The 72,089-nt window shown below is 45.7% G+C and overlaps 1 protein-coding gene across 2 annotated transcripts; it reads right to left on the bottom strand.

Annotated features, from left to right (window-relative positions):
- Positions 1–27,775: 27,775 nt before the first annotated feature.
- Positions 27,776–56,986, bottom strand: LOC136587955 (proton channel OTOP3-like). 2 transcript variants are annotated; one of them, XM_066586810.1, is made up of 8 exons: positions 56,927–56,946; positions 55,104–55,162; positions 37,645–37,995; positions 35,323–35,459; positions 34,492–34,550; positions 33,586–33,695; positions 32,254–33,464; positions 27,776–28,325 (listed from the first exon to the last, which is right to left on the bottom strand). In XM_066586810.1, exons 3-8 carry the CDS (start codon positions 37,991–37,993, stop codon positions 28,155–28,157), a joined length of 2,037 nt encoding a protein of 678 aa, XP_066442907.1. In that variant the 5' UTR covers positions 37,994–37,995; positions 55,104–55,162; positions 56,927–56,946; the 3' UTR covers positions 27,776–28,154. The 2 variants fall into 2 exon arrangements, with proteins under 2 accessions (XP_066442907.1, XP_066442908.1); XM_066586811.1 differs by lacking the exon at positions 55,104–55,162 and having other exon boundaries at positions 56,927–56,986.
- Between the last annotated feature and the right edge of the window lie 15,103 nt (positions 56,987–72,089).

Here is a 72,089-nt window from a genome sequence, read left to right as displayed (position 1 = left end):
GAAAGGTCTTGAGACAGTTGCCGGAAGTCCCCAGGCTTATCCCCCGGACCCCGGGAACTTTCCAAAGGTTGGGCATCGGTCACGACAAACTCCTCCAGTGGGAGAGGATTCGGAACCCTTGCTGCCCATTCTGGGCAGGGGCCCGAGAACAGTTCCTGGGAGTCTGCCTGCTCCTCAGAATGTGTCATTGTAATGGAGTGAGGAGGCTGGGAGGAAGGAGGAGCAGCAGCCAGAGGATTCAGAGTTGCAGCAGTGGACGGCGCAGAACTCTGGGTGTTCGATAGATTGCTGGATGCACTTTCTGCCATCCACGACAGGACCTGCTCACACTGCTCATTTTCTAATAAAGGTCTACCGCGTGGACCCATTAATTGTGAGATGAATGTGGGGACGCCAGAAACGTGCCTCTCTCCTAATCCCGCAGCAGTCGGCTGCGATACACCTGGATCAGGAGCTCGGCCTGTGCCCACACCCTGACTTGGGCCTCCGCGTCCTCGCCCGCGTCCATGTCCTCTAGGCCTACCCCTACCCCTCAGCATGGTGTATTACAAGTAGTGCAGAAACAGAACGCTGTAATTAAATGTGCCGCTTATTGGCCTGTCGTTGGAGGCTGACTTCGCTTACGGAACGCCAGGAAATAATTTTGCGCAAGCCTGCTGTAACACTTAGCTGGCTGCGTATGAATTAGGAGGACAACTACACCCAGCACAGACCCAGTACACTGAGGACAGTCACAGGCAGCCCAAATAGATTTTTTTTCCCAAATGTTTTTGAAAAGGCCCACTGCCTATATTCAATAAATATATGTCTTCTGTCCCTGCCTCACTACTACTGGCCCTGGAGTATGTAAAATAACTACAGACTGTTGCACTGTGGACAGGAATACAGCGGTGATGTAACAGCCAACACAGAGCCAGAAAATAATTTTGCGCAAGCCTGCTGTAACACTTAGCTGGCTGCGTATGAATTAGGAGGACAACTACACCCAGCACAGACCCAGTACACTGAGGACAGTCACAGGCAGCCCAAATAGATTTTTTTTCCCAAATGTTTTTGGAAAGGCCCACTGTCTATATTCAATAAATATGTCTTCTGTCCCTGCCTCACTGCTACTGGCCCTGGAGTATGTAAAATAACTGCAGACTGTTGCACTGTGGACTGGAATACAGCGGTGATGTAACAGCCAACACAGAGCCAGGAAATAATTTTGCGCAAGCCTGCTGTAACACTTAGCTGGCTGCGTATGAATTAGGAGGACAACTACACCCAGCACAGACCCAGTACACTGAGGACAGTCACAGGCAGCCCAAATACATTTTTTTCCCAAATGCTTTTGGAAAGGCCCACTGCCTATATTCAATAAATATATGTCTTCTGTCCCTACCTCACCGCTACTGGCCCTGGAGTATGTAAAATAACTGCACACTGTTGCACTGTGGACAGGAATACAGCGGTGATGTAACAGCCAACACAGAGCCAGGAAATAATTTTGCGCAAGCCTGCTGTAACACTTAGCTGGCTGCGTATGAATTAGGAGGACAACTACACCATGCACAGACCCAGTACACTGAGGACAGTCACAGGAAGCCCAAATAGATTTTTTTCCCAAATGTTTTTGGAAAGGCCCACTGCCTATATTCAATAAATATGTCTTCTGTCCCTGCCTCACAATATATGTCTTCTGTCCCTGCCTCACCACTACTGGCCCTGGAGTATGTATAATTACTGCAGGGCGCAATGCTCTGCACGGCCGATATACAAAAAAAAAAAAGTGCAACACTGCAAAAGCAGCCTCCACACTACTGCACACGGTTAGATGTGGCCCTAAGAAGGACCGTTGGGGTTCTTGATACTCGTTCGAGTATTAGCGTGTTCGAGATGCTCGTTACTCGTGACGAGTACCACGCGATGTTCGAGTTACTTTCACTTTCATCTCTGAGATGTTAGCGCGCTTTTCTGGCCTATAGAAAGACAGGGAAGGCATTACAACTTCCCTATACCACCCCCCTGCAGTGAGTGGCTGGCGAGATCAGGTGTCACCCGAGTATATAAATCGGCCCCTCCCGCGGCTCGCCACAGATGCGTTCTGACATAGAGGAGGGAAAGTGCTGTTGGTGCCGGAGCTGCTATAGGGAGAGTGTTAGGAGTATTTTAGGCTTCAAGAACCCCAACGGTCCTTCTTAGGGCCACATCTAACCGTGTGCAGTAGTGTGGAGGCTGCTTTTTGCAGTGTTGCACTTTTTTTTTTTTGTATATCGGCCGTGCAGAGCATTGCGCCCTGCAGTAATTATTCATAGTCCAGGGCCAGAAGTGGTGGTGAGGCAGGGACAGAAGACATATTTATTGAATATAGGCAGTGGGCCTAAGCAAAAACATTTGTGGAAAAAAATCTATTTGGGCTGCCTGTGACTGTCCTCAGTGTACTGGGTCTCTGCTGGGGGTAGTTGTCCTCCTAATTCATACGCAGCCAGCTAAGTGTTACAGCAGGCTTGCGCAAAATTATTTCCTGGCTCTGTGTTGGCTGTTAAATCACCGCTGTATTCCAGTCCACAGTGCAACAGTGTGCAGTTATTTTACATACTCCAGGGCCAGTAGTGGTGACGCAGGGACAGAAGACATATACACTGTATATAGGCAGTGGGCCTTAGCAAAAACGTTTGTGGAAAAAAATCTATTTGGGCTGCCTGTGACTGTCCTCAGTGTACTGGGTCTCTGCTGGGGGTAGTTGTCCTCCTAATTCATATGCAGCCAGCTAAGTGTTACAGCAGGCTTGCGCAAAATTATTTCCTGGCGTTCCGTAAGCGAAGTCAGCCTCCAACCACAGGCCAATAAGCGGCACATTTAATTACAGCGTTCTGTTTCTGCACTACTGGTAATACACCATGCTGAGGGGTAGGGGTAGGCCTATAGGACGCGGGCGTGGACGCGGAGGCCCAAGTCAGGGTGTGGGCACAGGCCGAGCCAGTGCGGTGGCCAGGGGTAGAGGCAGGGCCAGACCGAATAATTCACCAACTGTTTCCCAAAGCGCCCCCTCGCGCCATGCCACCCTGCAGAGGTCAAGGTGCTCTACGGTGTGGAAGTTTTTCACAGAGACGCCTGACGACCGACGAACAGTGGTGTGCAACCTTTGTCGCGCCAAGATCAGCTGGGGAGCCACCACCACCAGCATGCGCAGGCATATGATGGCCAAGCACCCCACAAGGTGGGACGAAGGCCGTTCACCGCCTCCGGTTTGCACCACTGCCTCTCCTCTGTGCCCCAACCTGCCACTGAGATCCAACCCCCCTCTGAGGACACAGGCACTACCGTCTCCTGGCCTGCACCCACACCCTCACCTCCGCTGTCCTCGGCCCCATCCAGCAATGTCTCTCAGCGCAGCGTCCAGACGTCGCTAGTGCCACTGTTTGAGCGCGAGAGCAAGTACGCCGCCACGCACCCGCACACTCAAGCGTTAAACGTGCACATTGCCAAATTGATCAGCCTGGAGATGCTGCCGTATAGGCTTGTGGAAACGGAGGCTTTCAAAAGCATGATGGCGGCGGCGGCCCCGCGCTACTCGGTTCCCAGTTGCCACTACTTTTCCCGATGTGCCGTTCCAGCCCTGCACGACCACGTCTCCCGCAACATTGTACGCGCCCTCACCAACGCGGTTACTGCCAAGGTCCAATTAACAACAGACACGTGGACAAGAACAGGCGGGCAGGGCCACTATATCTCCCTGACGGCACATTGGGTGAATTTAGTGGAGGCTGGGACAGAGTCAGAGCCTGGGACCGCTCATGTCCTACCCACCACCCGAATTGCGTGCCCCAGCTCGGTGGTGGTATCTGCGGCGGTGTATGCTTCCTCCACTAAACCACCCTCCTCCTCCTCCTACGCAACCTCTGTCTCGCAATCAAGATGTGTCAGCAGCAGCAGGACGTCGCCAGCAGTTGGTGTCGCGCGGCACGGCAGCACAGCGGTGGGCAAGTGTCAGCAGGCCGTGCTGAAACTACTCAGCTTAGGAGAGAAGAGGCACACGGCCCACGAACTGCTGCAGGGTCTGACAGAGCAGACCGACTGCTGGCTTGCGCCGCTGAGCTTCCAACCGGGCATGGTCGTGTGTGACAACGGCCGTAATCTGGTGGAGGCTCTGCAGCTCGGCAGCCTCACGCACGTGCCATGCCTGGCCCATGTCTTTAATTTGGTGGTTCAGCGCTTTCTGAAAAGCTACCCACACTTGTCATACCTGCTTGGAAAGGTGCGCCGGGTCAGCGCACATTTCCGCAACTCCAAGACGGACGCTGCTACCCTGCGGACCCTGCAACATCGGTTTAATCTGCCAGTGCACCGATTGCTGTGCGACGTGCCCACACGGTGGAACTCTACGCTCCACATGTTGGCCAGGCTCTATGAGCAGCGTAGAGCTATTGTGGAATACCAACTCCAACATGGGCGGCGTAGTGGGAGTCAGCCTCCTCAATTCTTTACAGAAGAGTGGGCCTGGTTGGCAGACATCTGCCAGGTCCTTGGAAACTTTGAGGAGTCTACCCAGATGGTGAGCGGGGATGCTGCAATCATTAGCGTCACCATTCCTCTGCTATGCCTCTTGAGAAGTTCCCTGCAAAGCATAAAGGCAGACGCTTTGCGCTCGGAAACGGAGGCGGGGGAAGACAGTATGTCGCTGGATAGTCAGAGCACCCTCATGTCTATATCTCAGCGCGTTGAGGAGGAGGAGGAGGAGGAGGGGGAGGAGCATGAGGAGGAGGGGGAAGATACAACTTGGCCCACTGCTGAGGGTACCCATGCTGCTTGCCTGTCATCCTTTCAGCGTGTATGGCCAGAGGAGGAGGAGGAGGAGGAGGAGGAGGAGGAGGATCCTGAAAGTGATCTTCCTAGTGAGGACAGCCATGTGTTGCGTACAGGTACCCTGGCAAACATGGCTGACTTCATGTTAGGATGCCTTTCTCGTGACCCTTGCGTTACACGCATTCTGGCCACTACGGATTACTGGATGTACACACTGCTCGACCCACGGTATAAGGAGAACCTTTCCACTCTCATTCCCGAAGAGGAAAGGGGTTCCAGAATGATGCTATACCACAGGGCGCTGGTGGACAAACTGATGGTAAACTTTCTATCCGACAGCGCTAGTGGCCGAAGGCGCAGTTCCGAGGGCCAGGTAGCAGGGGAGGCGCAGAGATCAGGCAGCATGTACAGCGCAGGCAGGGGACCATTATCCAAGGCCTTTGCCAGCCTTCTGGCTCCCCAGCAAGACTGTGTCACGGCTCCCCAGTCAAGGCTGAGTCGGCGGGAGCACTGTAAAAGGATGGTGAGGGAGTACGTAGCCGATCGCACGACTGTCCTCGGTGACTCCTCTGCCCCCTACAACTACTGGGTGTCGAAGCTGGACACGTGGCCTGAACTCGCGCTGTATGCCCTGGAGGTGCTTGCTTGTCCTGCGGCTAGCGTCTTGTCAGAGAGGGTGTTTAGTGCGGCTGGGGGAATCATCACGGATAAGCGTACCCGCCTGTCAACCGACAGTGCCAACAGGCTTACACTCATCAAGATGAACAAAGCCTGGATTTCCCCAGACTTCTCTTCTTTACCAGCGGACAGCAGCGATACCTAAGCAATACGTAGGCTGCACCCGCGGATGGAAGCATTGTTCTCTATCACCATCCAAAACGGGGACCTTTTTGCTTCATCAATCTGTGTATAATATTCCTCCTCCTCCTCCTGCTCCTCCTCCTGAAACCTCAAATAATCACGCCGAACGGGCAATTTTTCTTAGGCCCACAAGGCTCAGTCATATAATTTTTGTAAACAATTTTTATACGTTTCAATGCTCATTAAAGCGTTGAAACTTTCACCTCAACCAATTTTTATTTTAACTGGGCTGCCTCCAGGCCTAGTTACCAATTAAGCCACATTAACCAAAGCGATTAATGGGTTTCACCTGCCCTCTTGGTTGGGCATGGCCAATTTTTCTCAGGTACATTAGTACTGTTGGTACCAATTTTTGGGGGCCCTCGCCTACAGTGTAATCCAATTAATTTTTAGCCCACCTGCATTACAGCTGACGTTACATCAGCTGTGTTGGGCACTGCAATGGGATATATTTATGTACCGCCGGTGGGTTCCAGGGAGCCACCCATGCTGTCGGTCCACACGGAGTTGTAACTGCATGTGTCCACTTCTAAAGAACCCCAGTCTGACTAGGGCATGCAGTGTGGGCCGAAGCCCACCTGCATTAAGCACGACGTTACCTCAACTGTGATGGGCAATGCAATGGGATATATTTATGTACCGCCGGTGGCTTCCTGGCACCCACCCATACTGTCGGTCCACACGGAGTTGTAACTGCATGTGTCCACTTCTAAAGAACCCCAGTCTGACTGGGGCATGCAGTGTGGGCCGAAGCCCACCTGCATTAAGCACGACGTTACCTCAGCTGTGATGGGCAATGCAATGGGATACATTAATGTACAACCGGTGGGTTCCAGGGAGCCACCCATGCTGTGGGTGCACACGGAATTCCCATTGCGGAGTTGTACCTGCCTGTGACTATTTATAAAAAAACGCGGTCTGACTGGGGCATGCAGACACCTTGACAGAATGAATAGTGTGTGGCACATAGGTTCCCCATTGCTATGCGCACGTGTGCAGCTCCTGATGGAGGTGGCACAGGATTGGATTTCTCATTGCTTCTGTACAGCATTGTGGGCTATCACCCCGCCCCTTTTAAAGAGGGTCGCTGCCTACTCGTGCCAACCCTCTGCAGTGTGTGCCTGCGGTTCCTCCTCATGGCAGATGCACTTATAAATAGACATGAATTTACAAGGGCAGCTAATCCCAGTAAGAACTTTGGGAAATTTACTGCTAGGACCTTCCAAACTAATAAAATTAAAAAATACCTTTTATTAAATTTCTTTAAAAGAAGAATAAAACAAGTACAAACAAATAGGGGGAGGTTTAAGATAAAGAGGGCCACTAGTGATTAGTGACCAAACAGGTTGGAGTCATATAATAGGACTCAACCTTAAAAAACGACAGCAACCGCCACTTCTGAAGTATGAACAATGAGAATTCGAGTCATGTGATGAAGCTCAATTGATGTTCAACATTGATCATAGATCCAGAAAAGTGATCTAATAAATTAGAATCACTCTTAATCTGGTATCCCCATGTGCGTCATATAATGGAAAAGACTTGCACATAAGGAGTTTGCTCATAAAGCAGAAATGCGCGTTACCCAACGCGTTTCTCCCAACTAGTGGGTTCCTCAGGGGTTTCAATGCGCTAGTTCCAACCAAAGGGTTGGGTTGTGGCTAAATTTTTTTGTATAAAATGTGGAAGCCACGGACTGTCCAGAACTGATTATCATGGACCAGTGGTCTGTCTACAAATGTAAATGCAGTGCAGCGAAAAATTACAGTGCACCGCAATTTACAAAAATCAGAAAAGAATGACCAATGACGTGGCAATGATGGTCACGGTAATGGTCATTAAGAGGACAAAATTGTCCTCAAAGTACAAGATGAGGTCAGAGAGAGATATATAAGCCGTCAGATGCTAAGAAACTTAAGCCCCTAAAGTCCTAAAGATAAATTTGCAGCTACCTAGCTGATAAGAAGCTAACTGAAGTTGCTAAATAGACTGATAGTGCAACTCAAGTGAGTAGCTGAAGGGGACTAGCCCCTAAGTCAGGACAAAGAACTTAAAATCAAAGAAAATAAAGACAAAACGGCGGCATGTCAGTCCTTGTGGTGGAGTGACAGCATGCCGCCGTTTTGTCTTTATCTGGCGGAGATCACAGCTTGGTGGAGATATATTGATGATGTCTTTGTGGTTTGGGAGGGCTCTCGGAGTGATCATCTGTCCTTTTAGTCAATGTTGAATGCAGTACATTCAGAATTGCAATTCGCATTGACAGATCTATGGAAAAGATCCAATTCCTCGACGTCAGCCTAGAAATGGATATTTTTGTAAAGCCCACTGACAAAAATAACCTTCTTTTATACCAAAGTTGTCACCCTAGGGGATGGTTGATTCATTGCCCTGGAACCAGCTCCTTATGGTTAGACAAATCGGGAATGAAGAGGTAAGACACGAGGTTGAGAACAAATGTGTTCTAGATTTTTGTCAAGGGGCTACCCAGATCCTTTGGTCCTTGAGGTCTCTAAAATAGGCAGATTGATGACACTTGAGGAACTATTGACACCGAGGTTGAAGACACAAGAGATGGACTTTAGTCTTGACTTTTGTGCAGATGAGTAATAAGATTGCAGGCATTATTAAAAAACATTGGCCGTTACTAGAAAGGGGATGAAGTAACTGCTGAATTTACATCTACCCATATCATTTGTTATAGAAGGAGACTTAATTTGAGAGACAACTAGTTCATTCTATATATGAATCTGACAAAGCCTCCAGTAAGAGGACGTTAGCCCCAGTTAAGATGGTAAATTTTCCATGTCTGAATTGCTCCTGCTGTGGAAATCTTCAGGAGGTGGGATAAGTTTAGACATCCCTTAACAGGTGAATCCTATGATATAAAAAATAGATATACATGCACATTATCATTTGTCTTTTACATCATAACATGCCCATGTGGCCTATGCTATGTAGGTGAGACTACGATAGAAATCAGTTCGAGAATAGTCAAACGTAAGAGCACAATCCGTACTCATAACAGGGTAAACTACCTGTATCAAAACACTTTCTTGAAAAGCAGCACTATCAATCAATTACGCTTTAGGGTCATTGATCATGTTCCTATATTACCGAGACAAGGGGATTGTATTCAATTGTTGAAAAAGAAGGAATTAAGGTGGATTTAACCATTTGACACCCTAGCCCCGAAGGGATTGAACTTAGAGTACAATGTTATACTGTATATGCAATTTAAATATCCAATGTACTGCTATGATTAAGTGTATGTATTAATTTTAAGGTAGGCTCATGTGCATTATGCCACATGTTTTAATTTTTGTTATATATGGTATTTTAGGTCCATGGAAGATCTAGGATCTATCTGTGTCCTGACCTGGCTTCCTCCACATGACGGCCACTGGATTACTGATACAGTGTGCTTTCCTCCATACGACATATTGATGGATTATTGATGCAGTGTATTTTCCTTTTGAAGCAAACAGTATTACTATATGAAATTAATAGACCCGGCTTCCGGTCACGTGATTGTGGCGTGTGGAACGCATCGCTGCGCTCTACACGTAGACTGCAAGGGGCCGGCCTGGTGACATATGTTCCGATAGTGACGCAACCTCCGGTCACGTGGTTGTGGTGTGGGGAACGCATCGCTGCGCTCCACAGTGATGCCACCCTACTGTAATCACCTGATCGCGGCATGTGATTCAATGGGTCCCACAATGTTACTATATCATCTGAATAGAAAAAGTTTTTACAGTCCCATTCTAATTAAAATAACACCTAAAGTAATTGGTGTGAATCAAAAAAATAGGAATGTATATGTAAAACCTAAAATGCAATCCAAAATCTAATAAAAATTCTCACAAACTGCATAGTATACATGTTGCGGAACTAATGTTGCACCTTAAAATGTTATAAAAAATACTAATATAATAATATTTCTAAAATTATGTATATGTATGTATACTAGAGATGAGCGAACGTGTTCGTCCGAGCTTGATATTCGTGCGAATATTAGGGTGTTCGGGATGTTCGTTATTCGTAACGAACACCATGCGGTGTTCGGGTTACTTTCACTTCCTTCCCTGAGACGTTAGCGCGCTTTTCTGGCCAATTGAAAGACAGGGAAGGCATTACAACTTCCCCCTGTGTTGTTCCAGCCCTATACCACCCCCCTGCTGTGAGTGGCTGGGAAGATCAGGTGTCACCCGAACATAAAAGTCGGCCCCTCCCGCGGCTCGCCTCAGATGCCTGGTGAGTTAGATGAGGGACAGTGCTGTTTGTACCGGAGCTGCTGTAGGGAAAGAATTGGTAGTTAGTGTAGGCTTCAAGACCCCCAAAGGTCCTTATTAGGGCCACTGATAGCTGTGTGTTGGCTGCTGTTAGCAGTGGCAATTATTAATTTTCTCAAAATCGCCTCTGCAGAGCGTTGCACCCGGCATTAGGGACAGAAGTGCTGCATAGGCAGGGAGAGTGTTAGGAGTGAGTGTAGCCTTCAAGAACCTCAACGGTCCTTTCTAGGGCCATATTTAACCGTGTGCAGTACTGTGCTGGCTGCTGTTAGCTGTGCTGCATTTTTTTTTTTCTTCTCAAAATCGCCTCTGCAGAGCATTCCACCCTCCATTGATACTGCAGGGAAAGAATTGTATAGGCAGGGCCACAACACAGTTATTATTCATTGAATATACGCAGTGCTGCCTTTTGATGGAAAAAAACTGAAAATAATTGTATTTGTCCTGCCTCTGTCCGTCCTAAGGGCGGTGGACACGTGTCGGCTGCATGTGCAACGTTTAAAAATCAGACGCACCCAGCTACGTTTTACTCCTGGCTTCGCCATTTGCTTTCCTTAATTGGGAAAAAAAATACCTGCTCTGCCAGAGTTAATAACTCTGCTACCCTCACGTTCTGTGCCACATTAGCAGGGCCACAGCACAGTTATTAAACTTCTCATGTTCATTGAATATACGCAGTGCTGCCTTTTGGTGGAAAAAAACTGAAAATAATTGTATTTGTCCTGCCTCTGTCCGTCCTAAGGGCGGTGGACACGTGTCGGCTGCGTGTGCAACGTTTAAAAATCAGACGCACCCAGCTACGTTTTACTCCTGGCTTCGCCATTTGCTTTCCTTAATTGGGAAAAAAAATACCTGCTCTGCCAGAGTTAAACACTCTGCTACCCTCACGTTCTGTGACACATTAGCAGGGACACAGCACAGTTATTAAACTTAGATTATTCATTCACTAGAGGCAGTGGGGCCTTTCGTTTTCAAAAAACGGAAAAAATTATATTTGGCTGCAGTCTTGCGCCAATTTATTTCCTGCCTGTGAAATCAAATCACTGGTAATACAGCATGCTGAGGGGTAGGGGTAGGCCTAGAGGACGTGGACGCGGCCGAGGACGCGGAGGGCCAAGTCAGGGTGTGGGCACAGGCCGAGCTCCTGATCCAGGTGTGTCGCAGCCGACTGCTGCGCGATTAGGAGAGAGGCACGTTTCTGGCGTCCCCACATTCATCGCCCAATTAATGGGTCCACGCGGGAGACGGTTATTAGAAAATGAGCAGTGTGAGCAGGTCCTGTCCTGGATGGCAGAAAGTGTTTCGAGCAACCTATCGTCAACACGCAGTTCTGCGCCGTCCACTGCTGCAAATCCGAATCCTCTGTCTGCTGCTCCTCCTTCCTCCCAGCCTCCTCACTCCACTACAATGACACCTGCTCAGGAGCGGGAACACTCCCAGGAACTGTTCTCGGGCCCCTGCTTAGATTGGGCAGCAGCGGTTCCTCTCCCACCAGAGGAGTTTATCGTCACTGATGCCCAACCATTCGAAAGTTCCCGGGGTCCGAGGGAAGAGGCTGGGGACTTCCGCCAACTGTCTCAACAACTTTCTGTGGGTGAGGAGGACGATGACGATCAGACACAGTTGTCTTGCAGTGAGGTAGTAGTAAGGGCAGTAAGTCCGAGGGAGGAGCGCACAGAGGATTCGGAGGAAGAGCAGCAGGACGATGAGGTGACTGACCCCACCTGGTGTGCAACGCTTACTCAGGAGGACAGGTCTTCAGAGGGGGAGTCAAGGGCATCAGCAGGGCAGGTTGCAAGAGGCAGTGCGGTGGCCAGGGGTAGAGGCAGGGCCAGACCGAATAATCCACCAACTGTTTCCCAAAGCGCCCCCTCGCGCCATGCCACCCTGCAGAGGCCGAGGTGCTCTAAGGTCTGGCAGTTTTTCACAGAGACGCCTGACGACCGACGAACAGTGGTGTGCAACCTTTGTCGCGCAAAGCTCAGCCGGGGAGCCAACACCAACAGCCTCACCACCACCACCATGCGCAGACATATGATTGCCAAGCACCCCACAAGGTGGGACGAAGGCCGTTCAGCGCCTCCGGTTTACACCCCTGCCTCTCCCCCTGTGCCCCAACCTGCCACTGAGATCCAACCCCCCTCTCAGGACACGGGCACTACCGCCTCATGGCCTGCACCCACACCCTCATCTCCGCTGTCCTCGGCCCCATCCAGCAGTGTAGTTCAGCGCACCGTCCAGCCGTCGCTTGCGCAACTGTTGGAGCGCAAGCGCAAGTACGCCGCCACGCACCCGCACGCTCAAACGTTAACCGTCCGCATAGCAAAATTCATCAGCCTTGAGATGCTGCCGTATAGGGTTGTGGAAACTGAGTCCTTCAAAAGTATCATGGAGGCGGCGGCCCCGCGCTACTCAGTTCCCAGTCGCCACTACTTTTCCCGATGTGCCGTCCCAGCCCTGCACGACCACGTCTCCCGCAACATTGTACGCGCCCTCACCAACGCGGTTACTGCCACGGTCCACTTAACAACGGACACGTGGACAAGCACAGGCGGGCAGGGCCACTACATCTCCCTGACGGCACATTGGGTGAATTTAGTGGAGGCTGGGACAGAGTCAGAGCCTGGGACCGCTCACGTCCTACCCACCCCCAGAATTGCGGGCCCCAGCTCGGTGGTGGTATCTGCGGAGGTGTATGCTTCCTCCACTAAAGCACCCTCCTCCTCCTCCTCCTCTGTCTCGCAATCAAGATGTGTTAGCAGCAGCATGTCGCCAGCAGTCGGTGTCGCGCGGTGTGGCAGCACAGCGGTGGGCAAGCGTCAGCAGGCCGTGCTGAAACTACTCAGCTTAGGCGATAAGAGACACACGGCCCACGAACTGCTGCAGGGTCTGACACAGCAGACCGACCGCTGGCTTGCGCCGCTGAGCCTCCAACCGGGCATGGTCGTGTGTGACAACGGCCGTAACCTGGTGGCGGCTCTGCAGCTCGGCAGCCTCACGCACGTGCCATGCCTGGCCCACGTCTTTAATTTGGTGGTTCAGCGCTTTCTGAAAAGCTACCCACGCTTGTCAGACCTGCTCGTAAAGGCGCGCCGGCTCTGCGCACATTTCCGCAAGTCCCACACGGACGCTGCCACCCTGCGCACCCTGCAACATCACTTTAAGCTGCCAGTGCACCGACTGCTGTGCGACGTGCCCACACGGTGGAACTCTACGCTCCACATGTTGGCCAGGCTCTATGAACAGCGTAGAGCTATAGTCGAATACCAACTCCAACATGGGCGGCGCAGTGGGAGTCAGCCTCCTCAATTCCTTTCAGAAGAGTGGGCCTAGTTGGCAGACATCTGCCATGTCCTTGGTAATTTTGAGGAGTCTACCCAGGTGGTGAGCGGCGATGCTACAATCATTAGCGTCACCATTCCTCTGCTATGCATCTTGAGAAATTCCCTGCAAACCATAAAGGCAGCTGCTTTGCGCTCGGAAACGGGGGCGGGGGAAGACAGTATGCCGCTGGATAGTCAGGGCACCCTCCTGTCTATTTCTCAGCGCGTACAGGAGGAGGAGGAGGAGCATGAGGAGGATGAGGAGGAGGGGGAAGAGACAGCTTGGCCCGCTGCTGACGGTACACCGGCTGATTGCCTGTCATCCTTTCAGCGTGTATGGCCTGAGGAGGAGGAGGAGGAGGAGGATCCTGAAAGTGATCTTCCTAGTGAAGACAGCCATGTGTTGCGTACTGGTACCCTGGCACACATGGCTGACTTCATGTTAGGATGCCTTTCTCGTGACCCTCGCGTTGCACGCATTCTGGCCACAACGGATTACTGGGTGTACACACTGCTCGACCCACGGTATAAGGAGAACCTGCCCACTCTGATTCCCGAAGAGGAAAGGGGTTCGAGAGTGTTGCTATACCACAGGAGCCTTGCGGACAAGCTGATGGTAAAATTCCCAGCCGACAGCGCTAGTGGCAGAAGGCGCAGTACCGAGGGCAAGGTAGCAGGGGAGGTGTGGAGATCGAGCAGCATGTACATCCCAGGCAGTGCAAGTCTTTAAGGGCCTGGCCAGCTTTATGGCTCCCCAGCAAGACTGTGTCACCGCTCCCCAGTCAAGGCTGAGTCGGCAGGACCACTGTAAAAGGATGGTGAGGGAGTACGTAGCCGATCGCACGACCATCCTCGGTGACGCCTCTGCCCCCTACAACTACTGGGTGTCGAAGCTGGACACGTGGCCTGAACTAGCGCTGTATGCCCTGGAGGTGCTTGCTTGTCCTGCGGCTAGCGTCTTGTCGGAGAGGGTGTTTAGTGCGGCTGGGGGAATCATCACAGATAAGCGTAGCCGCTTGTCAACCGACAGTGCCGACAGGCTAACACTCATCAAGATGAACAAAGGCTGGATTTCCCCAGACTTCTGTTCTCCACCAGCGGACAGCAGCGATACGTAAGCAATACGTAGGCTGCACCCACGGATGGAAGCTACGTTCTCTCTCACCATCCAAAACGGGGACATTTCTGCTTCATCAATCTGTGTCTAATATTCCTCCTCCTCCTCCTGCTCCTCCTCCTGAAACCTCACGTAATCACGCTGAACGGGCAATTTTTCTTAGGGCCACAAGGCTCACTCAAATAATTTTTCTGAACAATTTTTATAAGTTTCAATGCGCTTAAAAGCGTTGGAACTGTAACTTGAACCAATTTTTCGTTACACTGGGCTGCCTCCAGGCCTAGTTACCACTTAAGCCACATTAACCAAAGCGATTAATGGGTTTCACCTGCCCTCTTGGCTGGCCTTGGCCAATTTTTGGGATGTACATTAGTACTGTTGATACAGCAATTTTTGTGGGCCCTCGCCTACAGTGTAATCAAATTAATTTTTAGCCCACCTGCATTCCAGCTGACGTTACCTCAGCTGTGTTGGGCAATGCAATGGGATATTTCTATGTACCGCCGGTGGCTTCCTGGCACCCACCCAGGCAGTGGGTCCACAGGGAATTATAAATGCATCTGTTTCCACTTGTAAAGAACCCCAGTCTGACTGGGGCATGCAGTGTGGGCCGAAGCCCACCTGTATTACGCACGACATTACTACCTCAGCTGTGTTGGGCAATGCAATGGGATATTTCTATGTACCGCCGGTGGCTTCCTGGCACCCACCCAGGCAGTGGGTCCACAGGGAGTTTAACCTACATGTGTCCACTTCTAAAGAACCCCAGTCAGACTGGGGCATGCAGTGTGGGCCGAAGCCCACCTGTATTACGCACGACATTACTACCTCAGCTGTGTTGGGCAATGCAATGGGATATTTCTATGTACCGCCGGTGGCTTCCTGGCACCCACCCAGGCAGTGGGTCCACAGGGAGTTTAACCTACATGTGTCCACTTCTAAAGAACCCCAGTCAGACTGGGGCATGCAGTGTGGGCCGAAGCCCACCTGTATTACGCACGACATTACTACCTCAGCTGTGTTGGGCAATGCAATGGGATATTTTTGTGTACCGCCGGTGGGTTCCAGGGAGCCACCCATGCTGTCGGTCGACAGGGACTTCACAATAGGGAGTTGTACCTGCCTGTGTCTATGAATTAAAAAGCCCGGTCTAACTGGGGCATGCAGACACCTTGACAGAATGAATAGTGTGTGGCACATAGGTTCCCCATTGCTATGCCCACGTGTGCAGCTCCTGATGGCGGTGGCACAGGATTCTATTTCTCATTGCTTCTGTACAGCATTGTGGGCTATCGCCCCGCCCCTTTTAAAGAGGGTCGCTGCCTAGCCGTGCCAACCCTGTGCAGTGTGTGCCTGCGGTCCCTCGTCATGGCAGACGCACTTCTAAATAGACATGAGGGTGGTGTGGCATGAGGGCAGCTGAAGGCTGCGCAGGGACACTTTGGTGTGCGCTGTGGGGGGGAGGGGGGGCGGTTGGGCAGCATGTAACCCAGTAGAAGTGGCAGTGGAGTGTCATGCAGGCGGTGATTGTGCTTTGTTGGAGGTAGTGTGGTGCTTAGCAAAGGTATGCCATGCTAATGATGGCTTTTCAGAAGTAAAAGTTGTTGGGAGGGGGGGGGGCCCACTCTTGCCGGTATTCTGGCTTAATAGTGGGACCTGTGAACTTGAGATGCAGCCCAACATGTAGCCCCTCGCCTGCCCTATCCGTTGCTGTGTCGTTCCCATCACTTTCTTGAATTGCCCAGATTTTCACACATGAAAACCTTAGCGAGCATCGGCGAAATACAAAAATGTTCTGGTCGCCCATTGACTTCAATGGGGTTCGTTATTCGAAACGAACCCTCGAACATCGCGGGAAGTTCGTTTCGAATAACGAACACCCGAACATTTTGGTGTTCGCTCATCTCTAATGTATACCATTGGTGGAATATATATAAAATAGATTAATAAACTATTAAATAGGATAATAAAAGGCATATAAAATTAAATTTTCTCAAGAACCTCATTAAGACCATAGGGATTCAATGTATTAAAGTGGAAAATATTAAACATTTCTTTTGTTTTCAGTTTGGCGAATTTGCCTCTGGGAGTTTGTTCTATTGGGGGGATTTTGATGCCGGTGGGGTCTGATTTGTGGTTTAGAAGGAAATGCCTAGATACACTGTGCTTCAGGAAGCCTCGCTTGATGTTATGCCTATGATGGTTTAGACGACTTCGAAGGGAATTGGTAGTTCGTCCTATATAACGTAATTGGCACAGACACTCGATCATATAGACTAAATGTTCTGATCCACAATTGAGATATTGTTTAATGTGGTATGGTGTATGACTTGGGTCCATCTCTATCAATTTGCTCTTGTGACAGATGTTTTGGCAGCATTTGCATCCTGATTTGCCACATCTGTAGGCCCCTATGGTGGAGAGTAACGATTGGTGCTTATTTTTATCCCTGATGGTTTTGTGTGGGCATGAGGGGGCCAAAATGTTTTTTTACTTCTAAATCTCTGTTGTAGGATCTTTGCTTGTTCTTCATAGCTTGTCATTATGGAACACTTTCATCTGATGCGCTTGAATTGCCCATAAGGGACTTTTAGTTTCCACTTTTTCGCGTGGTAAGTCCAAAAAGCTATTGGCATCAACTTTTTTAAAATGAGTTTTTGTATGTATGGTATCTTCTTTTATATAAATATCTAAGTCCAAAAAGGTGATTTGTATTGGGTCTATGGACTCTGTAAATTTTAAACCCCATGTGTTTTGATTCAAAGTCTGTAAATAGGCTTTGGCCCCTTCTGCTGGCCCATCCCATATGAGGATGATGTCATCGATAAACTGTTTGTAGAAACGAATACGGGGATCTTGGAGTTGCTCTTCATATGCTCCCATGTATAGATTGGAATAACATGGTGCACATTTTGTCTCCATAGCGGTTCCCCTCATTTGCATGTAAAATTCGTTATTGTATTTAAAGTAGTTATTATGAAGGATGAAATGTAAACCATCTAGAATAAATTGTTTCTGATTTGGAGGCATATGTGTATCCTGTTGTAAAAAATATTCCACAGCTTTGATGCCCTGACTATGTGGAATACTTGAGTGAAAGGCGCACACGTCTAGACTTACCCAAACATATGTATCTTTCCATGTGAATGATTGAAGTAAAGCTAAAAGATGGGAAGTATCTTCCAGATACGCGGGGAGGTTAATTACCAATCTTTGTAGTTGTCTATCTATGTATTCAGATATATAACTCGTCAAGGAGCCTATACCAGCGATAATTGGTCTCTCAGGTGGTTTCATGAGCGATTTGTGTATCTTAGGGAGCAAGTAGAAATAGGCTATTTCCGGATATTGTGAGTATAAGAAGTTTTTTTCAGCTTTTGTAATACATTTATTAAAAAAAGCTTTGTGAACTAGAAGACGCAAATTTTCTTTTAGTTTAGGGGTTTGGTCTCCCAAAAGGGCTTTATATTGTTCTTTGCCACCTAAGATCCGGGAGGCCTCCTCCAAGTAATATGCTTCATCCATGATTACTAGGCCACCTCCCTTATCTGCATTTTTATTACTATGTTTTTATTTTCAGCTAGTTGTTTTACGAGTCTTCTCTGGGAGGGTTTTAAGTTACCTTTGTAGCTCAAACATTTTTCAGTTTGGGCGTTTTCCGTTAATTTTCTAAGATCTTCCATAACTTCATTATAAAAGGTGACTATATAGGGGCCTTTAGATTCTGTTGGATAGAAATTACTAGGTGATTTAAGGTTCGTAGTGAATGGTTCTCCTTCTTTATCTGTGTTCACCATTTCCATTTCATTCTTTATGTTATTGGATGAGATTTCTCGATCATTCCGATTTTTGTTTATTGTGAAGAACCTCTTTAGGGTGAGCTTACGTGTGAAGCGGTTAAGGTCCACAAAACGTTCAAACAAATCGGGCTCGCTGGAGGGACTAAAGGACAAGCCCCTAGATAATATTTCAACTTCTCCCTGTTTTAATTTATAGTTAGAGATGTTAAAAATCCCAACTTTTATCGCCTCATCGTTGGGGATTGGTGTTTCCGAGTTGTTTTAGGTGTTTCAGATTTTTTATGTGTTTTCCTGCCCGCTCGTTTCCCCCTTCTCCTGGGTCTTCTTCCGGTCCGAGATTGGATGGAGTTCTCGCTGGTGATTTATAAAAGTGTGCTATTTTCGTGTTTCCTCCTGGGTTGGTCGCTTGGTTTTTGATTTGGCCTTTTGCTTTGTTGAAGTGAGGGAGTGTGGAACTTCGACTTACTCTCATAGTACTGTTTTTTTCCTCGGTTACAACTGGCCGAGTATTCGTGCTCCCTAAAAAAAGGCTAGTATTTGTAGTGGGAGGATTTAAGACATCAAGGGTATCAGGATTATTCTCTGGTATGTTGGTGCAATCAGTGGAAAAAAGTTCTAAAGATGTATTATTGATATTGGAATTGGGATTTGGGGGGGTGTACACTCTCCCATTTGTAAATGAGTGATTAAATCAGTGGGACTTCCAGGGACATCCCCCCTATAAGCGGGTGTATTAAGGTGAATGTTGTCCTTACTAGTGGGAATTCTATTACTTGGTAAAGAATTAGGTAATATTTTAAGGGAAGTCTCCATTGTATTTGGTGCTATAGTGAAAGGAGACATTGTATTACTCTGAGGATGTAGTATTACATTTTCTCCAGGAGTATAATTATTTTGAGGCTTGATATAGTTGGGCGAATTGGGCCGATGTGCTATAAGGCGATTCGTCCCTGTTTCATTCCTTAAGATTTTATTAGAGGACTTGGGGGGATTTTTTTGCCGCTGGTTTCTCTCATATGTTCTCCTTGGAGGGTAGTGGAAATATTGGGCTGGAGGAGGTCTATATTGATTCTCCCTGGGACTAAGTGGTCCCCCACTTCGGTGGATGCCCCCTAGAAAAACCTTGTGGTGGATATCTATCAATAGAGGGTCTAAAAGAATTATTTCCATATCCAATATAGGGATTGATTGGATACTCATATTTAGATCTATGGGGGCCTGGATGAAATAATGGGGGGTGATTTGGGGGATGCCATTCACTCGAAAAATTATGTGGTTTATTCTACCTCCATCTATTTCGGGGTATAAAGGTTTTCCTTATATTGTCTTTTTTGTGGGGTTTGTGGTTTTCATGGTTTTCCTCTATAGAGTTCGTATGTATTTGTGCAGGTATTTCATTGGTATTCTTATTTTTATTTCTATTATCATTTTTCTTCTTTTTTTTATCATTCAGATCTCTACATAATTTTCGTATTTTGCGATGCATGATGTCGATTTCTATTCTCTGCATGTGTTTCATAATAAACGTTAGTATGTCTATCACATTTGGACCCCCACGAAAAACGTTTTCTTCGGAACAAATCACATAAACATTTACATTTTTCTATTAGTTTCCCCAACATTAGGTCAGAAAATGTACCCAACATTATATTCCACTCTCCTGTAAAGGGAGAATCATCAGGAAATGCGGATCCTATTGGTGTCCTTAAACCTCTTGGTTCCATATTGTTATCTTTATAGATTGATAGCATAAGCCAATCTAAGGCATGTCGCCATAGTTTCTCCATATAATCCTTAGTGTTGTATTTCAAAGATCAAGTGTTGGAAGGTACTATTTCATCTCCATCGACTAGATTCTGAATAGTAGATAAATCCCAATCCTTAGCAAATTCCTCAAATGGATATAGTTTTAGTGAGTCCATTTCACTCCTCATTTCTTTATGTATCAGTTTCAAAAATCTTCCTGGAAGTGTGATCCATTCTTTCTCAATATAATCCACCTCGGTTCGCTCAACCTGACCAAAAAGTGCACTGGTAGGCTCGATCAGCAAACTTGAATAGGAAGGCATGGATGTGCTACATCGGGGGCCCCATCACATGGATTTCAATTTTGTGTTGTGGCCCCTATAATCGAGGAAGAGTAAACCCCAATTGTAAAATTGAAGAGTAGCATGTGAGAAGCAGAAATATGCATTTCGTGTCTTTCTAAGTCCTGTGGGACCACTACTATGGCTGAAGTAAGGAAAGGATGCTCGAAGAAGCCTTCTTCTGCTACGATACATGCATGGAGCCATAGTTGGATCTCTGTTCATTTCAATGACTCTCAACATGGATCAGAAGCTATATCTCCTGCACATGATGGTGGATGACTTCCAGGATGATCTGCCCCTACCAGAGCAGAAGAAGGCCATTTTGAGTACACTTTCCTTTCATATCAGTCATCGCACTGGTCCCATGGGACTTAGAGAGATGCAGAAAGAGAATTTCTGCTTCTCACATGCTAGTCTTCAACCTTGCAATTGGGGTTTACTCTATCTCTTACAGGAGCCACAACACAAAATTGAAATCCATGTTCGAAGGCCCCCAGGAACTTATGCGCCATACCATCATGTAGCGCCTCCATGCCTTCCTATCCAAGTACACTATTGTTATTTCAACATAGGACACCAATATTAAGACATAGGCTAGATCAGTATTTGTGACTACTCCCTGTATACTCTAGGCAATGGGTCATCTAAAAAAGGACTCAACTTTCTATGTTATATAGAAAAACAGAATTTGCCTGCATGCAATAAAGCTTACAGAGGCTGTTCACTAACTATACTAAGTGAATGGTAAACTGCAATACCACATTGGAATGTCGTATCATTATTGTGATTTTAAATATCTCTAATCCATCAACTTTGATGGTTTTAATGGTCAAAATCTGGCATGACATTTGTTATATATGGACAACTTCTGGCATAATCGTCATCCAATGGCATATTTGGTCAGCATTTTGTTTTGTTTCTCTAATAAGCCAAAATGAGGTTCGAATTACGGCTGTATTGCAACACACAACCTGGGTTACCTGGAATCTGAAGACAGTACAGTACATATTTTTGTTTTGCCTACTAGGACAGTAGAAAACATAATGGTTAAGCAATTAATAACTCGAGTAGATTTGCTGAACAAGCATACATAGCATGTCCTGGGACGGCAACCACTCCTGTAATATGCAGCAATGAAGGGAGGGGAGTTTTACTGCCTTCGGATTCTAGGAATGGAGAATTTACAGGTAATCCAATTTTAATATTCCTTATCTTTGGCAACACAATACACAAGATATTTAAGAGGAAATATTAATGGGGTAATTTTAGGAGACAGCTTCCCCTAACACCTCTTTGCTTCTTGAGCTGCGGCCTTCAGCAGACATTTCCAGCTTCAAAAGGTGGAAGATCAAGCCTAGGTTGCAGCTTTGCATTTCTGATTGAGGGCTTACTCACATGCGGGTATATGTCCCACATACTTCCATGGGCGTATGTATCCTGCGTATTGTGCGTTTTTTCACGCACATAAAATATGCAGTACACAGCAAATATGTATGTACATGCAGCTTTGCTGCATATATTAAATCACCATAGCCTATATTGGTACGTATTGTGAACCAAAATAGAACATGCTGCATTTCTTTTCATGCGCGTGAAAAAAACGCAGGTATGAGTGACCCAATAGAAATCAATAGGCATTTAGCACTCCATATTATGTGCGTAATATGCGGGTTACATACACCCATGTGAGTGCACCCTGAAGCACACCTGGTTTCTTTTAATCTGAAGGCCCATTTACACACACAGATAATCTTTCAAAAGATTGAAAGATCAGCGATCGTTTTGCATAAAGTACTAATAGGCACTAATTGCTATTAGTACTTTATCAGCTTCATTTGCGTGCAAATGAGCTTCTGGAAGCTGTTGCAGAACTCAGCAGGAGGTCTGCGCTATGTAATTAGCTCCATTGTTGAACCATGGGCTGCTAAGAGAAAACAATGCAATCTCTAGCTCCCCGTGGAGAATTCAGCACCATGGATAGCAGACATAGCTTCCTGCTTATCAGCTGTTCTGCTGGCGGGGCTAACAGCTGAGACAAAGCAGAAAGAGTGTCCCAGCAGCACTTGTAGTACACCACCCTTGTGGTTGGGTCAGTTTAAGTGGATGCAACAGCCTCACCAGAGCCAGACTACCTCTGTCAGGAATCTTAAATCGATAAAGAATGTGGCATCATCCATAGGTGTAGAAATAGTAACAAATTTATTCCCCCATAGCTGAGACCAAGCAATCAGCTGTTATCAGCTCTCCCACAGCAGAACACAGCGTGCGGTCCTGCTTATCAGCTGTTCTGCCGAACTATGGTTTTCAAGCAGAACTAAATGGGCCTGAGAGCTGCCTCTGATTGGTCCCTGCGCTTAGCCAATCAGAGGCAGCACTCACTCACCCATTCATGAATGCGTGAGTGAGAGCTGCCTCTGATTGGTCACAGCCCTCACCAATCAGAGGCAGCCCATTCAGCAGGCAGGGATTTTAAATCCCCGCCTGCTGAATACTACAGAGAGCAGTTCAGGAGAACTGCCGGCCGGACGCGGCTGAACTCCGGCTGCAGGAAAAAGGTGAGTATACTGTTTTTTTTTTATTTTTACACATTTGCAGGATGGTTTTCAGGGAAGGGCTTATATTTTAAGCCCTTCCCCGAAAATTCATCCAGCACTTGCCGGCAGCCCATTGCTTTCAATGGAGCCGGCTGTATTGCCGGCTCCATTGAATTCAATGGGCGAACATAGTCGTCCTCTGCCACAGCTGTGGCAGAGGATAGCGGGCAGCGCTGGGCCATTTCGCTGAAACCGCTGCTAGGTGCAGATTTTTCAGCGATTCGTCGGCCCCGGGCACGCGATTTGCGGATGTGCATCCGTTATGCGATCCGCAAATCACGCGAAAAAACACCCGTATGACCGAGGCCTCAATGGCCTATTTTGGTGTGTAATACGCACCAAAATCGATCATGCCATGTATTTTTTCACACGTGAGAAAAAAATACGCTCATATGAACAAGCCCATTGGAATCAATGGCTCTATTCACTGCATATTATGCGCACAAAAATTACAGGCATAATACGCTGCGCAAATGTGCATGTGTGAACGAGCTCTTAGTAGCAACCTGTCAGTTTGCCCACAGTAAGCTACAGGACAATCAGGTCTGGATAAAAGAATCTGTTCTTGTGAAATTAATCACATCATGTCACAGTAACATAGTATGTAAGGCCAAAAAAGTACATATGTCCATCCAGTTCAGCCTATTACCCCCAATGTTGATCCAGAGGAAGGCAAAAGGGAATTTAAGGGGAAAAGAAATCCTTCCTGACTCTAATCTGGCAATCGGAATAATCCCTGGATCACTGACCCTTCTTAGGTTATTAATGATTATAACTAGAGATGAGCAAGTATACTCGGTAAAGGCAGTTGCTCGAGCGAGCATTGCCTTTATCGAGTACCTGCCTGCTCGGGATGAAACGTTCGGGTGCCGGCGCGGGGCAGCGGTGAGTAGCCGCTGTCACCAGGAGGGAGCGGGGGGGGGGGGGGGGGGGGAGGAGAGGGAGGGAGAGATCTCCCCTCCGTTCCGCTCCGCTCTCCCCCGCAGCTCCTTGCCTGCCACTGGCACCCGAACGTTTCATCTCGAGCGGGCAGGTACTTGATATAAGCAATGCTCGCTCGAGCAATTGCCTTTACCGAGTATAGTCGCTCATCTCTAATTATAACATAAAATATTTTATCGCTCAAGAAAAGCGTCCAGGCCCCTCTTGAACTTTTTTAATGCATTCCCCATCACTATGTCCTCAGGCAGAGAGTTCCACAGTCTCACTGCTCTTACAGTAAAGAACCCCTTCTATGTTGGTGTAGAAACCTTCTTTTCTCTAGACGCAGAAGATGCCCCCTTGTTATGGTCACAGTCCTGGGTGTAAATCATATATATCTCTGTTCTTTTGTATGTAAAATACATATTTATATTTCTACAGATATATTTTTGGTTCTATCATGCCTTTAAAAAAAACAAAAACTGAAACGGAATTTTCTAAACCCAGTAAATATTGGGTCAAACTTTGCTACATCCATATTGTGCTGCTGAGGTTAATAAGACACATCTAAATGAGACCTTAAGCCCTCATGACCACGGGCGGATTGGAGCCCGCAGCGGAATCCGACCCTACCTATGGCAAAGGACACTGTGGGTCTTCCATCTTCTCCACTGAGGATTTGTGCTGAAGCGCCGGCGGTGCACTGCCACCAGGGGCGTAACTATAGAGGATGCAGGGGATGGGGATGCGGTTGCACCCGGGCCCAGGGGCCTTAGGTGGCCCATAAGGCCTCTCTTCTCCATATAAGGAACCCAGTACTATGAATAAAGCATTATAATTGGGGGCCCTATTACAAGTTTTGCATCGGGGCCCAGGAGCTTCAAGTTACGCCTCTGACTGCCACACATGTGCATTTGGAGTTTTTTTTTTTTTTTAAACTGTTGCTTTTCCGCGGAATCCGCGATCTGACCGCAATTTAATTGTGGACAAGCTGCGGATCAGATGGCTTCCATTGACTTCAATGGAAACCGTCTGTGCGGGATCTGCATTGAAATGGAGCCTGCTGTGATTTTCTTTCCGGACCAAAAGGTTGGCAAATCAAATCCACATGCTGTAATTCAGATGCGAACGCCCATGTATCCCTGTGGGCGGCTTGATTTGCTGATCTTCCGTGTGAGTGACCTGTGTGGAATCTGCAAATCAAATCCGCCCGTGGACTTTGGGCCTTACTGTTTTTTTGAGTGGATACCTGTAGAGATTACAGAGCAGTAGAATATGAAAAAAGCAGGTTTTCAATTGTAACTATAAAATCATGAATACATCTTTATTTTTCAGTACTAGTAAATTACAGTCATAGCAGATGATCTGCATCCAGAGGGTCGAAATAGAACATTTTCCCCAATAAAGATACACAGTGATAGTTTTTGGTCTGTACATTCATCAGTTTCACCCATTGATTAACCAGTTAGCTCACATAAATATATATAGGGGCATAAATATAAAGGCCGACTTCACACCCATTGGAGATACTGCGGAAATACAGCAGCATTTACAGTACAAACCACGTGGAGGAGATTTCACATATCTCCTTGACATGGTACAGAAAGCCTCAGAGGGCCCAGAGGGCCCATATGGGAGACCACTAGAGAGGAGTGAGCGTACTCGCTAAGGCAAACTACTCGAGTGAGTAGTGCCTTATGCGAGTAACTGCCCGCTCGTCTCAAAAGATTTGGTTGCCGGCGGGGGGGGGGGGGGGGGGGGGGGGGAGTGTCGAGCTGCGGGAGTGAGCAAGGGGAAGCGGAGGGGAAAGAGAGTGAGAGAGAGATTTCCCCCCTGTTCCTCCCCGCTCTCCCCGCCAGCACCCAAATCTTTAGAGACGAGCGGGCAGGTACTCGCATAAGGCACTACTCACTCGAGTAGTTTGCCTTAGCGAGTACGCTCGCTCATCTCTAGAGAGCACTCATTTTAACGGAACAAAAGAGAGGAAGGGCCTAATTATAAATTGTATCAAGGTCCAGGACCTTCAAAAGATGTCACTGAACACCGACTAAAGGCCTCCTTCAACGGGGACCTACCCAAAAAATTACCATACGCTTAAAAAAATCTCGACTATTAGAACCAAGGGCTTCCTATGGAAACGATCAGATGAAAGAATTTTAAGCGTGTGGGGGGGAAAAAAAAACAAGCAAAAAAAAAGAAAACGCACCTAAAATGATGCGCTACTGAAATTCCGTGCTGTGTGAAAAGATAGGACCTGACCTATCTTTGGTGCGTGATGCTCAGAAGTTTCCGTCGACTCCTATGGGAGCTGGATAACAAGAGATGGGGGAGGGAGTTTGGCTGCGCCCAACACTCGGAAAAGAAGATAGTCACTAGGAGGATTTCTACTGACCGAGGGAATTCCGAACAGCAGCGCATTTTTTCCTGCAACACACAGCTCCTAATCGTGTGAATGGGCAATTTCACCACTAATTAAGCTGGGGACTTAATTACAGAAAATCGTCCATTCACACTATTTTTTAGCACTGGCAACTTCGGCGTGATTTTCACGCTCGTGTGTATGAGGTCTAAGAGTAAAAAGTTTGGTACCGTGTTAGCCAGTAGAGCAATGTGTGACTGTTCCCAGCAAGAGAAACCAAGTAATCTTGTAGATATGATACCTTGTAGATATAAAAGCCTGAGGAAGAACCCTAAGTAGGTTGGAAAGCTTGCTATAACATCATGTATTTTTGTTAAGGCTGGTTTAGACAACGATTATCGCTCAAAAAATCTTTTAAGCGATTTTTGAGCAATAATCGTTGTGTGCTTTTTGCAAGGTGAGTGATCACCTTGCACTTCAAGCGGGTGATGCAGAAGACAAGCAGGGCCTGGCTGTTATACAGCTGTTATACAGCCGAGCGCTCCGAGCGGGGGATGCAGAAGACAAATGGGGTGGCCCTGCTTGTCTTCTGCATCTATCTGTTCTCTGCTCGAAGAATGAAGAACGCAGCTGGACCGCTCTATTCTTCATACCCAGGCTGTGTTCACGGAGCGGGATACCAGCTGAAACAATAGTATCAACGGTATCCCGCTGTGAATTCCTGATAACTGATCGCTGATCTTTCAGCATGCTGAAAGATCAGCAACGACTTAACAAAAACTGCATGATGTAAGTGCAATTAGACCAACGATTATCGCTCAAAAGATGGCTTTGAGCCATTTTTTGAGCAAAAATCGTTGTGTCTAAAAGGGCCTTTAGCATTAAAAGCTATCATATCTACGAGATTACTTGGTTTCTCTTACGGAGAACAATCACATTTTGAACACAGCCTTGCACTCAGATCTGAACAAAGATACTCTAATTTTTCTCCAGTCTTCAAAAGGAAAGTCATGTTGTGCATTTCATATCCAGGCACAAACATGCAATAATACAGCCATCTATAGTGTAACTTTGATAACCACAAGTCTGTAGGCAGCACAACCATAAATGGGTAAAGTCCCCTATTTACAACCAAACAGGGACAGGTTAATAGGCAGTAATTAACTAATTAATCAATTAGCCTACCCTATTGAGCAAGGCAGAGGACATAGAGTCAGTGTATCATAATAAAGCATTACTAAATTATAACTTGGGTCGGGCGGTCCCACAGCCGTAATTCGCTGCGTGGAGCCTGCGAGAGACACATGTGGCACGCAGCAAGTACGCAATAACAATGCGTACTTGCTACTTGCCATCAATCTTTATACACTATCTTGACATGTACGTGTGTGTAATATGCGCCAAATAGAACATGCTGTGACTTTTTTTTTGCATGCGTATTTCACTGAGTATTCTGCCTTGCTTCATAGGGTAGGCCAATTGATGAATTAGTTAACCTGTCTGCTTGGTTGTACCTATGGGACTGAGCCCATTTGTGCTTGTGCTGCGGTAGGACGATCAGGAAATTGATCTATATAATTAATGGAGAATATAACTGCCCCCTTAGGGCTCTTTACATGGGCATATTTTTTAGGGAGGTAGTATTGACAGCATAGAACGGGTCTTACAGCCATGAAAGAAAATAGCACCTATTTACGGACCAAAAAAATCGCCGATTCAAGTCTATGGGAGTATTTTCACTGCTTTTTTATGTATAAATCAAAAGATAGTTTAAAAAAAGTAACATTAATTAGTCCTTTTGCAGGTTTTTTTTGCACATGTGAAAAAATGCAGTGAATATGCGCACAGAAAAACCACATATGCACCAAATGTACACTAAATAAATGCATATACACAACGTGAAAACGGTGCGATTTTAATGCACCAAAACTGCATAGGACGGATGAGGATAGAGTTTATACATCCCAGTGCAGGAAAACTTGGTAGACCTGGAGATGAGGGCCGTGTTAAGCAGTGACATAGACTTCCAGCAGCCCACCAACACTGTGCATCCTATAAAAGACTGATAGAGGGAGCCCAAAGTTGAGAATTGAAAACCAAACTGAAAAGCCGTAGTAATTACGCTCCAATCCATTTACATACTGGGGGTGATCTCCAAAAGCTGACATCATCCAGAGCTGCAAGACAAAAAAATATATGAGGTGGTAACATAGAAAGGGAAACCATCATAATGTAGTGCGTTAGTTGTATGTTGCACATTTTACATATTCTGTCTACATGGAGTGTGTATATTCTTATATTGGTCCATCAATGGATTAACAAAATAATCTTAAAGGGAAGCTGGTCACACTGATTATAGTGATATGTCTGCTGTATCTGAGCAGGAGTTTGGGAGAAACTTGCATTTTATCAGTAGCAGCCAGACACAGAACTAGTCCTGTGTATTCATGAGCTGTAAATTAGCCACACCCACCCCGCCCTCCAGCCAATGATTGGCAGCTCTCTCTCTATGTAGAAGTAGGCAGACAGCAGTCAATCATTGGCTAGAGGGCCAGTGGGTGTAGCGAGCCTGCAGCTCATGAATGTTCAAGACTACTTTACATAGCCTTTTATGTATATGCTACTACTGATAAAAGGCAAATTTCCTGTAATCCACACAGCAGACATACCTACCTTCTCTACCTTGTGCTGCTCTCAGAGAGGGGTGCAAAAAGATGATAACAGTCTCTTTAAGTCCTTATTCACACGGCTGTATGCATATTTACATTTGCTCAGGGGTGTAACTAAAGGCTCAGGGGCCCTGATGCAAAAGGTGAGCTGGGGCCCCCCCCTCTATCTGTATCTGTACCCGTACCCATACCTAAACCATGCTGCACAGAGACATAACTTGAAGCTTCTGGGCCCCAATGCAAAACCTGTAACAGGGCCCCCAACTATAATGCTTGATTCATAGTACTGGGCACCCTATATGGAGAAGAAAGGCCTTATGGCTCCTGGGCCCGGGTGCAACCGCATCCCCTGCACCCTCTATAGTTACGCCCCTGCATTCGCTCATACGCATCCTAAAAAATGGTTCATCTAAATGAATCCATTGGAATCCAATGTTCAGACGGTCGCGATTTTTCGGGTGATATTGTAATACTGCTAAAAACCTGCATAAATACGGTCATGTGAATAAGGCCTAAGGGTGCCTTCCCACGCAACAGATACCACCTCGCAGCTGTCTATAGCCGCATGAACTTGCTGAACACGCTTCCGTTGGCAACTATGGCTGGGTAGAAATCGCAGCCACAAGCCGAAATCTATTACATGGGAATGCACCATAAATAAAAATTTAGGCTGCGTTCACATGTAGCAGTTATTGTTGCGGTTTTCAACCGTAATTAAAAAGTGGATTGAAAAAACACATGCATCCTTTCTAAAGCTCGCATGCATTGTTAAAAATCACGTGCGTTTAAAAAAAACAAAAACAAAACTGCAACAAAAAGAAAAACCTCATGTGAGTACAGCCTGAAGAAAGGTGGTATCTACTGGGTTCTCACCAAGGCAGAGAAGCCTACTGCAACACGGGAGAAGAGTATGGACTGCTTTTTTTCCATTAGATTTTAACTCTTCAGATTTAAATTTGAATGGCTGTGATTGGTTCATCGAGTGCTGCCTCTGATTGGCTGAGCACCAAGACGCTCAGCCAGTCAAAGGCAGCACTACCTGGAGGTGGGGATTTTCCAATCCCTGACCAGAAGAGATGCCTGCGGACAACTGTCGGAGACCGTGGAGAAGACATGGCAGAGCTGCTAGTGCTTCTTAGGTAATGTATGTGTTTTTTTTATGCAGCTAAGGCTTATTTTAGGGCTTTTACAGTAGGATTTCCTACTGTAAACGTTGCATCGCATTACACGAAAACCGCGTTTTAGTGCAATGAGATATAACACATAGGAAGGATCCATAGGGAAACATGGGCTACAAATCACGGCTGTATAGAGCATGCCACGATTTTTTAGTCGTGCAATGTCGCTGGCTACAAAACATTGCTCGTGTGGAAGAATCCATAGGAAAGCATGGGCTCTACATAAATGCGATTTGTCGCTCTGTCGCATTGCGACAAAGTTGCGTGGGGAAAAAAAACCCAAAAAAACCGCCCGCGTGGAAGCGGTCTTATTCCGAAACTGCAGTAGTCCTTTAAAATAGCATTTTATGGTGAATTTGCTATATTGGTTGTGTTGAACCATTTACATGGTTCCAGTTTGATTAGGTCTATTTGCAAGCTTTCAGCTGTTTACAAAAAGCAATTTGCAATGACGGTTCACTAATTTTGATCACAACTGTAGATGGAGGGTAGGCCGCCTGAATGATTTCCTTTGATGGGCTTAAGGTACCGTAGTCTGTCACTGGAAAGGAGTTCGAATCTCCCATTTACCCTCATTCTGGAACAGGGCTGAAAAGGTCTAATGAAGTATGAAATCAAGCTAACTGAACTATTACATATGCTTGAGGAATTTTTTAAAATTAGCTTTTGCTATTCAGTAGCTGATTTTTAATTTATGAGGGTATTTTATCCTTTAAGGGGGTCATCTCATGACTACATTTTAAATCAACCCTATAGGGATCAGCCCTATTCTCATTTGCACAAGGAAAGACTAGAAGCAAGGGGATGAAACTAGAAGGGAGCAGATACAAATTAGACACAAAACTTTCTAATATTAAGGGTGATCAATGAGTGGAACAGGTTACCACGGGAGGTGTTGAGTTCTTCAATGAAAGTGTTCAAACAAAGGCTGGACAGACATCTGTCTGGGATGATTTAGTGAATCCTGCATTGAGCAGGGGGTTGGACCCGATGACCCTGGAGGGCCCTTCAAACTCTACCATTCTAGGATTCTAAGACTTCTTTTCCACAAGCGTATATCAGCCGTCCATTTTCACGACTGGCTGATATATGCTGTAATCTGATGCATTGGGTGGCCATATTCCTGAGACGTAAAAGCACCCGGCTAGCCCAATAGAGGATTGAGCATTTTTACGTCGGGCCCAAAGGATAGTCCTGGAACTATCTTTTGGGCCGGAATACGTCGGCCACTGCATAGACTCCTACGGGAGCCCATGACAGCGGCCGGAGGCGGAAGGGAATTTAGCAGCTTGGCTACTAAACTCCCTCCCTTTGCTCTCCTCCCCCCGTGCAGGCTCACGTCTGCTCTTCTCCCTGCTCGTTCTTTGCAATCGGAGGGGGCGGAACAGGGGCAGAACTAAGCGCCGGCCCGTCCTGCCTCCTCCCATTGCTGGCTGTGGACAAGGGGTGGCATGTGGGTGGAGCTAAGCTCCCACTCCTTGTCCATAGCTATCAATGGGAGGAGGCGGGACGGCACTTAGCTCTGCCCCTGTCCCACGCCCTCCCATTGCAAAGAATGAGGGAGGGAAAAGGGGCGACAGCATGGTAGTCTTGGCGCATATGCACTGGGACCCATGCCATCTGAACGGGCGCACAAACGTCTGATTTGTGCACCCGTTCACCAATTTTATCTCTCCCGACATAGCGTATATCAGCTAGCCGTGAAAACGGCCGGGTGATATACACTGGTGGGAATGAAGCCTTAGGCAGTGAAGTGATCAGCTGATCCCAGTGGGTCAGGCTTGTCTAATCCTATCGATCAAATGTTGGGCATGTAGATTGTCTTGTACTGGAATTCACATACAGGTTTATAAAAACAAACAGACAAAATATTCTGCTGACAACATGTCAAAGTTCAAGTGTTCACTAAAACATAATTCCTTATTTTTTATAAGCCTGCATGTACAATTCTAGAATTATTAATCTACATATTCCTTTATGATTTAACCCTTTCCAATCCACTGTCTGACGTCTTCAGACATTCTGAACGAAGGCTGTACAGCTCCGATGTCAGAAGACGTCCGGCAGGATATTCTTACTGTACATTACTGGCTGCTCTGTTGTCGGGGGTCTCTCCAGCATGTCCCATACCGCAGTACTGGCTCTAGCCAGCAGATGGCACCATCATGTAACGGCAGAAAGAGAAAGCCCCTTGGGAAACCCTGAATCCAAAATTGGATTGCAAAGGGTTAAACGTTGTTGTAAAGAATGTAACTCACCATAATATTGCACAGCACCAGAAACAGTGCCATCTCCTTCACCAGTCTGCGGCTGAGACTGAGACGTCCAACACTTTGCAAATAAGCAAAAGATGCCCTACGGATTTCAAATATGGAGAGCCTACGAGGGGCTTCATCGTGCTCCTCTTTGTTCTCCTTTTGTATCTGTAGATAGTAATGCTCTCTGTGCTCCTTCCTCATGCCCTCTATTATAAAAATATTCTGAAACATATGCTGTAAGATCATCAGGATGGAGTATGACAGGTTTAAAGAGTTGAGCAGATTCCATGAACCAGTGGCTACAATAGCAACCATGGAATAATAGGAAATTGCGAACTGACCAAGGGCAGCCCCAAGCAGGAGAATTATTTCCAGGCTCCGTGTGTAGTTTTTAGGTGGACCTCTTTGAATGGTGTTCTTTTCATGGTGGTGTGTGTTTTTCTCTACGATGAACTTTTGCTTTGACTGGTGATTGCTAATTTCTAGATGCTCCTTCTTATGGTCCTTCTCCGGGTCTTGCATTCCTATAGGTCCATTGTGCCTTTCCCCGTCTGCTTCCTTTTCATTGTCCTCACACTTTTGCTCTTCTCCAATTGTGCAAAACCCAATATGTTCCTGGTCCTCAAAGTTCCTATTTTGTACTCCATTTGACTCTTTGTGTTCTTCTGCTTCTCCTTCCAACTGTCCACGGTCTTTATTCTTCTCCACGTTCCTATGCCTACATTCTTTGCTCTCTTTTTGTCTCATGTCTCTGCTCTGTTGATCTGGGTCTTCATTATTTTCACTGTCCTGTTTTGTGTGCTCCATATGCTGTTTATCTCTAAACGTTTGGGCAATTATCCCTATAAAGCATGCTATAAGCATGATGGAGAGCAGAATGATACTGTACATAAAATATACAATAAAGGAGGTCGTGACCACAGTTCCTGCAGAAGCTTGTATTTGATACTGGATGAAGACGCAAATTCCTACTAGTAATGAAGCAACACCTAGAACTGGACCATAAAGAACCCCTTGCAGATGAAAGCGGGGGTGGGACGATCCAGAGTGGTGAACTTCTCTTCTGCCGACATTCCTCCACATTATGAAAAGCATTGAAGCACAAATCAGACTGTATTCAAGGTTGAAAGGGTATAAAGTCACATATCCCCTTTGAAAGGTCCAACAAGTTGAGAATTTAGGGCAAATGCATCCAGATTCTTCATTTCCGTCTAGAAATAGAGGTAATATTAAGTTAATTCTAGAACTCAATGATCATCAAGTATTCAAGAAGCATGGGAACGTAATTTTATATTACACAGGTACTGTAGGTGTTTGGTGAGGATTACTTACCTGATGTGTTGTTTGGTTGTAAGTCCTCTATCTCCCGGTGTACAGAGTCATTTATCACGGCCAGGAGCCAAAGCAATAAATTGGTAGCCAGAGTTAACATAATGCCCCATCTGGAAATTAAACGGAGATAAGCTGCTGTGCAATACAAAAGTCAAATTGCAACTTTTGCCTTATAAAGTTATAGGCAACTTGAGATGGATTGATATTTACTCAAAAAGTTTATTTATAGAGGGGAATATCTAGTTTTGCTCGTTGTGATCAGTGATCCGATTTTTAGCAAAAAAAAAAAATTGCCAAAATTTGAGCAGAGAGGACAGGTGTGTTGGCTTAGTGCTAGGTTTGCCTCTGACCTTGATGGGAGTTTGAAAACGGTATCCCACCACTGCAGTGCTAACCGCTGTCCCACTGCCACCACCTTCATTGTAGCTCAAGGAGGCCAAATTAGAGAACCCGATTTCTACTCCCATTGATTTTAATGGAAGTCGGAATCGGGAGTCCCAATTCCGAATTATTTCTTAAAATTGGGTCGGTCACTCCCTAACCAAATATTTCAATAAATTGCTCAATAGTAGTAATATCTACATGATACATGTTATTTTTTAATTCTTAATATCTATATGTTATTTTTTAATGCTTTGAGCAGCACAGAGAGTACCTCTCTTTATTAGGATTGAATGATATACTACAAGCAACCAAACCAGCAGTGATAAAACAAAGCTTATCTGGTGAGGGTTGTGGAGATCGGGATCTTCTAATGAACAGCTTATACATTCATTACAACCACATGTTGTTACTAAAACATTCACCGCTTGAAAGCTAAAGACAACTTCCCGTTCTACAGTATCTCAGTGGTTATTTTAAATACCACAGCTGTATATTGCACGTTTTTTACTTCTCTGTACCCACCTGCTTATATTGTGTTGCACCTGGATGCGATCCCTGCAGGAAAGCCACAGAAAAGACGTCTGTAAAGGAAAGACATTATGATCTACAGTCACACTTTAGAAGGATTCAATAGTAAAACAAATCTGAATCCAACTGGGTCTCTGGACGGAACCGAACAGCACCAGACGGACCCCCATTGACTATAATGGAGTCCATCCGCTTTCCGTTCAGCTTTAGGATAGAAGAAAAAGTTCTGTGTGCAGCGCTTTTTCTTCTGGTATTTTGAGCCTGATCTGTGACAGAACCTCTGATTGGCTGAGCAACGATCGAGGAACCAATCATGGCAATAGTGTCGTGGAGGCAGGATTTATGAATTAGCCAATCCTTGCCGTGGCTCAGCCAATTCCTAAATCCTGCCTCTACAACGCGACAGCTGTGATTTGTTCATCGAGCGCTGCATTTTTTGGTTTATGTTATGTAACTAGGGCTTATTTTTGGAATACAGACTATATTATAAGCCTCCCAAAAAAATCAGGGTAGGGCTTATTTTTGGGGTATGTCTGATTTTCAGGGAAACAGGGTAATATTGTATGTTGGGGCACTGCTGTATTTGAATAAATTTGGTCCAGCATGATCTCTGTTTCTCTGATGCCAAGGTACATGATTCATTTGTGAACCTCATGCGAAGCTATGAACAAAGTGACAATGGGAAACAAAAACATAAAAAAAAAAAGTCTTTCCTACTAAGTGTTAACTACTAAAAATTGAAAAAAAACAAACAAACAATCTTATTCTTTCCAAAGTAAATCCAATGCATGGCTAAGACATAAGCAGAATCCCATAGTGTGTTACCTGTATGACTACAAAGACGATGTTCATGGCGGAGAAGAAAATATTAATCGGCAGCTTACATGTCAGCAGACTGGAATCATAGCCAATTTTAAAGACAGTCTCTAGGAGGTTGCAGCTTGCAAACAGTAAAAGCGATGCTAAAGAGAAGGAAGAATAGTTAGAATTCCAAAAAGAGACTTTAAGACGAGATTAGTAAAATGAGTATTTCAAGAAACCTCATTCTTGTCATGTGATGTGTCCGGTATTGCGGCTCGGCCAAAATCATTTCAAGGTCATACAACCCCTTTAAACATTATTCATAAATGGTTGGAAAACTGGTAAGGATAACATAAAGATCACACCCATCCAATGAATAATACATAAATATCATATTAACACGATTGGATACGGATTCACATATGTCCAATGACCTACTATATAGTTTCCGTCTGGCATTGTTGTGCCAGGACAAAAAAGTTGACTGCCGTTTTTAATTGATCCAGCTAATTAACAAGTTCGGCGATATGCCCCATTTGTCTCTGGTCATATGTGTGTAAATGCAAGTTGGGATGGCTCAGTCACATATTGGATACGAAAGCTGCCCGACAGACCCCATTAACAAGAATGTGTTTTTCATGTTTTTGTGATGTTCCCAGAAATTTTTTTGCAGAATTGTGCATTATTTTTCTACACTTTTTGACAGAATCTGCAACGGAGGACCCAACACAGAATATGTCCATACAAGGTGGATTTACTGCAGAGTGACCTCAGGGCTGAATCACATGGGTGTATGCGTATTTGTGTCGCATCAATACACAGCATATTTACGCGAATGGAATACGCATACGCCCTGCATATTGTTTTTTTTACATGCGTATTTATATATGTAAAACCCCCCGCAAGAATACTCTCGTTGATTTTAATATGCTATCGACTTTAATATGTGCTATTTTGTTTCATCATACGCATCAAAATAGGACATGCTGTTTTTTGTTTTTTTGTACGTGACCGAAATACGCTGCGTAAATATGCGTTTGTGAATAAACCCATAGAAATCAATGGGTTTTATTCACTGCGTATTACAAATGTATTTACACCTGTGCAAATGACTCCATAGAATGAGTGATCAGTACTGGAGTTGGGGGAGGAAGAGTGGATTATAAGTGAGAGAAAGAGGAATTTTTCTCTGAAAAGGGATTACAGAGTGGTACTGGTGCATAATGGATGAAGACATGGGTTAGCTGGGTTGACGGCCACTGCCGCTGTTTTGAAGAGGGAGTCTGCCGGGTGTCAGCCGCCGCCACTGTCTTGAAGAGGGAGTCTGCTGAGTGCCCCATGGAGAAGTCTGCCGGTCAGACAAGTAACTGTGGGGACGGAACAGCATACACCACAAGCCAGTCGCAAGCTAGGGACATTACCAGGGCGTAACCCCCAGTTACGGACAGCCAACCCCTAGCTTCCGGTGGAGACATAATGCACCTCTACCTTACAGAGTTTCTTATTTTCACTTGTACTACTGATTTATGCCCTTTGTTGAAACCACAGTGCTCATTTCATTTAAAAAATAGTTAATTTTCTTATGACTCCTTACAATGTTTTCTGGGAAAAAGTTATTTTTGACACTGTTCCCCGGGGAGCATTGCCCTAAAGATCTGGGGTACATATTCCATAGGTTGAGAACACTAGTGTCTAGACAGTGGAGAATTTCCAACAATAGTGGTGAAAAGGCCCATTTACACGAGCAGATATCGCTCAAAAATCGCTCACAGCTTTGAGCAATTATTTTGCTTAAAAAATAATTGGTATTCAAGTAACTTCTCAGCTACTTAAATACCAATAATGTATGGTAATGATGAAGCCTTAGTTGAGCGAATGCTAATAGCCCAAGACTATTAGCTGCCCTTAGATCCTTTGTTCTCCATGGGGGAAACAATGCTATCAGCGCTCCCCCATGGAGAACGACTGATAACACTGATCACTAAAATCAAGCTCACTTGATTTTAAGGATCAGCGAAAAGAGCCCGAAATGCGGGTGCCCCACGCCCATTTACACGCACCGATTATCGCTAAAATGATTGCAGATGAGCGAAGTTTTAGCAATAATCGTCCAGTGTAAATGGGCCTAAAGGCAAGCAGACCCTTATCACTCTGGCCAAAAGCTAATTAATGGGGCATGGTATTGATTATTTAATGCAAATAGTTATAAATGTTTCAAAATGCATTTACCATTAATGTTGAGATGTATTTCAATTCAACACATGATCAAAAACTTTAACTGGGTGAGTAGTATTAATATTGCAGTCTAGATTGCAGACCCATTTCAATGAATCCACTTCTACTGACCTTTCAGCCATAGTGCACCAGCATGATGGTCTTCTAGAACAGCCCCGTGTGTTTTTCTGCGAGTCCATAGTAAATAGTAAATGGCCCATACGGAGCTGCAGAGCATAAGGACTGAAAGGTAGATGTAGGAGTTCTTGGCAGGCATGGAACTAAGAAGCACACTACTGATTAGTGCAGCGCCCATGAATACCACATTCACGGCCAGGAGTCCTGAGAATAGTCGTCCGGATCCCCGCGCTCGCTTATGATGAATCAGAGGAGATGGGCAGTGTCGGTGGAGCCATGAATGCTCGTAGTTTATACTGAAACCTTCATGGGGCATAGGCTGGTTGGGCTCTCTATGTCCCATATCTTAAAAGGAAGAAGAACAATGCAATAGTTAAAACCAATTATCCAGAACACTTTGTAACAATATACCATTCAGATGTGGTCGTAACTCAAGGTGCTTTTACACGGAATGCCGATCGTTAAAAATGAAAAATATTGGATCGTTTCAATTTGAACAATAATCGTTCAGTGTAAACACAGCGATGAGCAATAATTCATTCACTTATTGTTCGTTTCCTGCAGGCATGAAAATCATTGTTGGCTAATTCACTAATGTGTGAGAAATACTTTATTCTTAAGGCCTTATTCACACGAGCGACAAAACCGCACGACTTTGTAGCACTACAAGAAACGCAATTGTCAATGGGATTTCTAATGTTAAAAACGCATCGCAAGTTGGTGCTTTGCAGTTTTTGTTTAATGAGTTTTTAACATTAGAAAGTCCCATTGACAATTGTGTGAAAAAAACGCGCAAGAAAAACGCAAATGTGCAGGAGCTATTACAGATGACGAGTTTCCATCGACAGCGGTCTTGATCACATCTGACATATCTTTGCTTGAACACACATTTAAGCCTTTCAAATCCACTGTCTGACGTCTGAAGACATTATGATTTAAGGCTGTACAGCTCCAATGTTAGAAGACGTCTGTCGGGGTTCTCTTACTGTATATTGCCAGCCTCTCTGCTGTGAGAGCCTATCCAACGTGTCATCTCATGCAGTACTGGCTTTAGCCAGCATATAGCGCCATTGTATAACAGCAGAAAAAGAGTAAGCCCTTTAGGAAAACCAGGATGCAAATTGGATTGAAAAGGGTTAAAATGTTCTTCTAAAAACAGCTGATGGCCCTTACACAATACCCTTGTTAGAATTCCTCCCTCCTATTAGCAGACGCTATACGTGCCGGAGGATATTTTAAAGTTCTTACACAATATGCTTATATATCATTTTAGAAATACTTCCCATGTATAGCTAAACTAGTAATAGTTTCCTTTATACGGGCACGGATATAGGATACATATGCAGAGTTAGGCAGCATTCAGATGAACGTATATCGGCTCGGTTTTCATGCCGAGCCTATATACGTCGTCCTCATGTGCAGGGGGGGGGGCGGGAGCTCAGTTCCTGCTCCTGGCTCTTCCATCCCCCCCCTGCACATGAGGATGACGTATATCGGCTCGGCGTGAAAACCGAGCCGATATACATTCGTGTGAATGCAGCCTAAACAAGTAATAATAGAGGATATATATTAGAAGAACAGACAGACATACACAGTTTCAAATGAATTGCACTTGCTTGTTGATAGGTGAAGGATAGGAGTAGTAGTGACAGCAGAGGATGGGATACTCATGACAGGCTGTGGATGGGAGTAGTAGTGGTAACGAAGGGGGGTGTAGTGCTTATGATAGGTAGAGGATAGAAGTAGTAGTTGATGACAGCAGAGACAAGCTCCAGATGAAATGCACCTGCCTGCTAATTTCCTCCATGCACATCATTAGCATGTCCTATTGGAATAGAACATCTCTTTACAGTTCACCCAACACAGCTATTATTTACTAAAATTGGAGAAACAGATTAATCCAACTGTAAACAAAACCGCATTAAATCCACATCTTCCAGCTTCACATGAATGTTGTCTGGTATGAAATCCACACGTTTTATATCATCACAATCTCTTGATTTATGTTTGTATTCACTGTTAGTATGTGCTTATTATTACACTGAGAAACCATAGGCTGGGTTCAACGGGGCGAAAATCCCGCGTAAGTCTCCTCCCCATAGAGAGGAAAGATGGCCGCAACGGAAACCGCAATAAAATTTAAATTCCGCCCTGTGTGAACCCAGCCATACAGGTTTGAAGAGAATTAAATTTTATACATTGCTTCTTAGCACCCATTGGGTTAACTTTTCAAATACTCCAGCCTACACATACATGAATAGGCAATAAACGTCTATATTTACCACATGTATCAACCTTGTCATCAGTTATACCTCATAAAGTTGCTCACATTTGATTGTTAAAGAAGATGTTTTAAAACAGCATCAGCATATAAAAAAACTGCTTTTTCATCACAAACAAACCCCACCTTATTGCTTGTGACCAGCCCGGATCTGACTCTTCAGCCCACAGAGCTGTGCCCCATTATCACATGCAGCTCAACCCTTGTCTCCACCGGGTGGAGACAAGCTGCACCAGTACCATCACTGACAGCTTGCTAATTCTATGCTGTTAGGTATATGAGGAACTGACTGCGATCCACAGAGCCACATTAAGCCTTCACAGAAAGAATGCAATCCTTTTACCTCTGTGTTCAATTCCACATAAGATCATGTTCAGGGCTTATTCACACGTCCGTATATTGGCTGGGTTTTCGCGCCTGGCCGATGTATGGTGTCCCTTTCTGCAGAGGGAGGAGGTGGGCTGGGCCAGGAGCAGTGCATTGAGCTCCCACCCCCCTCTCCACCCTTCGCCACTATTTGCAAAGGGAGGGGGCAGGGCAGTACTTAGCTCCGCCCCCTCCCATTGTAAACAGTGGCAAGGGGCGGAGAGGGGGCAGGAGCTCAATGCACTGCTCCTAGCCCGGCCTGCCTCCTTACCCTGCAGAAAGGGACACCGTATATCGGCCGGGCGTGAAAACCGGGCCGATATACGGAAGTGTGAATAAGCCCTCACAGAGCTATTGTACGCTGTATTCAATCAATGACTACATACTAATTCTGGGTCCCGGATCTATGAAAAATATCCACCAATGACCATTAGGGAGCAAAAATAATATTTTCAAGTCAGCACCGATTCCACTCCACATATTGTAAAAAAAAAGGGGTGTTTACTACTCTTTCTATATATAACGGGTAGAGAAAAGAGAGACCTTAATATATAAACATTACATCCGTTTTTAAATGTAACCCTTTTGGGATTTTGGTATCTAATTTCAAGATCCAAAACACTTCTCTTTTGAGTACCATTTTATTGCTAACAAGCTGTCTTTTGTTGTGTCTTACTTCTTCTAAACCAGACATTTTCAAGGTTTCCATCATGTTTTTCCAAAAAGTGCTTTACCACCCTAGAGCTATTCTAATTGTCATTTGATATTTCTAATATGTTCCATGATATGAACCTTTAATTTTTTTGTTGTACGCCCAACATACATTACATTACATGGTGTGCATAACATTATGTAAATTACGTTCCTAGTGTTACAATTGATGAAGGTATTTATATTTGGTTTCACCGCTTGCTCATAAATACCGGTTGGACTGCCGGCGTGTCTTGAGCCTCTGTGTGTTTCTACGTTGGTGAACCTGGTTTCTCCGTTGAAGAGGAGGTGAGCGTTTGTTTTTATGACTACAAAATTCACTAATGATTCGGTTTAAACATCGATCGTTCAGTCGTTCTCATCCACTAGTGCAGCGAACTGAACGATCCTGTAAAGAAATCGTTTGCTCGGGTGAACAATTATGGCTATATGTAAAAAGTCCACTAATGTGTGGGCATCTAATCAGGGACAATTGTATCTATAGCATAAAAGACCTGTGCCCCTAGGCAGCCTTAGGGCTCCTTCACACGGGCGCTGCAATTTTTGGCCGCCTGCGTCGGGGTCGCATTGCGGCAGAGAGTTGCATGAACGAGAGGTAGCCGGAACCGAGTAGCGGCTGCATCTCCCGTTTTTTTGCCCATGCAAATGGCCTAATGCGGTATGTAAACACCGCAGCCCGGAATACCGTCAGGCGGGGGAGAGAGTTTAGTTCTGCTAAACCCCCTCCCACTCTTCGCCCATTGCCAGCTGCCAGCAAAGGGAGGGGATGAAACAGAGCGGGAGCTAGTGTGTCAAACTCCAGCCCTCACTCTCCCCCTTGTCAGCAGCCGGCAAGAGGCAGAGAGGGGGCTGGAGCGGGAGCTTAGCAGAGCTAGTGAGCTAATCTCCCGCCCCGTCCTGCCCTTCCCTTTGCCACCCACCGACAAGGGGTGAAGAGGGGGAGGGAGTTTAGCACAGCCGCTGTTAAGCTCCCCCCCCTTTTTCCGGCAGCTTTCATAGGCTCCCATAGGAGTCTATGGAACCAGCCAGCGTATTCAGGCAAAAGATAGGTGTAGTGTCCCAGAACACCATCCTGATCCCCTCCATAATTTGTAATACATGTATTGGATGCACTGTGCAAAGCTGTCATGTCATTTACTGTATGTGTGTTGCACAGTTGCGGCATCTGAAGATTTAACTGTGATAAAATCATTGCCTGTCAGCTCTGTCTGCTGAATGTATCTTTTCTACTGTGTCATGTGGTACAAGGGAGGTTATAAATGTGAGTGTCAGAGAGCGGAAAAAGAGCTGTCTTCTTCAATTTGTGTTAGAGTGGGTTTCCATCTTGCCTGCTACAGAGTGCTAACACAGAGCTGCATGGAATCACCTTTAGCTTCCATGCTGGTGAAGATGGAGGAAGAAGAGCGACTACCCGTAGTGTCTGGAGAGTGGATGTGAGAGGAGTTAGTTCCTTCCAGAGAGAGAGAGAGCGAGCGCACAACCCCCAATTTACTAAAACAGGTACCTATTCACAACACAGGCGTTTTTCCTGTGCGGCCATCCGTCATTAGGATCACCGTACAGAGGTACTTAATTGTGACACCCATGCGGATGTTGTGGGGGGTGCATTAGGGCTAAGCGGTCTTTCTGAGCAATTTTGTCTGCCAGAGTGTTTGTGGAGTGACCCCTACCCTTCTTCTCCTCCGGAGTGCTCCCAATTCCAGGACCAGTGACATATAGATAACGTGGACTATAGGGCCGTATTGTTCCTGTGTTTCCTCACTACCTCTGAGCTCTAGCCTGTAACTTCTACAAGTGAACTGTACCTGTAACTACCTGTTTATTTAAGAAAAAGTTTTACTGGGCTTTAACCGTTCTATACACAAGTCTCCGTGTTATTACTCCATCGCATAGATTAACGTGTGTGTGGGAACGGTGACGTCACGAGTGATATCAACAACTACCTCCCTCATCCCCTTTATTGGCACTCCCAGCCAAAGGAGTGTAGAAACTTGGCTGCAATCTACACTGGCCTTGGTTGCATGTCATCCCTCCGGGACCAGAGCATGGTAAGTGCCACCGTGACACGTCAGGACTTTACCCTCCCAGCTCTTCACGTTAACCAGGTGTCCAGGGTCTCCCCTCTGGGGTGTTGCAATAGGTCCACATCTATCTTTTCCGGTCAATGTTAAAACGTCCTGCCGGAATGCACACCGTGTGCACTATCTTTTCTGGCTAGAATCCAATGCATGAGATGAAACACTTGTGTGGTTAAAGCCTAAGGGGAATACAGTGCAGGAATGACAGGAGGACACCCAGGAAGCTATAAGGCTAGAGATATACATTTCAAACCCATACAGATCTACTTGATGGGTGTAGTCGACCGTGTCAAATAGTCTCTACATACAACCTCAATAGATGAAAATCCGTCACTGCATATAGTAATTAACCCCTTTACCTTCATTTCCTATACAGCTGCTTGCTTACTTTTTATTATTTCTTATATATGCTCACTTCAGTTTTTCACATACCCTAAGAGTAACATACAACCCCTACAGATACTATATATTTACTATATACACACAATACATAGATTTCTACATGTATATAGGGTTAATGAAATTAAACTCCCCCAACTCAGAAGCCTCTGGAGAGCATTCTTCTGCTCCAAATGGGATAAAATTCGGCCACTTCAGACAATGCACTTGCCATTTATTAAAAAAATTTTTAGTAAAAAAGTCGCTGACAGGTGGCACTGTAGTGGAACAGGTCTACTGTGACAGACCTGCATCAGTGTTGGGCCTGAAGGACAGTATGTGTGTTGCAGTGATTAAAGCTGACTCACTGTGTTCAGCGGCGAAAGCATGGTTTTGGCAAGAGTTTTTTGAAAACCAAGGAGGACTTATTGAACATTTGTAGCATGATTTTCATAGCTACGACGCCACCTATCAGCAACTTCTTTACTACAATTTTTTTCCATAAATTGCAGGCACATAGTCTGAAGTGGTTGTTTTTTTAAATGTCATCTCATTTGGAGCAGCAGGACGCACGCCAGAGGCCTTTGAGGTGGGCTGCATTCCCACGAACGTATATTGGCTCGGTTTTCACGCCGAGCCGATATACGTCGTCCTCATGCGCGGGGGGGGGGGGGGGGGAGGATGGAAGAGCCAGGAGCAGGAACTGAGCTCCCGCCCCCTCTCTGCCTCCTCTCCGCCCCTCTGCACTATTTGCAATGAAAGGAGGTTGGGCAGGGCTAAGTTTCGTGATTTATCCCCGCCCCTGTCTTGCCTCTCCCCATTGCAAATAGTGCAGAGGGGCAGAGAGGAGGCAGAGAGGGGGCGGGAGCTCAGTTCCTGCTCCTGGCTCTTCCATCCTCCCCCCCCCCCCCTGCAGATGAGGACGACGTATATCGGCTCGGCGTGAAAACCGAGCCGATATACGTTCATGGGAATGCAGCCTTAGAGAAGTTTACTTTAGCTTTACCTGTACTTATAAAAAATAAGCTCTACTTATAAAAAGTTAAAGGAGTGACAAAAGAATATACTTCAAGATATGAGCAACACATAGAACACAACCACATCTGCTGTCCCCTTTTCCTGCTCTCCCTGGGTACCAGGCTAATGTGTCCACCCATGTGAATGCATATAGATTATGATATAGACAGAATGGCCATTATATTCGAGACATTGTTTCTCACAATTGGAGATTCCCTGTATTGAAATTACATATGTGTTCCTGAAGTGCATCCTAAAATCAAGTGAGCAAGTTTTCTGTGGATTAGTTTTGGTGTGAATCCACATTGGAATGGGAAAATTGAGTGATCTGAGCTACTGTGAATAAAGCCTAGTTATCAGTGCTAGACTAGCTGGGGTTGGTATTTCTAAAACTGCCAACCTTGACGGTTTTTTTCATGCAAAGGTCCCAAGCTTATGCAAAGAACAGTGTGAGCGAGGAAAAGCATCCAGCAAAATCGGATCCTGTACACATAAATAGAGGTGAGAGAGCGTACTCGCTAAGGCAAACTACACGAGCGAGTAGTGCCTTATGCGAGTACCTGCCCGCTCGTCTTTAAAGATTCGGGTGCCGGCAGGGGGCGGGGATCGGCGGGGGAGAGCGGGGAGGAACAGGGGAGGAGATCTCTCTCTCTCACTCTTTTTCCCCCGATCCTCCGTGCTCACTCCCGCAATTCCCCCGCCGGCACCCGAATCTTTTGAGACGAGCGGGCAGGTACTCACATAAGGCACTACTCGCTCGAGTAGTTTGGCTTAGCGAGTACGCTCACTCATCTCTAGACATAAACAATTCCCTGATAAAAGGAGGGAGGATGCCAAGAATCATTCTGATGAACAGGCAGCACACAGTCAAAGTGCAGCCAAATACAACATTGGTGTTGCAACTAACATGTCCAGAAGCAGAACTCATGGTTCCATAGCATGGATGGGCTATAACAGCAGACAACCGGTTTTAGCACTATTGCTTCTTTCCCACGAGCATATATCAGCCCACCGTATTCACATTCGGCCGATATACGCTGTGATCTGATGCATTGGATTCCAATGAGGGGAGGGGAAAGGGACAACGGCATGGCAGCCTTTGGTGTATATGCGCCGGGTAGCCCATGCCGTGTGAATGGGCGCAAAAACATTAGATTTGTGCGCCCGTTCACGAGCTTTAACGCAACAGATGGTAGCGTATATTGGCCGACCGTGAAACTGGCGGCTGATATACGCACGTGGGAAAGAAGCCTAAGAGAAATAGAAAGTCAAGATTCTAATGGGCAAAGGGGCGCAAAAATTGTATCACTGAGCAGTGGAAAACCACCACCTGTTCATCACATTGAAAATCAGAAAAGAATAAGACAAGCTGTGATTTCTTTTACTTTGACTATCAATCCACGTACAAAAAAAGCCCACGTGAATACATCCATACAAATGAATGGGTGGCATTTCTGTCTGATTTTACACGTCCGTGTGCAAGAAGCCTTAGACTTCTCCTAGGTATAATTAGAAGAGATGTTAATTTATCTATTGCTAATTAGCCTATTGGTTGAGCATTGCCAATAAAAGACTAAATGAAAACACCGCACTTGTATTCATTTTTGCTCCCTAGGTGTGCGGTGGCCGGCACTATGAACTATATTTGCCGAGCTGTATACTGGGAGAGCTTCCAGTCTCTCATCCTGTAGGAGAAAACAAGCGACTACCTTGAGCAGATTTCTGTTTCCATGTTCTGTCACCCCTTTGCTGGAGTTTCCATGCTGTTTTGTAAATGCATACAGCTTCCAGATCAGGGGAACTTCTTGGCATTTTCTCCTTCAGTATCTGTGTTGGCCCAGACTACAGATGTTGCCTCTGGTGGCGCATTTGAGAGATCCTGCGATTATCGGCGGTGCAGATAAAACTATTAGATCCCCGAACATTTGGTGCACTTTACCGGGCAGTCACTCCTTCTCTGAATTAATGGAAGCTGCTTTAAGGAATCCTTCATACCTTTGGGGGTTGTTCACAGCACAGTGTGTTGCTAGCTCAAGTCTCAGAGGGACAGTATTCTTATGCATAGCCCTGCTGAGGTGTATTTAACTCTGTGTTTGCCAAGCTTTCTAATACATTCCTGTTATGATCGTGTGGGCAAACAAGCACGGGGCCCACACGATCACTGCTCAAAGAGGACTGGGTGCGCACACGGGTTTTTGGCAACTGACCCTGTTCTACACGGGAGGATGGCATGGCCCTACCTAAGCGGGGACATTGCCCCAATAAGGGCAGCCCAGCAGTCTTCAGATCTGGGCCCTAGCTGATCCTAGGAGCCACGCACCAGAACAGGATGCATTCACATGCCACATGACAGGGACAGAACAACAGGATACACAGAACCAAAATACACAGCATACAGCAGCCAAAATGCAAACACTAGTAACAGATAGGAAGCTGAAAATAAATACCAGGTATTAGTTGACATTTTGTACAAAACATGAAAGCTAGCGGGCCACTTCACGGCTCCTGGCTATACCGCTAGTCCCTACACTAACCAGGAGTTCCAGCAACAGCAGCAGGCACAGTTTACACAGCAAGCTGCAACAGGACAGGACACAGATCACAGGTCACACAGCAAGTTGACACAAAACTGACAGAATATAAATGAACAAACGGACATAAACCAGCACAGGGCACAAATCACACAACAAACTTTAACAGACAAGGATTCATGACTGCTCACCCTGAACACCAGACAGAGACTGACCAGGAGCTGAGTTTATATGTGAGCACAGACCCAGGAGATTGGCCAGCAGGAAATACCACACGCAGCTAGCTCAATTAATTAACCCTGTGAGGGCTGTGCTGCTAGGAAGCTTAGAACTACAGATCCCAGCAGCACACGTAACAATTCCTTTTTTTATTCTCCTAGATGTCTGTCTCCAGTTTGCGCTATAAAAATACTAAGCAGAAAAATTGCAAAGAATATGCTCTTACATATATAGCACTTTAAAAGTTCATTTCATGGCCTTAAATGTACAAACAGGACCAAACTTCTCAAATTGCGCCTTAATAAGGAGATTTGTTTAAGGCCATTAGGCATCTAAAGTCATAACACACAATCGTCTTCCTCCACGTCACTTTTCTCTCATTTTTAAGGCTTTGACTGCTCTTCCATTTGAACTCATGACAAAAACCAACCTCGAGCAACCTTATCCAGAAGGTTAGGAAAACTGCCAGTGCTGTATTGTAGAGAACCATATTTAACCCTTTCCAATCCAATTTGTATCCTGGTTTTCCTAGGGGCCTTACTCTTTTTCTGCTGTTATACAATGGCGCTATATGCTGGCTAAAGCCAGTACTGCATGAGGTGACATATTGGATAGGCTCCGACAGCAGAGAGGCTGGCAGTATACAGTAAGAGAACCCCGACGGACGTCTTCCAGCATCGGAGCTGTACAGCCTTAAATCACAATGTCTTCAGAGGTCAGACAGTGGATTTGAAAGGGTTAAGAGATCTCACAGAATGCCTAGTCCTCCGCATCATGTTGGGGCTTTTGCCAAAAGTGCTATCTACAGCCAATGTTAATCAGGAAATCTCACTTCCAGTGTTTTTTGCAAGCCCAATGAACAGCCAAAGAAAATCTCTTCCTACTTTCGAAGAGCAGTCCTTAACTACCTCAAGGTATCTCAGCACTTCAGATCTTCGGAATCTTTGTTCAGTTTCAAGGTTCCAATAAAGGGCTTGTGGATTGTGATAAAAGAATGCTAGTTGATTATGGGGCAAGATCCTCTTTACATTCATATGGCTAATTGTATTCTTGCCATGGCAGCATCATGGGAAGAGCTCAGTCAAATTCCATTAGACCAGGTATGCCAACGCAACATGTTTTTACCATCCACTTTCATAAAGTAACACAGGTTAGACATCTTGTCTTCAAAAGGCTATGGTAGGTCGGTGCTAGATAAGGTATCTAACATGCCTCCCTCTTAATATTATTGTGGTTTTCCCAATGGTGTGCTGCCATAAGATGATTAGAATAGCTCAAAATGTGCTTACCGAAATTTCCATTTCCTGGAGTCAATAGGCAACACAATTTCCCTCCTTGGTGGGTGTATTCATTCAGCCTTTTAGTGGTCAGTGCTTAGCTGATGGGTTAATTAGCAAAAAAATGAAGTAAACAGTCTCTCCTAATTATACTTAGGAGAAGTATAACTCCAACAGTGTGCTGCTGATGGACTCTAAGAAATGAAAATTTTGGTAAGCAAATTTTAAACTTAAAGGGGTTGTCTCGCGAAAGCAAGTGGGGTTAAGCACTTCTGTATGGCCATATTAATGCACTTTGTAATATACATCGTGCATTAAATATGAGCCATACAGAAGTTATTCACTTACCTTCCCTGCGCTGGCATCCCCGTCTCCATGGCTCTGTCTAACTTCAGCGTCTAATCGCCCGATTAGACGCGCTTGCGCAGAAGGGTCTTCTGCCTTCGGGTCTGTCTGGCAGCAGCGGTGTTCTGGCTCCGCCCCCTTCTAAGCGGCATCGCGTAGCTCCGCCCCGTCACGTGTGCCGATTCCAGCCAATCAGGTATATTACAAAGTGCATTAATATGTCCATACAGAAGTGCTTAACCCCACTTGCTTTCGCGAGACAACCCCTTTAAATTTTAACCTATTACCGATGTAAGTGCCGTTGTCTATGTCCAATCCAAAATTATTGCTTCATCATATGTTTTTTCTTCAATCAGAGGAATTTCCTAAGTTGTTTTTGCTGCTCATTACTCATGAGGTCAATCGGGTCAGGGATTGTGACCATCATATATGATTATTAGAAAATAAGATTTTATAAAGGTCTCATCAGGTTGCACAATATTTCTGAAAGTAAACCAAGGAAAGATAAATCAATCTATATGGACGTACATATTTTGGCAGGTGTTAGCTATAAGAGAAATAGGGTATTGAGCAAGCGTCAATTTGTTTTGGTTCTTAACATAAAGTTTCAGAAACATGATCTGTTCTGTAAGGAAGGACGGCTTCTCCTGCTAATTCACCCTGACAGACAAAAAACTGGATGAGGGCTTGTACTGACTCACCTTGGCCTTATAGTATCAATGGGTTGAAAGCTAGTTCTCTTAGGCCGAATGCACATGGCTGGGTCACATTCTGCATGCGGGATTCCACAGTGAATCCGACCCTGTACCCAGCCGGTGACCCCTGTCCACAGTCGTCTTTTCCGTATTGCAAATATGCCGGCCAGCAGTACAGAAAATACCATGCCGTCGCTAGGCGGAATCCGCAATCCACAATGTCATTGCAGAAGGGTTGCAGATCGAACGGCTTCCATTAACTTCAATGGAAGCCTTTCGCACAGAATTCACACTGGAATAGGACATGCAGTGATTTTCCCTCCATAAGCAGAAAATTGCAATTGATTTCCGCTTGTGGACAGGAAAAAGCGATTTTCCATTGCATGTCTATGTGCAGTATTTTCGGCGGAATCCGGAGGCGGACACCCAGATACTGTACATGTGATTGATATGTAAATCAGTGTATTCCTTAAGGGCACTTTCACATGGGTGGAATTTTCCGCATTCCACACCTCAAGTCACGGTAAATTCCGCACGGCTCCATGTGGATTTTGAAGGAGAATGAAAATTTCTTAAATTAGCCTGCAATTCTGCATCAAAATCTGCAGTTAGTCCTGTGGATTTAAGGCTGCATTCACAGGAATGTATATTGGCTCGGTTTTCACGCTGAGCCGATATACGTCGTCCTCATGTGCAGGGGGGGGGGGGAGGATGGAAGAGCCAGGAGCAGGAACTGAGCTCCCGCCCCCTCTCTGCCTCCTCTCCGCCCCTCTGCACTATTTGCAATGGGGAGAGGCAGGATGGGGCGGAGCTAATTCGCGGAATTTAGCCGCACCCCGCCTCCTTTCACTGCAAATAGTGCAGAGGGGCGGAGAGGGGGTGGAGAGGAGGCAGAGAGGGGGGGGGGAGCTCAGTTCCTGCTCCTGGCTCTTCCATCCCCCCCATCCTGCACATGAGGACGACGTATATCGGCTCGGCGTGAAAACCGAGCCAATACACGTTTATGTGAATGCACCCTTAATGCGCAGTTCTGCAGCTGCAAATTCCGTTGTGTCCCAGCAGAAATATTCTGCCCATGTGAAAGGCCCGATAGACTGCAGCTGTAACTCAATCGTTAAAATCAATTAGTAGCGCTATAAAAATGGTAAGGTGTTCTGCACATCTTTTAAATCGATTATTAATGGCCAAATTATTTTGCAGGTCAAAAACACAATGGTTGAATTTTCTTTTTTTTAATTGGCCTCCCTAAATAAATTATTAATAGTTATACAATATATTATGGGAGACATTTAAGAAGGCTTCTATACCAGTTATCAGGTGTAGAAAAGTTGCAAGGACAGTTTGCACAAAAATTTTGCGCCTTTTCAGCCTTCTTTTCTGAAAAGTGGGTGGGGCTTGTCAGGAGGGGGTGTGGTGTTTTGGTATTGTAATGCAGATTGTAACTAAAAAAAACAATGGCAAGCAAATTTAATGTCGATTTTCATGCGAAATATAATACAAGATTCGTTTGACAGTAAGGGCTCAGTCACACGGGCGTTTATTGCCGCGATTTGCGCATGCGCATGCGTCCGGCGATTTTTTAAAACCATTGCTTTGCAATGGTATCGGACACATGAGCGCTTTTTATGCGCTCGTCCGATAAATTAGAGAACAGAAATCGCAGATCGCACCTATCTGCGATCTGCGATTCCTGTTCTCTTCTCTATATGCGCTCAATGGGGCCGGCGGCAGCAGCGCCGACCCCAATGAGAACATATAGAAGACAAATCCTTCTTCTCTGCCACAGCTGGAACAGCTGTGACAGAGAAGAACGATGTTTGCCCATTGAATTCAATGGAGCGGCAATACAGCCGCTCCATTGAAAGCAATGGGCTGCCGGCGTGCGCGGGGTTAATTGTCGGGAAGGGGTTAAATATATAACCCCTTTCCTGCAATGCATCCTGAAAAGTGAAAAAATAAAAAAAAAGGATGTACTCACCTGCTCCCGGCAGCCTGAGATCCCCGCGGCGGTCCTGCAGTGGGTGTGAAGGGGGTGTGACTCAGGCTTGCCCCTGATTGGCTCAGCCTGAGCCAATCAGAGGCTGATCTCAGTCACACCCATTCATGAATTCATGAATGGGTGTGACTGAGACTTGCTTCTGATTGGCTCAGCGCTGAGCCAATCAGGGGCAAGCCTGAGTCACACCCCCTTCACACCCACTGCAGGCCGGCCGCTGGGATCTCCAGCTGCCGGGAGCAGGTAAGTACATACATTTTTTTTATTTTTTCACTTTTCAGGATGCATTGCAGGAAAGGGGTTATATATTTAACCCCTTCCCGACAATTCATCCCACACTCGCCCGCAGCGCTTGCATTCAATGGAGGCGGCTGTATTGCCGGCTCCATTGAATGCAATGCGCTGGACAGCTCCGGCCCGTTTCTAATGAAACGCGGCTAGGAGCAGATTTTCGGGCGATTTTTGGGCTGATTTTTGGGCGCCGGTCACGCGATTTGCGCATGCGCATCCGTCATGCGATGCGCAAATCGCGTGAAAAAAAGCCCGTGTGACTAAGGCCTAAGGCCGTGTGAACATACCTTAATGGTTTGTATCACCTACAGTATTGTTATAGTGGGATACACTGAATATAATACAAATAACTCTGTTACAGAATTCGGATAAAAAAAGATGTGAGTCTATAAACATCAAATAGGAATCGGGAGTTTATATACATTGCTTGTCCACTGAATGGGAAACAAACGCCTCAATAACGAGTGGCCCCCAAAATCTTCTTTCAGAGATCCCCATGTGCCATCTGAGCAGCAGGGGGCATCGGGCATTTTTTTTGTTTTAACCCTTTCGGATCCACTGTCTGACCTCCGAAGACATTATGATTTAAGGATGTACAGCTCCGATGTCGGAAGACGTCCGTCGGGGTTCTCTTACCGTATATTGCCAGCCTCTCTGCTGTCGAAGCCTATCCAACATGTCACCTCATGCAGTATTGGCTTTCACCAGCAGATAGCGCCGTTGCATAACTGCAGAAAAAGAGTAAGCCCCCTAGGAAAACCAGGATACAAATTGGATTGGAAAGGGTTAAATGGAAAACTCATGATGCCGGTGAGTGTTGCACAATTGGATCCGATGCAGTAATATTTACATTTTCCCTTTAGTTTATATTTAATCCTTTCGATGAAGAAAAAGGAAAGTAATAAGATAAATGGTGATGTACTGCAGGTTACATCATTCTAAAGTAAACTGTTCAATAGACCCAAGTCAAATAAACTTGAGACTACAAAAGAAAAATGACACCGGGCGCTCCCCAAGTGTGAAACTGCGAAAGAATATGTGGAAAGGTGAGATCGGAATTTGCCTTGCAGTGTTGTGCAAAGTCCGGCACAGCAGTGTTGAGGGCATGCAACGGAGGGCTGCCATTGCTCCAGCCCTAACGGTAAGCTATGACTGCTGTCCACTAATAGGAGGAGCAAAAGACATAGAAAAACCAGATAACCAGTGGGCACTAGTGAAACATAGGGCACGCAGGAGACTCCAGCACACAACATAGGAAGGGTAAGTATGATCTTTGTTGGTGACTGAACTGAGGAAGGGACTGATGTGGCCCTAAAATGCATAGTTTCTGTTTCCAACTTTATTTGAATATAAAGAAGATAATACTGTACTCGTACTTCCAGTGATGCGCTCCAGAGTGCCCTGTGTGTCTTCTGCTTCACTGGTATCCGGGACGAGCGAGCGTTGTGGAGGGCAGCAGACAGCCACCACTTTATCTGAAGAGCGACCGAATTGCTGACACAGCAAGTCCAATTGACAGCTCCACTGTTTTGCATTTGGCTATTGCTTCAGCGGCATCACATATTGTGCCTTTTCTTTAGTTTTCCATGATCAACAGATACTGGCAGCCAACACAGAGTTCCTGGACATCAGTGTATAATTAATGACAGTTTATCGCGTTTCGACATTGGACTTTATTGGGTACATAACAGTCTATGTTCTCTTATGTATACAACTGAACTCATAGCTACAGTATTCTTAGGCTGGTTTCACACTTGGGGATTCCGCTTTTCTACTCTGTTCGGGGAGCAGGTAAGGGGGAATCCCTTGGCGAAATGGCTTTGTCTTAGGGTGCGGGCAGACGAGCGCATAAACGGCGCGTTTGTGCGCCCAATCGTATATACGTGACCATCTGAGGCAATGGTTTCGAATGTATTCGTTCACATGGGCGATTTTACGGCGCGTAAAAACGGCAACCCGAAAAAAAAACGGAACATATGCGACCGAAATACGCGCCAACGCATATTCGATGGCCGAAAAGATAGTTTGCAAAGTAGGAACAAACGAAAATACGCTTTCTAGCTCTGGTCGTGATCGGTGAAAAACGTTCTCTCGGGCGATTATACGTTGCGCTCGTGCGAACGTAAATACGCCTACGCTCGTCTGCCCGCACCCTTAGGAAGGAACTGAACAGCACCAAACAGACCCCATTGACTAAATTGGAGTCCGTTTGCTTTCCGCTAACCTGCCTGACCTTTGTGCTGGATCTGCGAATCTCCAACTGCGGGTTCCAACACTGATGTGAAACCAACCTTAGCTGCTATTGAACCAAACAATATTTTTCAGTTTTTTTTGCGATTTAATAGCCCAACATATGCTTATGACAAATCTGATTTACTTTATAGGTGGGAGATTAATGCAGTTACATCAGTTTTCTTGTATTCAGAGGGTCTTTCAGTTTCAACAAATGAATGATGATCATGAATGAAGAGTTAATTTTCCAATACACTTTCTTATTCAATTCTTAACATTTTTCAAGTCCTTTTTTCAGCCATATAATGGGAACCTTATGGTTTGCTTCTAATTGTTAAAAATCTGTCCTGGTCATGTGATGCACGGCTTATTTAAATTACGCTATGCCAGAGCTCCATCATCTAACAAATCTTCCTCATGGCCAGAACAGATTTCTAACATTTATTTGCTGGAACCAGAATGTTTTTGTAAAAGGAATGACGTTAACTCAAAATGCCATATTTATGAAGGTCCAATTACACGTTCACCAACATCAGCAACTGTTTTGTAGAAAAAGGGGGCATGTGGTTTGAGTTCTACCAAATGTGATTATTTTACCAAATGTGACTAATTACCCCACAAGTCGTGTCTTGTATACCATGGAGTCATACGCTAGTTATAAAACCTCTCCATCATGTCGAGTTTTGTTTCTACACAGTTCCCTAATTATATGGTATGTGCATACATAGCTTGGACATGACATATAGTATCATATTATTAATTACCCTATCATTAATTAAGCATGTTACTAATAATACTCGTGAAAACCATAAACGACGTATTTGCCAGCCTGATGCAATCATATATTATAGCATTGCATCTAGATTTTGTATTATTTGTTACATGTAATTACAACGAAGCTTTAATCTGTCTTGCGTGAGACTATTAGTAATACATTTTTTCAAGCACATACAAGTGTCAAAAAAAATTGGAAGTGTGACTTCTCATGTAGTTGCTCATGTTGAATTGTGTGGCTGCTGTATTTACAGTATTTTACCTAGAAAATCTGAAACTGAAGGTCTCCTTTCACGCCTCCTGAAGTTCTACCGTGTTTCCCTGAAAATAAGACAGTGTCTTATATTAATTTTCGTTCAAAAAGGTTTAACTTTTTTACATGTATAGCTGCCTGGACACTATTTAAATTGACTTTTTTAATTAACTGTTAGCAGGGCTTAATTTTGGAGTAGGGCATATATTTCAAGCATCCTCAAAAAGCCTGAAAAATCATTTTGCATCCTCAAAAATTCTGGAAAATTATGCTTATTTTCCGGGTATGTCTTATTTTCAGGGAAATAGGGTATTAGGGCCCTGGCGGCATTGTGACTGCAAACATCAGGTTAAAAAAAACACATCTGTGTGCTCTCTTGTTTAAGGAGCCCAACTGTTGTATGCCCTATTCTCATCCATGAAAACGTCATGAACGCATTGGAGAATCCAATGAGAGGAGGCGGGGCCCGCCCCCGTCCCACCTCTCCCCATTGCAAATAGTGCAGAGGGGTGGAGAGGAGGCAGAGAGGGGGCGGGAGCTCAGTTCCTGCTCCTGGGCTCTTCCAGCCTCCTCCCCCGCACATGAGGACAACGTATATCGGCTCGGCGTGAAAACCGAGCCGATATACGTTCGTGTGAATGCACCCTCAGGCTTAGATTTTTGTCCTTTGGTAATGTCCTTGTGATCAACACCCGATAAAAGCAGCATCTACCAAACCCTCTGCATGTTCTCTAAAAATCACTGCAAATTTACTATACAGTCATGACTAAACCAAGATGTGAACAAAGCCGTAGGATACAGGTAGAGATACAACCGAATCTCTGCAGCAAAACTGATCAATTGCAACAAGAAGGGACTCATGCAAATACAACAAGTAGAACAAGGCTGCAGTGTGAGATCATAGTAATAAAACTATTAATCACAACTAAACGAGCGAGCCTGTGCTGCAAAGCCAGAGCTTGTATAAAATCTACCGCAGTATTTCTATTAGTTTCCTGTTCAGTTACGAAAGTCATGATGTAAAAAAGATATCATCCTAATTTCTGTTTATACCTGGTTTCTGGGTAATTCAGTAAAAACTAACTTCCCAAAGTATCATCTTCGCAGTAAAAGAACAGTAGGAGACTAGCATGCTGGAAACAGTTTGGGGTTCGCGTGTTCTGTTTTTTGGCATAAGTACAATATATAATACAAAATATAAAAATGTCACACAGTCTATGGGAAAACAAAAGATCGTATCTGACAGGCACTTGCTACTTTAGATGTTTTTGTGTTTTGCCTTTTCCCAGTTTTTGCAACATTATTTGCGTTATTTACAGTCGCCACAAGTTTATGCAACTTTAGATACTGAATTCTGCTATTTCTTGCCACACATTCCTGATTTTACTCTAACGTTCAATTCACAGCTGCGTCGCAGGCTCAGTTCAGAGCCTCCAGCACAGGCCAGTACGAAATGCCAGCCGAAAAAGACGAGCATGTAGGCCTTTCTCGTCCGGTAAAAATACCAGACAGGTGCAGGAACTAAACAGACGGTCAATGAGCTCCATTCGGAACAGTTAGTTCATCCAAGGTTTCCTTCTCCCATAACGGAATAGGAAGACGGAATCCGTAGTGCAGATGTGATTTTAGCCTTAAAACATCACATTGTTTTTTCACTTTTGTGAATTAGATTTTCAAAAATCAGAATGTGTGATACAAAAAAAAATATCCGTTCCGTCATCTTTAACCCGAACAGACCCATAAATCTAGCCGTACAAAGATCTACAATAATTACATATCTATGGAACCTGTAATCTAACTCCACATTAAATGCTCAGTGACAGAAGACCTACCTGTAGTGCCAGGCTCTTCCTCAGGCTGTTCTGTCTGATGTGACACCTTGAATGTCTTGTAAGCAGTCTGAGACTGCACTGCCCTTAAGGGCAGGTGCATTGATTTTTCTCTTGTTTGCTTTATGAATAATCCTCCAATTGTATTAATTGGCCCATTAATTCTTAGGCTTGAAAGAGCCGCTAATTGTCACTGCCTGTGTGCATATGACAAAAGGGCTGGGAAGGTAACCACAACTTCATGGCATACTGCCTCTGAACTTGGAGGAGAAAGTTGCTAATTCTTGTAGAAAGGTGTGTTGTAAACAACCATGACCAAAAAGAGAATGTGAGAAATCATAATTGTACAGCTAAGAAGAAAAGCAAAGGAAGAGCAAAGCTTCAACTCATTACTGCGGATTATCTGTCCTTTCTGCTGCTTATTGACCTATTAATCCCACTTGATCCATTTCATAATTAATATTGTAATGGTGCCCATACATGCTGCTGATAATCCGCAGTAACAGCATGCGAATCTCCACTAATTGCCAGGCTGCATCTGGGCTTGCCAACTGGAATAATAGCAAGCTGTCAGTGGTGGATCTATCTTGTCACACACTAGTTTGACTTTGGGTTATCTGGGGAGACAGCACTTGAGGGACCCCAGTTTTCACCTTTGATCCCTCCCAAGCGGGATACGGTCTTTGCTGCTCGGTCCCCAAGCAATTACTCATCCAGATAGTTCCAGTAGTGGGGCTGCTGACACTGCTGGGCTGAGGCGCAGTACCTGAGGGTCCCAACAGAAGTCTTGCAGGAATACAGGTTATGGTCAGGGCTGGCAGCAGAGGAGCAATAACAATGTCCAAGCCTTAGGTCAGGGCAGGCTGCAAGCAATAATAAAGTCTAGAATTCAGAGATGAGGTAAGGGAGTACAGAAGTCAGAATAGTCAGTCAGGCCTCTTTCCCATGAGTGTATATCGGCCTGCCATTTTCATGGTCGGCCTATTTACCCTCTGATCTGATACATTGGACTCCAATGCATCAGGTCACATGGCTGTATTCCCATGACGTAAAAACGCCCAGTGTTGTATAAAGTCCTGGAACTATCTTTTGGGCTGGAATATACTGGTTGCTGCATGGGCTCCTATGGGAGCCGATGACTGCGGCCGGAGAAGGGAGGTGGGAGGGAGTTTAGCAGTGTGACTGCCAAACTCCCTCTTTCTTCTCTCCTCCCCTCCGGAAGATTGCAATGGGAGGGGACGGAGCTAAGCGTCCCCCCCCCCGTCCCGCCCCCTCCCATTGCCGGCTGCGGACAAGGGGCGGGAGCCGAAGAGGAGGTGAGCCGGGGAGGAGGAGGGAAGGGGTGACAGCATGGCAGCCTTGGCACATATGCGCCAGGGCCCATACCATCTGAACGGGCGCATAAACAATTAATTTATGTGCCTGTTTACCAGTTTTAACTCTCAAATTGTAGTGTATATTGGCTTGCCGATATACGCGCGTCGGAACAAAGCATCAGGCTTCTTTCCCACGACCATATGCGCTTTTACGTTCGGCAGTGCACGTTATAAAAATGGCATGAATGAAGAATAGGCGCAATCTTTAGCCGCTTATTTTCTGCTGTTCACATGGGCGGCTGCAGCGGGAAAATAAATATGCTGCAGCGGGGAAACCCCTCGATTAGAAGAAATCTTTGGAATGACTGCTAATGCTTAACTGTGCCAGCTCTTGAGCAGCTCTTTAGTATGGATAGCCACATTGAAATGCAGTGACATCATATTTGGAATCCGATTGATAGAGCCCAAATATACTAATTTGCATGAGGATTATAAGCTTTCCGTGAAACGTGTCAAGAGTGTTTGTATATGGCTTAAATAATGGTTCAATATCCATAGAAGCGGATACAGACAAAATACTCATCAGCCTTCTGTGTTGCAGTAAATACGAGGGTTCAGACTTACATACTACGGTCAAAAAAAGATATATACCCTTTAGGTTCAACCAGGAGATGGGAGAAGAAGTGGATGAAGGGAAAGGATATGGGTAAACTTTAGGACTTTGTTTCTCCCTATTAAACCAGAGGAAGGTGAAAAAAACTAATCTGACTTGAGCCAATATGGTCTAAAATGGAAACATTTTTGTCCTCAACCCAATTGGTAATCAGACCGGATCAACATCCAAAGCAAGAATTCTCTGTATTTACATGTGTTAATTGTTGTACAGTCATTAAGACTCATCCAAGTCTTTTTAAAATCTCCCCGGCCTGTGCTGGTACAGCACAGTTATAGCAATGTGTGAAGGTCCCACAGTGCAGGGCAATTAAGAGATGGAGAACACATTACAGTAAACAATAACTGTCTTAAGGCTCATTTACAGGCAAAGATATTAGTTGAAAAGATTGTGTTCTGAGTGATTGTTGTGCATAAACTGCTAATGGACACTCAGCATTCAGCTCATTTGTTCTGCCGAGGGGCTGCAAGCTGAATACAAGGTAATCAGCACTCCCGTGGAGAATACAGCACCATGGACAGCAAACACAGCATGCGGTCTGTGTTATCTTCCCTCCGGATGAACGATGGATTTTATGCTCACCTAAAAATCATTGTTCAGCTGAAGAGTAAAAGATGGGAGCATTTACAGACAATGATTATCGCTCAAATGATGGCTTTTGAGCGCATTTTAAGCGATAATCGTTGCATGCAAATGGCCCTTTGGAGTTCGTTCACATATAGAGGAACAGGAGAGTATTTGGTGTAAAACTATTGTAACAATAGCTGGATTTCTGAGAAGGTTGAGAAAAACTTTGCTGGGGATATAAGAGATTCAATCCAGGGCATATCCTCTTGAGATGGTGGCAGTGACTCAGGTATTTGGTGATGTCTTGGATTACAGAAAGGTAAAGTTTAAGAGATGGACAGACAAACAAAAAACCCTAGCATCTGCCTACCAAGGACCGGAGGGGACAGGACAAGGCTCGGGCGTCCATCTACCAACGGACGGGTACGACAAACAAACACGGACAGGGAGTCCGACAATCAACGAATGGGTAGATCAGACATAGAATGTAATTCAGACATAAACGAAAACAGAACATTAGACGGAGTTCCGACAAGAAAAATACAGACGAAAACCAAACTGAACGGCATGAAGACCGTAAAGCAGATGGACAGAGCAAGATACAACCGGACAAAGATCTGCACAGCATGCATGCTAACACCCAGGTAAATTAGGAGATGTTAAATGTATAATTGACCAGCACCATCTAGAAAGAGGGGCTGATATATGTACACAGACTGATAGCAATTGGCTGTCTGGAGAACTCCACACTATCAGCCAGCTCAATCATCCCACACCTGCAGCAGTGTGTGCCTGGAAACCCATAGAACTACATGTCCCAGGATCACAACCGACACACATGGTGCAGAAATAATCCACGTGGAATTTCAGGTGGAACTGACTTGGGATGTGGATTTTAAATCTCCAGCATGAGGAGGTGGAATCCACATCAAAATCGGCACCAATTTGGTGCCAATTTTGACACAGATAGGCATCAGAAGTGCAGCAAATATTTTACTGCAGAAATCCCATTGTATGTGAACATAGCCTGAAAGTGTTTTCATTGTTCAAAAGTAGTAAAACATAAAAAAAATAAAAATTTGCTGTCATCATAACTTTACTGATCCAAAAAATACAGCTAACATGACTTATACCACATACCCTTTTCACACGGCCGAGAAAATTCCGCAAGATTTGTTCATTGCGAGAATGAATGGGGCCATACACAGTAGTGATTTTTTTCCGCATTGCATGCATCGCAGCATGATGGATAGGTGAAATTCGCTATCAGCTGCGGCAGAGGATCGCTACTTCCCTGAAGTGATGCAAGGTGGTTTTCATATAAAAAGGCCTAGCATCCGCGGGAAAAACGATTCACAGCCCAATATCGCATTCGCTCATGTAAAATTAGCTTAAACATTATAAAAATAAAACACAAAAACAATAACAAAATTGCCGCTATTTTCCAACACCCACCCTTCCAAATGGTGCCAATAAAAAATACACATCCCACAAAACTAAGTTCTCATATGCTATCTCAATGGAAAAACAGATCTCTGAATGGTCCTCGGTTCTAAGTGGTGTACCTCAAGGTTCAATGCGGAGACAACTATTACTCAACCCAATTAATGATATAGAAGATAAATTAATAGCACTGTTTCTATTTTCGCCTATGACACTAAGCTATAAAATATAGTACAGTCTATGGAACACTTGACTAATATCCTTAGTCATGTGTCAAGTCATGTGACAGGGTAGCTACCTATAGTGGGCACGAAAGGCAGCAAATACCTGCATTCCATATAAAATAACAATTCTGGAACATATTTTCTTTTTTTTTTTTACAGCTATATTTATTAGTTTTTCCCGCATTAACAATGTACTGAGCTCTCACTATCTCTAAAAAAGAGGAGTTCAAACTCTAATACTTTAAGATAGTTTTTTAAAGTGCTCCTTACATTCAAGAAAAAACTGCACTTTTCTTGAGCACACTCTTTGTTACTAGTATGTCCTTCAGTTTAAGTTCAGTTGAATGTTTTCTTTTAATGAAAACTGCTATGCCTACTTTGCCACTATGCATCCTTTTGAGTCGCAGTTACCATGCTCTGTCAATCACCTTGATGGGACGTGTACCACTACAACCCAGAACGATAGCATAACTGGATCCTTATTTCCTCCATTACTTAAAGGAGCTGTCCAGTTACTGGACAATCCTGTTTTAATAGGGCAGTCTGTACTAAAATAATAAACTGATATATACTTACCTATCTGCAGCCGCTGGGATTCAGAGCTGCAGCATCGCTTTGGTCCCGGTGATTGTTGTGACAGATGATAACACAGGAAATCAGGTGACCACTGCAGCCAATGAGAGGTTGCAGTATCACCGCTCATTCTCCTAGCATTGGTGCTCACATCTTGAGTTCCATGATGCCAGGAGTTTGGGAACGTGACGCTGCAGCCTCTCATTGACTACAGTGATCACCTGATTTCTGGTGACATTATTTGTCACAACAATCACCGGGACCACAGCGGGGCTGCAGCGTTGGATCCCGGCAGAGGGGTAAGTATATCTCAGGTTATTATTTTACAACCCGGTAACCGGACAACCCCTTTAATTAAACTTTCTCATTCCGATTCTGGTATCTCTCCATTGTACTAAATCATGAAGATCTTCGCTTGGAATAATAATGGGCTGTGATCCCCTAATGAACGATCAAAGGTTCTTAGGCATACTAACCAGACATTGCTCTTTTGCAGGAAACACATGTGGCACAAGTAGATTTTCGTTGAATGCAGAAGTTTTGGGTTGGTGCAGTGTTCAGCTCCCCGGCAATACAGGGTAAGGTGGGAGTTTTAATTTTAATACATAAGAATTTTGTATGCAATGTAACTAGCAGCCATTATGATGACGGGGGGTGGTGGGCCCATATCTCATGGGGAGATGTAGTCCATTTATAGTGTGTACAGCCCAAATGATGATAATAAGCACTTTTTAAAAAGCATTACAACTTGGTGTCAACAGAACACAGTACATCTCAATATGCTAGGGGGGATCTCAATACAGTACTAGTCACACTCAGGATAGGAAAAGGATTAATTTATCACCCCAATGAAGTACCCATGTGATGCGATCCAGAGACAGGATATTACGCACATTTTTAGAAGATACCAGTAAACATGATGCGTGGAGTCTCCTACATCTCAATTGTAGGGAGTACTCACAGTACTCCCATGCACGCCAAACCTGGCCCAGATTGGACTATATGTTAATTTCAGATCAGGTTAGGCTCTGTCTATTACAATCTGCATTACAACAACTGGTAACCATTGACCACTCTCCCATAGTACTTACTCTGCACAATAAGTATCAAAGGGGAATGGATTATATCAGGGAATTCCCTTCATAACTAACAAAAGAAAATACCTTTTTAGAACTATTAAACGCTTGGTAGCTGGAATTAGAAAATGATAACGGTCTCCATAAATATGGACCTCGGTTGTTGCACTACAACAAAAGTGGTTCTGAGGAGGCGCCTAATTTCCTACGTAAGCATACTCAACGTTGCATTGCTCAGCAGTACAAATTATCAAGTGACAAACTGAGACAGACCTATTAAACAAGAGCAAGTAAAACTTCTGAATACAGATATAACAGAGGATGGAGTTCAGACACTTAAAAAATGGAAAGGCAACATGACCTGACGGGTAAACCAGCGAATGCTTCAAAGCTCTTAGAGAAAACATAACCACTACACTCATGGCCTTTGACAACTATATACTAAAATCTGGAATAAGGGAACAAGACAGGGTTGGCTCTTCTTTTAAAATCTGGCAATTGAGTAATCAGTAAGATCCCTAGACAAATCGTTACTATGTAAAGCTTTAACCCTTTGCAATCCAATTTTGGATTCAGGGTTTCCTAGGGGGTTTTCTCTTTTTGCCATTATACAATGGTGCCATCTGCTGGCTAGAGCCAGTATTGCGGTATTGGACATGCTGGAGAGGCCCCTGACAACAGAGTGGCCATTTGTATACAGTAAGAATACCCTGCTGGACGTCTTCCAACATTGGAAGCTTTACAGCATTCAATCAGAATATCTTTAGACATCAGACGGTGGATTGGAAAGGGTTAAACATAGGGAAAACAGAACTTAAACTGGCATTATGTGGATATGACATTGTTCTCTTTCTATCTGATCTCACAGCTTAAAAGAATGTTTGATCACATGCAATTATTCAGTTCTTTTGCAGGTTTCTATATAAATATCTCAAAAAGTGAGCTACTAGTATTAAAACCATCAGCTGCAGCATCATTCTGGTCTCAAATAAGTATCCCTATAAAGTTAATTAACACTTTTCTCACATATTTAGGTATCCAATTAGGGTGCATAGCAGATTTGGTGTATAAACTCAATTACCCCTCCTATTTCAGAAGATACAGAAGAAACTCGAGTGGTGGGACAACCTCCCATTGATACTTTTTTAGATAGATTCCACTCAAAAATGGTGACCCTTCCTAAACTATTATACCGACTACAGACCATCCCAGTTTTATTGAAGCATAAAGATAGAAAACAAGTGAATATAGCTTTCATTCAATTTATCTGGATGAGTAAGAAACCAAGAATAGTGCTACAGAAACTCATGTATGGTTGGGAAACTGGAGGAGATAGCCTGCCAAACCTCAGAGAATACAATAAGTGTGCTTACTTTGGCATGTGAAGGACTGGTTATACGACACTAGTTATTACTCTACTCTGACAATCGAAAGAGAACTGGCAGCCCCTTGGGACCTTAAGTCCCTGTTGAATACAAGATATAAACACTGGCCTAGTACAGTGAAGCATTCATTAATTCTACATGATATTCTGGTGGCATGGAAAGATGCACGTAAGCTCTTCCGCCTCTCCTTCCTTGTATCTAAATATATGTCTCTGTGGTTCCATATAGAATTTCAGCCGAGCAGGAATAACAGCATATTTAATGAATGGAGAGGAAAGGGGATTAGCGCGGTAGTTCACTTATTGCATAAAGATGCTAAGTTATAGATGACCTACATTATGAGGAAGTAACTTTAGCTTTTGGTTTAACTAAGCGGCATTATCCACTTCCTTATCTCCAAATACCTTCCTTCTTAGACTCAAGATTAAAGAATATTGAAAAAGAAACTGTGCACAATGAATCTGGTGCTATACTGGGCTCAGACTCGCACAAAGCCACAATCACTTTGATGAACAGACATATCCAATGCTGGGCATTTAGAAGTATAGCAATGGCGGCTTTAGATATCTGGCTTAAGCTTGTACCTGACCAAGACATTGCAGGAAAAGTGTTGGATTCTTTGACCCAAGTTAGGAAGGGCACAATAAATGAACGATGGCGAGAGACTTTTTTTTCATTATACACAGAGCTTATTTGGGTTTTGGTTTACCACTAAATAAAAACAACCTAAACAGATTGATTTCAGCCCTAAGTATAATCTTGTGAAGGCGGATGTGGGGCATGGTCTCTGGACATGTGACACAACACTTCTTGCAACAAATGCAGCGCTATATAGTGTCACGGGTGCTTTTACTTTACCGCTATATCCAAGTAATTCCTTTTTTTATTCTCGGAAATTACTGTGGGAGAACAAAACTCAAACCATAAAAGCATTGCTCAAGCGGTGCATGCCATACTGTTAGCAGCTAAAGGATGTTTGATGAACAACTGGCAGAAGCCGAATTCACCCACCTTGGCAGAAGTTACAGCCCAACTCCATTTTGCAGCATAAAGAAAAAAAGGCAAAAAAGTTTCATTGCAAAATGGAAAATCTTTATTGAGGCTAGAGATGAGCGAGTATACTTGCTAAAGGCAATTGCTTGAGCGAGCATTGCCTTTAGCGAGTATCTCCCCCACTCGAGACGGAAGGTTCGGGTGCTGGCAGTGGGCAGGGAGCTGCGGGGGAGAGCGGGGCGGAACGGAGGGGAGATCTCTCTCTCCATTTCTCCCCCCCGCTCCCTCCTGCTGACTGCAGCTACTCACCGCTCCCCCACGCCGGCACCCGAACCTTCCATCTCGAGCGGGGAGATACTCGCTAAAGGCAATGCTCGCTCGAACAATTGCCTTTAGCGAGTATACTTGCTCATCTATAATTGAGGCACCTTTGTCCAGAGAACAAATTGTAGACTTAATGGTTCCATTTCAAATATAAAATGATTCAAGTGTTGTATGAAAAAACTTGGTCATCCTGGTATCATTATTAGCAGTCCATGCATCTATGGAACCCAACAGCCGGAGCTTTGTCCCTTCCAGGACAATCCAGTTTACCATCAAGCATCTCATCTACTTCCCCAATGGATTTATGAGGAACATGAGTTCCGACCAGGTCAATAAAAGAAGTTCATATTAATTTCCCATCTCAGGTTTACTCACATGATAAGCCATATTACAGCCTTAGGGCTTATTCACACGGGCATATTTTGGTCGGTTTTTCACGCCCCGGCCGATATACGCTGCCCCTCTGATGCATTGTTTTACAATGCATCAGTGCACAGGGATGTATCTCCTCAGCGTAAAAATGGCCAGTTGGGCGCTACTACGTCAGTGGCGGCAGCTGCATTGACGCCTATGGGAGCCAATGACAGCCGCAGGAGAAGGGAGGTGGGAGGAAGTTTAGCAGCGTGACTGCTAAACTCCGTCCCCCTTCTGTTCTCCTCTCTGCCCCTTGCCGCTGTTTGCAATGGGAGGGGTGGGGTGGAACTAAGCCCTGCCCTACCCCTCCCACTGCAAACTGCAGCAAGTGGAGGAGCGGGTCAGGAGCTCAGAACACTAGCTTGTCATCGGTTGGGGGGAGACAGCCCTTCCCTCCCCGTTGCCAGCTCTCTACATATACGCCGCCCCGTGCCTCACACCCGTCCGTTTTTTAAAAGCTGAAAAAATTTGCACCTGCAAAAAATAGTACATATGAGTGCAAATGGACCCAGTAACGCGGTTTTTTCTACACGCGATGTGCGATTTTTTTTTCCCCCGCGCCTATAATGCATGGAAAATTTGCTTGTCTGACTGAGCCCTTAGAAGTATTTGGATTCTGATAGCACATGAGTATGTACTTGGGTGGGAAACCTTTTTGAATAGTTTGTGGGTCGCATTATGTGCAATGTAACATCACTCCTGTTTACACGAAGAAATATAACTTCAGCAAATTATGATTTTTTGCTCATCATAAAACCTTTGATCAACGACAAATAAGCGGATTCTTGTGGATTGTGTAGGTCAACATTTGCTTGATATAATGGTTTTATAAATCGATCATCACTCGGTCTACAATAAACCGAAATTGTAGACATGTGTGGATATGGATTACTATTTCACCCTTACTTGCCCAAGTTGTGATAAGAACAATAACATAATCTAATCAGGGCAAACTATTAGAATATCAGATAAGAGGCCCTTTGAAAGCAAGTAAAAGTTTCTTATCGTAAAACAACCAAACCAAGATAAAAGATGACTATGATCACTAATTCTCCTTTCTGTTGTACAATGTATAAGTGCAAAATATTCTACAGCATGCAGAAAAGCAGAACTTACTTGGCTATCTCGGGCTGTCCTACAGAGGTGAATGGAGCAATATTGCACATGTGTAAGGAGCTACCCTAAGGGGTTACAATTAGAGATGAGGGAACGTACTCGTCCGAGCTTGATACTCGTTCGAGTATTAGGGTGTTTGAGATGCTCGTTACTAGAGGCGAGTACCACGCGATGTTCGAGTTACTTTCACTTTAATCTCTGAGACGTTAGCGCGCTTTTCTGGCCAATAGAAAGACAGGGAAGGCATTACAACTTCCCCCTGCGACGTTCAAGCCCTATACCACCCCCCTGCAGTGAGTGGCTGGCGAGATCAGGTGTCACCCGAGTATATAAATCTGCCCCTCCCGCGGCTCGCCACAGATGCATTCTGACAGAGATCAGGGACAGTGCTGCTGATGCCGGAGCTGCTATAGGGAGAGCGTTAGGAGTTATTTTAGGATTCAAGAACCCCAACGGTCCTTCTTAGGGCCACATCTGACCGGGTGCAGTACTGTGGAGGCTGCTTTTTGCAGTGTTGCACAATTTTTTTTTTTGTATATCGGCCGTGCAGAGCATTGCGTCCGCAGTCTGCAGTCATTGTACAGAGTATAGGGCCAGTACTGGTGAGGTAGGGAAAGAGATATTCAGGCTATATAGGCAGTGGGCTTTTTCCAAAAAATTGATCACCGTCATCCCGCCAGAGGGAAACAGTATACATAATATTATACGCTGCCTACAGTATCTATCTGCTGGGGGTAGTAGTCCTAATTAATATGCAGCTAAGCGTTACAGCAGGCTTGCGCAAAATTGTTTCCTGGATCTGCTGTCTCTGTTACATCAGCGCTGTCATCCTGCCAGAGGGAAAGAGTATACATAATATTATACGCTGCCTACAGTATCTGTCTGCTGTATTAGCTCAGCATTTAAAAAAAATAGAAGCAAAATACTTAAGGCCTACTACTGGCCTTTGGCCACTTGACTGCTTCTGCGCTGTGAATTCCACTAGCTCAGTCATACGCACCTACGTCTCACTACAGGCGTGCGCAAAATTGTTTCCTGGCTCTGCTGTGCGTTCCGTAAGGGAAGTCAGCCTCCAACCACAGGCCAATAAGCGGCACATTTAATTACAGCGTTCTGTTTCTGCACTACTGGTAATACAGCATGCTGAGGGGTAGGGGTAGGCCTAGAGGATGTGGACGCGGAGGCCTAAGTCAGGGTGTGGGCACAGGCCGAGCTCCTGATCCAGGTGTATCGCAGCCGACTGCTGCGGTATTAGGAGAGAGGCACGTTTCTGGCGTCCCCACATTCATCTCACAATTAATGGGTCCACGCAGTAGACCTTTATTAGAAAATGAGCAGTGTGAGCAGGTCCTGTCATGGATGGCAGAAAGTGCAACCAGCAATCTATCGACCACCCAGAGTTCTGCGCCATCCACTGCTGCAACTCTGAATCCTCTGGCTGCTGCTCCTCCTTCCTCCCAGCCTCCTCACTCCATTACAATGACACATTCTGAGGAGCAGGCAGACTCTCATGAACTGTTGTTGGGCCCCTGCCCAGAATGGGCAGCAATGGTTCCTCTCCCACCGGAGGAGTTTGTCGTGACCGATGCCCAACCTTTGGAAAGTTCCCGGGGTCCGGGAGATGAGGCTGGGGACTTCCGGCAAGTGTCTCAAGAGCTTTCAGTGGGTGAGGAGGACGATGACGATGACGATGAGACACAGTTGTCTACCAGTCAGGTAGTAGTAAGGGCAGTAAGTCCGAGGGAGGAGCGCACAGAGGATTCAGAGGAAGAGCAGCAGGACGATGAGGTGACTGACCCCACCTGGTTTGCTACGCCTACTGAGGACAGGTCTTCAGAGGGGGAGGCAAGTGCAGCAGCAGGGCAGGTTGGAAGAGGCAGTGCGGTGGCCAGGGGTAGAGGCAGGGCCAGACCGAATGATCCACCGACTGTTTCCCAAAGCGCCCCCTCGTGCCATGCCACCCTGCAGAGGCCGAGGTGCTCAAAGGTCTGGCAGTTTTTCACTGAGAGTGCAGATGACCGACGAACAGTGGTGTGCAACCTTTGTCGCGCCAAGATCAGCCGGGGAGCCACCACCACCAGCCTCACCACCACCAGCATGCGCAGACATATGATGGCCAAGCACCCCACAAGGCGGGACGAAGGCCGTTCACCGCCTCCGGTTTGCACCGCTGCCTCTCCCCCTGTGCCCCAACCTGCCACTGAGATCCAACCCCCCTCTCAGGACACAGGCACTACCGTCTCCTGGCCTGCACCCACACCCTCACCTCCGCTGTGCTCGGCCCCATCCACCAATGTCTCTCAGCGCACCATCCAGCCGTCGCTAGCGCAAGTGTTGGAGCGCAAGCGCAAGTACGCCGCCACGCACCCGCACGCTCAAGCCTTAAACGTGCACATAGCCAAATTTATCAGCCTGGAGATGCTGCCGTATAGGGTTGTGGAAACGGAGGCTTTCAAAGGTATGATGGCGGCGGCAGCCCCGCGCTACTCAGTTCCCAGTCGCCACTACTTTTCCCGATGTGCCGTCCCAGCCCTGCACGACCACGTCTCCCGCAACATTGTACGCGCCCTCACCAAGGCAGTTACTGCCAAGGTCCACTTAACAACGGACACGTGGACAAGCACAGGCGGGCAGGGCCACCATATCTCCCTGACGGCACATTGGGTGAATTTAGTGGAGGCTGGGACAGAGTCAGAGCCTGGGACCGCTCACGTCCTACCCACCCCCAGAATTGCGGGCCCCAGCTCGGTGGTGGTATCTGCGGCTGTGTATGCTTCCTCCACTAAACCACCCTCCTCCTCCTCCTCCTACGCAACCTCTGTCTCGCAATCAAGATGTGTCAGCAGTTGGTGTCGCGCGGCGTGGCAGCACAGCGGTGGGCAAGCGTCAGCAGGCCGTGCTGAAACTACTCAGCTTAGGAGAGAAGAGGCACACGGCCCACGAACTGCTGCAGGGTCTGACAGAGCAGACCGACCGCTGGCTTGCGCCTCTGAGCCTCCAACCTGGCATGGTCGTGTGTGACAACGGCCGTAACCTGGTGGCGGCTCTGCAGCTCGGCAGCCTCACGCATGTGCCATGCCTGGCCCACGTCTTTAATTTGGTGGTTCAGCGCTTTCTGAAAAGCTACCCACGCTTGTCAGACCTGCTCGGAAAGGTGCGCCGACTCTGCGCACATTTCCGCTAGTCCCACACGGACGCTGCCACCCTGCGCACCCTGCAACATCGGTTTCATCTGCCAGTGCACTGACTGCTGTGTGACGTGCCCACACGGTGGAACTCTACGCTCCACATGTTGGCCAGGCTCTATGAGCAGCGTAGAGCTATAGTGGAATACCAACTCCAACATGGGCGGCGCAGTGGGAGTCAGCCTCCTCAATTCTTTACAGAAGAGTGGGCCTGGTTGGCAGACATCTGCCAGGTCCTTGGAAACTTTGAGGAGTCTACCCAGATGGTGAGCGGTGATGCTGAAATCATTAGCATCACCATTCCTCTGCTATGCCTCTTGAGAAGTTCCCTGCAAAGCATAAAGGCAGATGCTTTGCGCTCGGAAACAGAGCCGGGGGAAGACAGTATGTCGCTGGATAGTCAGAGCACCCTCCTGTCTATATCTCAGCGCGTTGAGGAGGAGGAGGAGGAGCATGAGGAGGATGAGGAGGAGGGGGAAGAGACAGCTTGGCCCACTGCTGAGGGTACCCATGCTGCTTGCCTGTCATCCTTTCAGCGTGTATGGCCTGAGGAGGAGGAGGAGGAGGATCCTGAAAGTGATCTTCCTAGTGCGGACAGCCATGTGTTGCGTACAGGTACCCTGGCACACATGGCTGACTTCATGTTAGGATGCCTTTCTCGTGACCCTCGCGTTACACGCATTCTGGCCACTACGGATTACTGGGTGTACACACTGCTCGACCCACGGTATAAGGAGAACCTTTCCACTCTCATACCCGAAGAGGAAAGGGGTTCGAGAGTGATGCTATACCACAGGACCCTGGCGGACAAACTGATGGTAAAATTCCCATCCGACAGCGCTAGTGGCCGAAGGAGCAGTTCCAAGGGCCAGGTAGCAGGGGAGGCGCAGAGATCAGGCAGCATGTACAGCACAGGCAGGGGAACACTCTCTAAGGCCTTTGACAGCTCTCTAGCTCCCCAGCAAGACTGTGTCACCGCTCCCCAGTCAAGGCTGAGTCGGCGGGAGCACTGTAAAAGGATGGTGAGGGAGTATGTAGCCGATCGCACGACCGTCCTCCGTGATGCCTCTGCCCCCTACAACTACTGGGTGTCGAAGCTGGACACGTGGCCTGAACTCGCGCTGTATGCCCTGGAGGTGCTTGCTTGTCCTGCGGCTAGCGTCTTGTCAGAGAGTGTGTAGGCTGCACCCTCGGATGGAAGCATTGTTCTCTATCACCATCAAAAACGTGGACCTTTTAGCTTCATCAATCTGTGTATAATATTCATCCTCCTCCTCCTGTTCCTCCTCCTGAAACCTGACGTAATCACGCCGAACGGGCAATTTTTCTTAGGCCCACAAGACTCAGTCATATAATTTTTGTAAACAATTTTTATACGTTTCAATGCTCATTAAAGCGTTGAAACTTTCACCTGAACCAATTTTTATTTTAACTGGGCTGCCTCCAGGCCTAGTTACAAATTAAGCCACATTAACCAAAGCGGTTAATGGGTTTCACCTGCCCTCTTGGTTGGGCATGGGCAATTTTTCTGACGTACATTAGTACTGTTGGTACACCAATTTTTTGGGGCCCTCGCCTACAGTGTAATCCAATTAATTTTTTGCCCACCTGCATTAAAGCTGACATTACATCAGCTGTGCTGGGCACTGCAATGGGATATATTTATGTACCGCCGGTGGCTTCCTGGCACCCACCCATGCTGTCGGTTCACACGGAGTTTTCAACTGCATGTGTCCACTTCTAAAGAACCCCAGTCTGACTGGGGCATGCAGTGTGGGCCGAAGCCCACCTGCATTTAACATGACATTACCTCAGCTGTGATGGGCAATGCAATGGCATATATTTATGTACCGCCGGTGGGTTCCAGGGAGCCACCC

Source organism: Eleutherodactylus coqui, chromosome 13 (assembly GCF_035609145.1).
Source record: "Eleutherodactylus coqui strain aEleCoq1 chromosome 13, aEleCoq1.hap1, whole genome shotgun sequence".
In the NCBI taxonomy this organism is placed as follows: Eukaryota; Metazoa; Chordata; class Amphibia; order Anura; family Eleutherodactylidae; genus Eleutherodactylus; species Eleutherodactylus coqui.
This window is presented reverse-complemented; position numbering and strand designations above follow the sequence as displayed.

Excerpts from the sequence above, each read along its gene's own strand:
- LOC136587955 (XM_066586811.1), bottom strand. The coding sequence starts at position 37,993 with ATGGGACATAGAGAGCCCAACCAGCCTATGCCCCATGAAGGTTTCAGT. Across the intron at positions 35,460-37,644 it reads TGGTGCACTATGGCTGAAAG|CATCGCTTTTACTGTTTGCA; the intron begins GTCAGTAGAAGT and ends CCTTCTCTTTAG. Across the intron at positions 28,326-32,253 it reads TGGTGCTGTGCAATATTATG|CTCTGGATGATGTCAGCTTT; the intron begins GTGAGTTACATT and ends TTTGTCTTGCAG.